The 72,089-nt window shown below is 40.5% G+C and overlaps 6 non-coding genes across 6 annotated transcripts; 2 read left to right on the forward strand and 4 right to left on the reverse strand.

Moving 5' to 3' along the window:
* Window positions 1-1,517: 1,517 nt before the first annotated feature.
* trnas-acu (transfer RNA serine (anticodon ACU)) lies at window positions 1,518-1,599 on the reverse strand. Its single transcript has one exon. It is a non-coding gene; the product is annotated as a tRNA-Ser (tRNA).
* Window positions 1,600-28,922: 27,323 nt separating this feature from the next.
* On the forward strand, window positions 28,923-28,995 carry trnar-ucg (transfer RNA arginine (anticodon UCG)). The gene has a single exon. It is a non-coding gene; the product is annotated as a tRNA-Arg (tRNA).
* Window positions 28,996-30,529: 1,534 nt separating this feature from the next.
* Window positions 30,530-30,611, reverse strand: trnas-uga (transfer RNA serine (anticodon UGA)). The gene has a single exon. It is a non-coding gene; the product is annotated as a tRNA-Ser (tRNA).
* Window positions 30,612-34,768: 4,157 nt separating this feature from the next.
* trnar-ucg (transfer RNA arginine (anticodon UCG)) lies at window positions 34,769-34,841 on the forward strand. Its single transcript has one exon. It is a non-coding gene; the product is annotated as a tRNA-Arg (tRNA).
* A 1,532-nt stretch (window positions 34,842-36,373) lies between these two features.
* On the reverse strand, window positions 36,374-36,455 carry trnas-uga (transfer RNA serine (anticodon UGA)). The gene has a single exon. It is a non-coding gene; the product is annotated as a tRNA-Ser (tRNA).
* A 1,520-nt stretch (window positions 36,456-37,975) lies between these two features.
* trnan-guu (transfer RNA asparagine (anticodon GUU)) lies at window positions 37,976-38,049 on the reverse strand. Its single transcript has one exon. It is a non-coding gene; the product is annotated as a tRNA-Asn (tRNA).
* Window positions 38,050-72,089: the final 34,040 nt, after the last annotated feature.

The following is a 72,089-nucleotide window of genomic DNA, read 5'->3' on the forward strand; positions in this document are numbered from 1 at the left end:
AAGTTCCATGGGCATCAGAGTCCCACGTGGGTTACTCGGCCCTACCAGTCCCTGATTGGTTGACCACGGTGAGATATGAGTCACTTACTCCTGACACTTAGGAATGCAGTCCAGATGTCCAACTGGCACTCCCTAGACAGATAGGCGCCAATGGATGACCATTGATCATGATAGCCAGACTTAGCTAAGTGCATCCCCCTTTGGGAGCTGTCCTAGGACCTTAAATCACCCTGCACTAATGGTCTCTCTGTGGCTGCACCACAGAGATGAACAGAGAAATGGGGCCTCATTTGGGAAGCTCAGAAACACTTAATTCTTTCTTATTATTAAGCCTCACCGCTACAGTGGTAAGTGTTGACGGTCAGGACAGTGTCTTCTAGCTCGCTGTCACCCCCTATGGAGATTTGCCTGCCTTTGCTGATGCCCCTTCTCGTGGTGTTTGTATATGTCTTGCACACAGCTGTGTGCCAGGCATTTGGGTGCTCAGTAAAGAAGAGCAGGTTTTAATGTGTTTTTCTCCTGCCTGGCAGTAGTCAGCGATAAGGGTCTCTGGATTTTCCTTCATCCATGTGTCTTTGTACTGTTTCCTGGTCTTAACGGTTTTCACGTCCTCAGGGTATTGGAGTACTGTGCTGAGAGGGCAGGGCTGGTCCAGTGGGGCTGTCTTCTGCTCTGTACTCATCTTGCTTCTTTTAAATACAATCGGCCCAGGTGAGAAGAGCAAAAAGACAGCCTGGCTAGGGCGTTTTGAATACAATCAGCCCCACTGTTGCTTGGGAACAGGTTCTTCAACTTTGGCCTTTTGAGTTTAATGGGCCCAAGTGGTATTTGGTTTAGTTTAAACTTTAAGGTAACTTTTTCTAAAGACTTTTTTTTTACTTTTATTTAGTAAATCAGTTCAATTTTAGAGGCCTCTTCAAATAAGGAGAAGAAAGATCAGGGCTTACCAGTTGTTTTTCGTGCTTATGGCTGAGTTCTTGGCTTCTCTTGATGCTGCTTGTATTTTCCCTTTCCTTCTTGTTTCCTTTGGTGTACTTTTTATTTCTTTCTTGTCTTCTTTTTCTATTTCCTTGTTTTAATTGTTCCTTTTTTTCTGTTTGTTCCTCTTCATTTCTTGAAGATTTTTCTCTTTGAAGTTTTTCCTCAGGTCCTTTATCTTCAGGTGTAGCTGTGTCTTATAGTTGGTCTTCAGATTTTCAGATGTTTGCTTTGTTGTTTTTTTTTCAATGATAAATTATTTCTTTACTTCTTTGGTTTTCTTTAGTTTTTGTTAGATGTTGCCTTATTCCTATACTATTTGTTCAGTTACAGAAAACAATAAAATCTCAAAGAAATTAGGAGCTCATCTTCTGAGCTGCCTCTCTCTCTCTCAGTAAATACTGTTACTGTCACTGCTCGATACCGATGTTAGCCTACTATACCATCTTCAGCCACAGCTAGAAAATGTACTGCTCTAGTACCGGAGCAAAAGAAAGCAAGGCCAACTTTGAATGGGCACATGTGTCAGATGCTGAATGTGACAAGGATGGGATTCAAACCCATGCATGCAAAGCACAATGGATTAGTAGTCCACTGCCTTAACCACTTGGCCACCTCGTCAAGAAAACTGGGCTGTCCGTACATGTGCTGGCGTGCTCCAGATGATCTTTTTTTTTCCCCTTGTACTCGAAGGGTCATTTTCCTGTTCCACATGCGATTTCAACATTTTCTTTGGGAGATGTCAAGCCACCAAGCCACTGCTGTGCTTCAGTGGCCGGTGTGGAGTTCAGTGGCCCTGTTGTCCACGGAAAGCACATTGAGCTCCTTTGACATGAAAAGTTCCAGATAAAAGCCATTTGTCATCCTTTCTCTTGGTGTCGATGTTGCTTTTGTATGTAAAGGTGGCAACTTGCTCAGCGAGCAGGCGGAGCGCGCACCGAATGCAGATGTCTCAGAGCGGTGTGTCCAAGTGGTTGTAAAAGGACAGCACTCCAGGGGTGCTGTGGCTTAGTTGGTTAAAGCGCCTGCTTCGTAAACAGGAGATCCTGGGTCTGAATCCCAGTGGTGCCTTTTTTTTTCTGTCTTCTCGTACAAAACTGGTCATTATGGATAACCTCCTACGGCTAGACTTAATTAAATGCAAGTATTAATTTCCTGTCTTGAACGACTTTTTTTTAAATGGATGCAACTTGCAAAAGATGAAATACAAACCTTGCTAATCTGCGCTTGTGGTCAGCAATGTTTTCTCATTAACCTTAACCCTGCGAATGGAGAATAGTTAAATGACCAAGTCTATGCAGCTTAATTGGTCCGCATATCGGGCTCTTAGGGTGGTGAATCACGCTCACCCCAGTCCTTAATCTTTTAAAGAGGATAAAAAATTGAACCTAGCCGCCACATCTCATACATTCTGTTCAGTGATATAAAGGTAACATCTATCCTCGCTCCAGAGAAAATCACACGTTGAGGGCATTTTTTTTTTCACTTTACCATGAGTCGGGCTCGGCTGCACAGAGGCGAGAGCAGAGCAATGAGGTCACGGGGACAGGGTAGTCACACGTTGGCAGTTTAAACATGCTGAAGATCACTGAGGGATCTATATGGACCCTCCGTGCGCCATCAGTCCGCACTCTGGACTCTGAATCCTGCCATCCGAGTTTAGATCTTGGCTGAACCTGAGCTGCAGTTCCTTCTTAAAACATAATCTGGTGAGCGTTTTATAGAATTGTTCTTGTATGGATTCAGAACTAGCAATACATCAGGAACGAACCGGTCTTCTTCCTGTCTAAAGAGTGTGACCTGCTTGGACCCGCAGTCGCTTTTCTCATGTGCACAAACTCTCACTAGTAAGCCAGAACTAACTAGCCGGTCTTCAGAGAGCCTACTACTAGAGCATCGCAGCAGGAATCTCTCCCACTTCCCTCATGCCAAACCAGCACTGCCTGACACTAGGCCAGAGAATGCTGATTGGACACAGCAACAAGCCTGCCACTGTTTCTTTGTGTCCGCGGGAGATCTGAATCCACACAGATTGGATGAGTATTCAACATTCTGAGTTACAGCTCGAGAATTCAATTGTTACCTCAACCCCAGTTGATATCAGTTTAATTCCTATGAGTGATGTACTTGCTTTTGAGTATCTAGTGTAGAAGCTGAAATCAAAGCTCATTAACGAAATGGTATAAATGAATGGTATACTGAATGTATGTCCCTCTTGGTTTGTAACTCTTCGTGATCGAATATATACCTTTTGTATTCTGCTAACCCTCACTATAAGATCTGTTATGTTTATATACACATTTTATGCCTTAATAAATGTATTGTCGTGTAATAGTATCCGTGTGTGTGTGTGTTATCCCGCAAGGTTGGTTTTCTAATAGCCATCAAAGAATCATTTTGTGGCTTACTGCTACAATTAATAATTGTCCCTGTAATGCACAAAACCCCTACATTTATTGGTGCCTCATGAGAGGATGCCTACAAACTCAAACTCAGTGACTGACTACAGAAAGTGATAAATAGCACTAAAGAATCTGCCAACGTGCACTAGAACAGTCCAGAATGCTGGTTCTGCTGGCAATCCTCTCCTGGGTCCCTGCTCTGGACGTCCCTTCCCCCACCTCTCTGGGCAGACCAGACACCCGCAGTGCAGCTCTTCACCACTACCGTATTTTTTAATTTATTTTACCTTATACGGCATCCAAAGTTTCATCTAAATGCTCAGAATACCCCATTTCTGGTACCAAAATTTGTAGCCCGGCAAAGAACACACCGTACTACAATGAATTTAAATGGGGATTTTTTAATTCTGGATCTGCATGAAATCATAAAAATGAGGGATTGTATTATTTTCTGTTACAGAACTTAGATTGGATGCAGTATAACCTTTAACTCAAAAGCTTCACATAGATATACCTGGAGATATACACACACCAGGATGCACAAAGAGCTACTATAGCTCTTTGTTATTATAGATACTATAATAACAAAGACAAAGCAAAAAATATGGTAGTGGCAATTTCCTCTTTGATCTTGCCTAATCCAAGATGCACAGAACATCAGTCTTATTTGAACATGCTCTTTGCATTCACATCATGCGTAGCCACAGGCCACGCTCAACTGTACGTTGTCCACTCCCACAATTACTGGCGTGCTGATGTCACTCATACGTGCATGTCCTAAAGAGACAGCTACCAATTTCAGTGTCAGATTTCAAATATCCCCTCCATAACCACCTGGTTACACAGTCATCACTCAGAATCCCCAGTAAGATTCTCCCCAATTCAGTTTTGCAGTGCTTTAGCTCTTTCAAAACGTTGTGCTTTGTTAGTCGCATTCCTAGGTTCATTACAGCATTTGAAAATATTCACCAATGTGTTGGCTGGGAATCAAACGTGGGTCAACTGCTTGGAAGGCAGCTTTGCTCACCACTATACCACCAACGTACACACCCAGAAGCCATGCAGCACACCATCAGAGAATGCTCACGATATCGGAAGCTGTCTCTGGGACGTGCTGATTCCACATATTGTGAATAAATCATGATATGGTTAGTAACTGTAGCTAGACGTTCAAATGAGTTTCATGGCCAGATGGACTGTTTCCTCCAGCGGTATAGTATTGCAGTGAGACAGCACGATGCCTGCAAGACTATGTCACGCTAAACGCCACAGATTGTGATTGTCCATTCGTGTCAGTCGTCCTGCAGCTACAGGAAGAGAGACACAAACATGCTGCAATGCTTTCAGGACATTAGGATTTGTTTGTGCAACATCCGAGAAGAGTACTTGTGGCTTCAATGTGAACTGTACGTGCCTGCCCCCTTTCATCTGTAGTGCATGAATTCCTCCCGGCATGCACCGGGGTAAAGTTCGATAACGATTTTGGCATGCCAGTAGCGTTTTCACGAAACCTCCCAGGGTTACGAGAACACTTGCTTTGTGTATAAAGTACATTGTGACTGTTTTCACAGCCTTCACTTTGTCGTTTTTATGACATTTTTTTGACAACTCACTAATATTCTCTTGTCCATATCAACACAATGGAAACACAGAACGCCTTCAAACCAAATGCATTTTAAAGAAGACCCCCTTATTTCAGTATATTACCTGTAGTGCTATAGTCAAAAAATCATTAAAAAATAAAGAAAAGTTTCACAACCCAAAACAAAGCTGGGAAAGGTCAGAGGACCGGCCTAGTATGTGAAACACTTAGCTGCAGCATTGTGGGTGTTGTGCTTAAAAAGAAATTGAGTCATGAAGAAGACCCCACTATCCCAGTGTATTGCATGTCTCATGGTGCCAATATAAAACAAAAAGGTTTCACAAGCCAAAGCAAGGCTTGGAAAGGTCAGAGGACCTGCTTAGTGTGTAAAACACTTACTTGCAGCATTGTGGGTGCTGTGGTTTGAATGCTATTGTCTTCTGAACAGCATTCCCCTATCCCAGTGCGTAGTGCCACATTAAATAAAAGCACGAGAAAAAGAGATTCAGAACGCAAAGCTGTGTCAGCCTTCTGTGTAAAAAATCGGTTGGTACATCATGGGAGCTGTTTTTAATATGCTGCTGAGTAAAGAATATTGTTAATTTTCCTGCTGTCAGCAGTATTGTGTATATAGTTGACCCTTACCTGAATGAAAACAGGACACAAAGAAAGGGTTTCAGAAATCAAACAAAGCTTTGGTCCCATGTTTACAGTCTGGGGAATTGGAGATTGCACTGTTCTGCTTCCTATGATGATATACAGGTTTTTCGCACAAAACCGTATTGAGCAGTCTTTCTCACATTGTGAACGTGTGTATAGAGTGGTCCACCAGGTTCCAGTTAGTGCGTAATTATGCATCATTGAGGTTTAAAAAAAGATAATTAGCTCACTGATAGTTTGATGTAGAGAGTGTGACAATTTTCACAAGTCATGGTCTTTAAAATGCATTTGGTTTGAAGGCGTTCTGTGTTTCCATTGCGAAGATATGGAGAAAAGAATATTCGTGCGTGGTCAAAAAAATGGCTTAAAAATGACATACAGATGCAGCCATTCAAAGTGCTCGGCACAGACACATACCGCGGGTAATTGGCTAGGTCCTTGCAAATCGTGACGCGCGATGACGTGCAATACTGTGGTACATGATTGGTAGACTGACAGGGGCACTCGTGGTGCATTGGTCGGTCGTAGAAAGATTTAAATGTCTTTACTGTGCCCGTTTTAGTATTGAATATTTATATGGAATTTTACCACTGAAGGGAAATCTTAGTAGCTGAGCATAAAAAGAATAGGAGCATACTGTAATGCATGTGAAGGCCATAAACGATATTAATTTTGGAACATAAACATACAGTATTACAGTATATGGCTGGTCTCGGTACTTTAAAGAAAAAATACACACCAGTATTCCATTTCTCCCAAAACATTTTAAGCATCAAAGTCTTTAACTAACATGTGAAATAGCGTGTATAAAAAGTGGTAGTTTTAAGCTTTTCTGCTAATATAATATGGAATCGCATATCTAAAGAAATTAATAACGATATAATTATATTCATATACTGCAACACAGTAGTACACGCTGTACAATGTCTGTTGATTCTGTATGTGGGGCTGTTTCGCCTCTCCTCATGCGACCTTGTGGGTGGTACTGTGGTCTATGTTCCTGACCTCTGAACCGGAGGTTGTATGTTCAAATCCAGCTGATGCCACAACTTTTCTTTTAACAAACATTTCTTTAAAAAAAATAAAATAGCAATACTATGGACAATTAATTGACTTTTTATATTTCTACATATCACAACATGTTCGAATGTAAGTCATTTTTAATAACAATGAATAGTCACCTTGTTTCCTTCTGACAGCTGTCCCTGCTTCTGCTTCCTGCTTCTATCGTGCGTGTGTGTGTGGGGGGATCCCTTTAGATCTCCCTTCAGATTTAAAAGGTTATTAATCATATCTTCGGTGTCGCATCTTCCCAGTGTAGCTGATCTTTTGCTGCCTGGGTAAACTATCACAAAGCTTAAGAGAACTTAACATTTCTATTATGAACAAATTGTAAATACGACATTTACATTGGCATTATTAATTTGTCACTTGAGTGTATGGAGGATTGTCAGCTGTCACTGAGAGCAGAACCCCCCTCTTAGGCTGCTCAAACGATCTTTTAAATTTTTATAGAGAAATGGAGGCTGTACAGTATGCGTTACAATATAAACATTTATATTGATTTAAATCGCTTTTGATTTAAATTGCAAACGCATGTTTAATTATATGTATTTTTAATTCACAATCGGACAAATGCAACGTAAATTGTTATCTTTGTCTTCTAAGTATCTTAATAAACTTTCAGCATAGCTTTCTCCCCGTTTAGATTTATTTTTCTTGGGATTTTTGGATCAAATGTGGAAAGATTAGATTGTAATCGTTTTTATTTTTTAAATACATTTTAGAAAAGTGTAATCTATACTAAAAAGCTGTATTTATTGAATACCACTCAATACTTATATTAATGGAGTTTAGTTGATACTGTTTAAACTTTTATTTTAAATTGTATTACAGCATTGTACACATGCTTAAAAGAGAAGAGAGAAAACACAAGCCTTCTTCAGGTGTGAGGGTTTCTGCTCAGAATGAAATGCTAAAATGTAATGTAGGCTCTGAATGGGTTCAATTATGATTTGGGCTTGATTAAGGTCGCTGCCTTTCATCTAAAATCCTGCTTGAATCCTTCTAAACTAAAAATTAGACACAAGAAGAGAAGAGGCTCTGGTGAAATTTCTCTTTTTTTAATTTCTCTTTCTTTCTTGGAAAAACATCTTACCCGCTGCAATCCGGGCACAGAAGGATTAAAAGAAGCCAGACAGGCAGGGGGGAGGGTGAGTTCTAAACAAAGAGGTATCCAGGTAACAGTGAAACGGGCAGACAGTCTGGGGAGTGCTTTGTGTATATTCTAATGGCAGTGGGGGCAGGGTGTGTGGGAACAGGCTTCCCAGTTTAGCCAATCTTGTTACAGCATGTTACAGTTTATTATTATTAACCATATTAATTTTAAGTGCTTAATGCCATTTTTTGACCACACACGAATATTCTTATGTCCATATTTTCGCAAGGGAATCAGTGCGAATTGTAATACTAATTAAATGACCGCGGGCACTTTCCACCCCCTCTGACACCAGGAACTCCTATTCTTAGCTCAGCAGCTCATTATAATATAGGGTGTTCAAACCGTTTTTTTTTTTTACACAGTGACACACCGTCGCGTTGTGAATCTGTTTTTCCGTGTTTACAAAGAAAGTGGAATACAGTGATACTACCTGCTATATAGATACATATGTTTAGATATTTAGACCCGGCATGGCACCGAGAGAGGGAGGAGGCGCGGAGCTCAGCAGTACAGAACAAACGTTCCGCTGCCTGGAGCACTTAATGGCACCAATCGCGTCTGCATTTATAACTTAGTTTTTTAAATTAATCAAGCAATATGAAGCATCTCTTTTTACTTTTAAGTCCCTTAATTATCATTAAGCACAGCTTTCTCACCACTTAGACTACTTTTTGATACCATCCTTAGACAAAGCAGAAACTTGTACTTTCTAATGACATTACAAGTTGAAAGATTACAGATTTTAAACGTCTTTAATTTTGTTACGTTATACATTTTAGAAATGTTTCATCTATACAAACACCACAAAACTATTTTCGATTGTATTTCTGAATGTTATGTTCCCTCAGTTCACTGTTTTAAATACATCAAATTAAGAAAGTAAGGTGTTAGCATTAACTATTAGTAATCAATATTATTAAATTTAGCACTGTAATAAGTTGTTGCACTTTCCCCCGCATCTTGTAAAAATATATTTTCATTGTTCAAATATACATTAAATCTGACTATCATATAATACGTTAAATACAAAACTTGAGAAAAAACAGGGTAAAATATAATTCAAAATATTTTGCTAACAATGTTAACTGTTTACAAATAATAAAATGTATTAACTAAGGAGTAGGATGACACAGTTGTTAGTATGCTTTTTGTTAGTTTTTTGTTTTTGTTAGTATTCTTTTTCATAAATACAACAGTAGTACCTGATGTCCCAGTGGCTTTCAAAATTAAATTATGCATGCAAACCTGTGAACTAGAAAGATAACTAAAATATCCATCCATTTCTAATGGTGGCAAAGTGGTTAGCATTGCTATCTTGCAGCACTGGGATCTTGGGTTCAATTCCTGCTGTCCTGTGTGCGGGGTTTGCATGTTCTCTCTGGGTTACATGGTTTTTCTCCATATGTGTGATATAACTCCCTCTCGCACTCCAAAAAATACTGGTAAGTTAACGGGTTTATGGGAAAACTGGCCCTGGTGTGTATGTATTTGTGTCTGTCTGTCCTGTGATGGACTGGCGCTATGTCCAGGGTGTATTCTGCCTTGTGTCCGTTGCTTACTGGGATAGGCTCCAAATCCTCTGTACTGGATAAAGAGATTAGAAAATGGATGGAAGTAAAGGCACTGTGTGGATGGAACTATACACAGTGTTAGAAACCCACTATGAAATGGCAGCATCTCACTGAGAATAAAACATTTTATAGTGCTGGCTTAAGGAAACAGCCTTTCCACCTCTCTTGCACATCAGTATCCATACCTAGTTATTTAAACAAATTGCCTCTAATTATAAACATCTTAATATGCTGGCTCTGTGGATCAGCATCAGCTACAGTATGTTTGCCCATTCCTTCAATTCATGTGCATCCAACACAGAGTTCAATGCTAGCAACTACACAAAATCTAAAATACAATCCTCATTTCAGTATCTATGTAAACATAGAGTCTGTTAACTTCATCATCTTCATCAAAAGTATGCCTAACCTCATTAGGAAGTGTTCTTGAATCAGTGTATTCCTCAACTTTCCCAAAATTATCTTTTTCTTACCAACATCTCTAGTGTTTTATCCTGCAATAACTCAGCCAACACTTAAATCCCCAAAAGCTGCTTGTGTTAATTTCTTTAAATCACAAATATCATATGTAAATACTGGCCATGTAATACTCTGCATTGTGGAATAATAGTTTATTTTAAAGGGAACTAGAAAACTAGGAACTAGAGAAATCAAGAAAGGCTTTTTTTTTCTAGAATTAATAAATGCACATCCTGTTCACTGGGGAAATTAAATCCACACATTTTACAGAGTTATAATTTTGAAATATTGTAAACATTTTAGTGTATTTTTTATAATGATTGTTTTTAAAGAGCTCTAAAGCATACAAAACACAGACAACACCCATCATAACCCTTTACCTATTGGCCTTCACTTTAGAGCATATTTGTTATTCATGCTTTTTAGACTTATTTAAAGGTATTTTGTACAAAAAATGTTTAAATTTTTTATTCTTTTATTATTTTTGCACTTTACTGTGTCCATTAACATGGTGGAAGTCCGGTATTTCTGATTTTACACATTCCCCTGTAGCAGATTTTGTCTGTTAAATACAAAATCTGTTAAATCCGAAATCAGTTAAAGCAAAGTTTGTAAAACAGGAGGGCTTATTGTATGTACTGTATGTATATTTGTGTATGTAACTACACATACTTAAGGAAATATGTGTGGTTGTTTTTAAAACAACATGGAAAGGATAAAACTGTTAAACAAATCTATGTTTTAAAAACTGCCTTTTCACACTTAATTGAAAATTAAATTAATTTAAGGGTCTAAATATCTAAAAATATGTATCTATATAGCAGATAGTATCACTGTATTCCACTTTCTTTGTAAACACAGAAAAACAGATTCACAATGCGACGGTGTGTCACTGTGTAAAAAAAAACGGTTTGAACACCCTATATTGTAATAAGCTACTGAGCTAAGAATAGGAATGTTCCTGCTGTCAGAGGGGGTGGAAAGTGCCCACGGTCATTTAATTAGTATTACAATTCACACTGATTCCCTTGCGAAGATATGGACATAAGCACCTGAAGAAGGCTTGCATTTTCTCTCTTCTCTTTCAAGCATGTGTACAATGCTGTAATACAATTTAAAATAATTAAAAGTTTAAACAGTACCAACTAAACTCCATAAATATAAGTATCGAGTGGTATAAATAAATACAGCTTTTTAGTATAGATTACACTTTTCTAAACTGTATTTAAAAAATAAAAACGATTACAATCTAATCTTTCCACATTTGATCCCAAAATCCCAAGAAAAATAAATCTAAACGTGGAGAAAGCTATGCTGAAAGTTTATTAAGATACTTAGAAGACAAAGATAACAATTTACGTTGCATTTGTCTGATTATGAATAAAAAAATACATTTAATTAAACACGCGTTTGCGATTTAAATCAAAATGGGGGTAACGGGGACTCTCTTTTATTATCAACACTAGTTCAATTGTGTCTCTTCTCAGATACTGTAGTTCGGCATTCAGGTAGATTGCCAGGCAAAATAAAAACAGGTTTTGATAGTTAATAACCACTTTTTATGCACGAAACACGGGTGATTTTTCTTCCTCCTGATCAGTTTAGAAATCTGTGTACGCTGTAAGGCTTTTACTTCTTAATTAAACTTTTAAGATACGCGTTTCGAATAAATGCAACATATTTTGTCTTCCTGGTGTGTAGAACAGATCAGCAGGTCTTTTTTCCCCAATCAGAGGGTAGTCAGATGGTTTCAGCCAATCACCATTCTGAAGCAGTACCGTAGTCTCTGGTATAGGGACACCCCAAAATTCTGTTGCATTTTCATTTTAGGAAATAATGAAACGGTCGGTTAAAAGCAAGGGAGATTGTCCGTTATAGTGGACATAAGAACAAGAGTTTGCTGCGGCGTTATTGGAAACCCAATTTTAACACAAATCGCCGGCATTATATCCTAGAAGACACAGACCAGTGCCAGTGGGAGCATAAAAGAAAATGCAGACGAACTAGGGATTGGAAAGTTTCCAAGTGCTTGTACAATCGATGGAAATGTTCAAATAAATGTGCAAAAGAAATAAAAAATCATTTATTCCTTTATCATATTGGCTAGCTAATGTCCTCTCTTTGCTAGTTACCTGTGGCTGTGTTTCTGTGTTTCGTAGCAACGAGTGACTATAATCTCAGGCGGAGGAACGTAAACAGCTTAATTTTCGTGTTAAATAATTTTTTTAAATTAAAATTCATTCTATACAGTGTAGTGTGCTCTCTGAAGGCACCAGTTCTGTAGGGTTTGGGCATTTATGGGGACAATTATTAATTGTAGCCGTAAATCACAAAATTGATTCTTTTAATGGCTTTAGAATCCAACCTTGCGATATAACTCAAACAACGCACACACACAGGTACTAATACATGAGGATAAATTTATTAATACATAGAATATGCATGTAAACCTAACAGATCTTATCGAGAGGGTTATCAGAATACAAAAGGTATATATTCAATCAGTTACGAAGAGTTACATATATCAAGAGGACATACGTTCAGTATATCATTCATTTAGACCGTTTCGTAAATGAACTTGGTTATAACTTCTACATTAGATACTCAAAACAAGTACATAACTCTTTGGAATTAAATTGATATCAACTGGTTGGGATAACAATTGAATTCTCGAGCAGTAATGCAGTGAAGTTGAATACTCATCCAATCTCTGGGGTTTCACATCTCCTGTGAGCTCTCTGGCTCCGTGCCAGGCTGTGCTGTGCGGCTTGCGACGGTGCCCTGCTGATGCTCTGCACTGCTCTCTGAAGACCAGCTAGTTAGTTTTGGCTGAAACTAGCAAAGTTGTGCTCAGGAGAAAAGATGACTGTGGGTCCCAGCAGGTCAGGAAGAGGACCGGTTCGTTCCTGATGAAGCGCTAGTTCTGAATAGTGATTCAGCTGTCCACAGTTCTGACCTGTTCACGAGGCTTGCTGCTGATGCTAACCTCGGGTGGATCCTCTGGTTACTCTCTGGCAACCTCCGCTCTAGACTCTTAGAACAAAGCAAAGTTCTGCCACTCGGACACACTGGCCGTTCCGTGGTTGTCCGGGCTGAGTCTCAGGATGGTCAGGAGGCGCGCTGTGAGAATGTCCTGCCTTCTGCTCCTGGGCCGTCCTGCCCTGGAATTCTCCTTTGAATTCCCTTTAGAATAGTCCGAAAAAGTTCACAGAATTCACTTGGAGCTCTGTGTTGCCTGTTTTTACCTGGAGGAACTTCAGCTCATTCATTGGCTGAAAGTTCCATGGGCATCAGAGTCCCACGTGGGTTACTCGGCCCTACCAGTCCCTGATTGGTTGATCAAGGTGAGATATGAGTCATTTACTCCTGACACCTAGGAATGCAGTCCAGATGTCCATCTGGCACTCCCTAGACAGATAGGCGCCAATGGATGACCATTGATCATGATAGCCAGGCTTAGCTAAGTGCATCCCCCTTTGGGAGCTGTCCCTTATCAAAAGAAAACATCTTTAAATCAACCTGCATGAATAGCTTCTCTGTGGCTGCACCACAGAGATGAAGGGAGAGATGAGGCCTCATTTGGGAAAGCACAGCAACACTTAATTCTGTCTTATTAACAAGCATTGCCGCTACAACAGCAATCGCATATCTGGGGACCATTTCATACAACTTTGATGCTTAAAATGTTTAGGGAGAAATGGAAGACTGGTGTGTATTTTTTCTTTAAACTACCAAGACCAGCCATATACAGTACAGTTTACATACGGTAATATGTTTATGGTCCTAAATTAATGTCGTTTATGACCTTCAAATGTGTTATGCTCCTTTTTATGCTCAGCTACTAAAATTTCCCTTAAGTGGTAAAATTTTATATAAATATTCAATACTAAGCGGATTAAAATGTGCACAGTAAAGAGATTAAATGATTAAATCATTTCACTACCAATCAATGCACCACGAGTGCTTGACATTGGAACGTTTGCCCAGCGTATTAATATAGGCACATTCCGGAATTTCGACTTCACTGTGTAATGAAGAAATTTTAAAGACTACTTCTTAGCATAGATAAAAAAGCTTGGATTCCCATGGACAGTATCTTATACACATATCTTTTTCTGTTGTCTTTGTTGATCTCTTGAGGATCCTTGTGATATTTTGAACTCTCGTTGAATTATAAAAGTGTCGCAGTTTAAATCATTTTCGTTGTTAGAAATTATGAAACGCTCTGTTAAAAGTAAGGGAGTTTTTATATCTGTTATAGTAAAAGAAAATGCCCGACGAACTAGGGATTGAACAGTTTTTCAGTGCTTGTACAATCGATGGAAATGTTCAAATAAATGTGCTAAAGAAATAAACAAAAAAGTAAGTTATTCCTTTATCATATTGGCTAGCTAATGTCCCATCCTTGTTAGTTAGATCAACAAAATGCTGTGGTGGGTGTTACTTTTTGTCGATGAAAAAATAGTCTTTTCATTTAAAATGACTGTTGCAAATAGTATGGACCAGCGTAATACTTATAGTTTTACTGGTGGAGCTCATACAGCTGTGTCTGGATATCTTGGTCAAATATTCAGCTATTGTGTATTGTCTGTTTGGGGTTCTGTGGCATTCCACACAGCTGGGCAGCTTGTTCCCCCCTCCCACTGAAGACTCGACCCCTTCTACTTTGAAAATACCTGTGAAACCGGTTTAATTCGTCACAGCCAGCACTCCTGCAGAGAGTGATGAAAACCACATGTAAGACTTTGGTGCTTAAAATGTTTAGGGAGAAATTGAGTATTGGTGTGTATTGGTGTGTGACTTGTGGAGTTAAAAGTTGCCTTTATTTTCTTCTCCGTCAACACCTGCCAAGCGAGCTCTCCCGCGCCCTGACCAGAGAGAGACACACGAAGAGCCCTGCTAATAAAGCACATTGAATTGAACTGAATTGAGAGAGAGAGGGGGGGAAGGCAAGAGAGAGAGAGAGAGAGAGAGAGAGAGAGGGAGGGGAGGAGGGCGAACAAACGAGCGAGAGAGAGAGAAACACCCAGGGGTGCAGAACCAGGGAACTATTTACATATTAAAACTATTTCCCAAATTTAAAATGTGCTTTTCTATATTTATTGTCAATTAATTGTCCATAATATTGCTATTCTATTTTTTCAAAGAAATGTTTGTTAAAAGAGAAGGCATAGCACCAGCTGGATTTGAACACACAACTCATGGTTTACAAGTAAGGAATGTAGACCACAGTACCACCCTACAAGGGCATGTAAGGAGAGGTGAAACAGCCCTACACATACAGAATCAACAGACATTGTACAGCGTGTACTACTGTGTTGCAGTACATGAATATAATTATATCGTTATTAATTTCTTTAGATACGTGTCGAAGAAAAGTCTTCACTCAGGTTAGATGTGGTCAGGCCGAGTCCTTTATTCATGCGCATGAGGAGGATAGATCATGCAGATCTGAGAGCAATCTCTCATACAGATCTACAAACATCTAGCTCCCCGAGATGATAAATGCAATGAGTTTAATACAGTAGACACACACAGGAAAGCTCACTCCAAGTTTCCATATTAGGAGATGTTTTTCTCTCTACAAACATTTCTTAGTAATTGACGTTCTTCTTAAGAAGCAGTTCTACCTTGCATACAGACAATTCTACCTTGCACACAGATGCAGCCATTCAAAATGGGTGAGGTATTTCGCGGCATACCCCGGTGGGCGTGTCGCAGTATCACGCGGTATCACGCAGTTAACGTGGTGTCACGTGGTTAACTATCCGGCGTCGCCTTGTAAAACCGCCAGGGGGAGCTTAACCTCTCATGTACAGCATTTGAGCCTTTAATTTTGAACTGTGTATTACAGCATGTTAATCATCAGTCATTAAAATGTTGTTATATTTTATGAAAGCAAGATTGCTCAGTTGGACAAAAGTACACAACCTACCTTTATCAGAAATATTTATGCATCAAAGCCTTTACTGAAGATATTACTAATAGTATTAATAATGGATGACTTTGGACAAGCTGTATACTCAAGGTATAATTTCTTTAGCACATTTGTACAAGCACTTGGAATCTGTCCAAGCCATACTTTGTCAGGCATTTTGTTTTACTTCAACGGGCATAAAAACTTCCTTGCTTTTAACAGGGCGTTTCATAATTTCTAACTACGAAAATGATTTAAAATGCGACACCTATCATTCAACTAGAGCTTAAAATATCACAAGGATCCTCAAGAGCACAGCAAAGAGTGTATTAAAAGACACTTGTATTTATCAACGCTTTCTTTTCCGTATACCAGATTTTATGGAACCACTTCAGAGGGGTGTCAGCCAGTCAGATTCCAGGAATCGGCACTTTAAAGGAAAAATACACACCGGTATTCCATTTCTCCCTAACGATTTTAAGCATCGAAGTATTTAACTAGCATGTGAAATAGCGTGTGAAAAAGTGGTAGTTTTAAGCTTTTCTGCTAATATAATATGGAATCGCGTATCTAAAGAATTTAATAACGGTATTCGTGTGCTGCGACAGGGATGTGTAGGGCTGTTTCGCCTGCCTGTTCATGCGAGCTGTCTTGTAGCTGACTGGTCTAGGTGCGTGACTACCAACTGGCAGGTTGTGTGTTTGAATTCAGCTGGTGCTGGACTTTTCTTTTAACAAACATTTCTTCGAAAAAATAGAATAGCGATATTATGGACAATCAATTGACTTTTATATTTCAAAATATCGCAACATGATCGATATTTGCGATATTTTGAACATATCTTCCCTTCTGACAGCGGTTCCTGCTTCTATTGTGTGTGTGTGTGCAACAGAGTAAATTTTTATAGAGAAATGGAGGCTGGACAGTATGCGTTACAATATAAACATTTATATTGATTTAAATCGTGTTCTGATTTAAATCGCAAACGCGTGTTTAATTATATGTGTTTTTTAATCATAATCAGGCTAATGCAACATAAATTGATACAGTATCTTTGTCTTCTAAGTATCTTAATAAACTTTCAGCATAGCTTTCTACCCGTCAAGATTTATATTTCTGGGGATTTTGGGATCAAACGTGGAAGGATTAGATTATAATCGTTTTTATTTGTCAAATACATGATTGTATTTCTGAATGTTATGTGCCACCTACAGTAGTTCACTGCTTTAAATACATCGAATTAAGAAAGTTATGTGTAGCACTTTAGATCTTTTTTCTGAACCAGGGAAAATCTGATTATGTTTCTCTATAACAATAATAAAAAACTTTATTTTACATATCGTCTTTAAAAGTGGCATCTCAAAGCAATACAGTAGATCGAAAAACAGTTAAAAGGGACCAAATTAAATACCAGACAATCGCAAACGCGTTTTCAATAAAATTATTTTATTCATTCAGCAGTTTGTGAGAGGGACATCCAGCAGGGAGAGACACACACACCGGTTTTCATTGACAATATTTGTTTTTTTTCAATTCCTCTTGTCTAACAGGAATGTTTTGTTTGTGGTTAGACAAGAGGAAAAGACCGCCTCCTCCTACGAAGCATTAATCGCGTATCTAAGGAAAATTGCAGTATACCTTTTTTCATGCACATCATTATACAGTACAGTATCTCAATTTGTATTTCGATAAAAAAAATCGTTTGCCCAGCCACTACTGTTGTTATTGTTTTTATCCTGTAAAGCATTTCCTTTTCTGCGTTTTCCATTTCCTTTTTCTGATCACTCGCTTTCTGGATACACATCTCACCTGTCCTGTTCTTTGTTTATCTGGTTTGCTGATTATGCCTGCTGCGGTCCACTCCTACCCTCACACCTAAAGAATACTATTTTAAATTTCTTGGCGCAGTTCATTAACCCTTGTATGTGCTGTCCGCGCCCAAAATGCAATTAAAAAAAAGTCAAAAACCGCGCTCAAAATGCAATTTAGAGCTTAATAAGATACACTCCACAGGCAAAATTAAAGACAAAATTAAAGACGATTAAAATCTGTAATCTTTCCACTTGTACTGTGAGTCATCGGACAGTTTCTGCTTTGTGTAAGGATGGTGAGAAAGCTGTGCTCAATGTATTTAAGGGACTTAAAAGTAAAAGGAGATGCTTCATATTGCTTGACTAATTTTAAAAACCAAGTTATAAATGCAGATGCTCCCTCGGTGCCGCGCCGGGTGTAAATATCAAAGTATATATTCCCAACAAGAATTGTACCCATCTGTCATGCAAATAAAACACCTTGAATTGAATTGAATTGAGGGAGAGAGGGGGGTAGTGGGACAGAGATACTGTAGACAGACGCAAGGCAAATAAGATACTTATGGGTACGCAGGCATTCACGACAGCAACATACGAAACGTTTGCACGTACTGTATAGTTAAGTTATTACTTGGTTTTCAAAGTGCAACGAAATACAATATTGTTGTTGCTGCTGTTCTGGTTGTTTTTATCCCGAAAAGCGTTTTGAGAAGCCACCTTTAAAGGCGATATATACTGTAAAACCGCTGATTCTTATGGAATGTGTTCCGCAGGAGATTCAAATTTTTATTAATTTATTTTTTAATCGCGTATCTTAGGAAATCTCAGTATAACTTTGTTCATGAACAGTGGCATGTTACATTATCATTCGTTTTTTTAACAAGGCTCGCCAGCTAATGTGAATCGAAACCTGTCTTGCTAGCTTTTAAAGTCATGCATGTGTAAACTGTACTAGAGGGCATGCAAGTTACTCTGCCCCTTTCATCTGCAGGGAGTCCCTCTGCTGCAACACACAGCAGACAGAACGGGAGACTATTGCCTTTCATATCTGACACCAGTGAAGTAAAAGGGGTGTCTAAAGGGGTGATTTCAGACCACATTTTAGTTACTTTATTTTGTTTACTTTTAACATTTCTGTAATTTACAGTAGATGTCACAATAGAAGCCCGAAGCCTATTATACTCAGTCTAGCCTTGGATCCTCTGAGTCCCATGACTCAGTCTTGTCTGCTTTCCTAGAATAAAACCAGTTAAGTCTTGTGTACTATGCAATTTATATTTTCCGATTCCATGCATTCCCTTAATGTTTAGAGTTTACTATATTCTCCAGACTCAAACACATAAGTACTAATAGCTCTGTCCCTTTAGGAGACTCTTTCCAGTACTGTGTCCCACTACCCCCATGAATTCTTTAGGTTGGGTCTCATATTTTCCAGTAATATACAGAATGGGATACAAAATGCTGTCAGGCAGGTAACAGAAAAGAGAAAAATATAAATATTTCCATTTTACAGACGTTCACACATTTATAACATTTTGGCTCAATAAAAAGCTAACCCAATAATTAAATGTGATAAAGTATAGTTTGGATGTTTATACATTCATGTTAATCGTATTCTTGATTTATTTCAATCAGTGTTCATGTTTCATTTGCTAACTTAGAGCATATTGTGCAATGAAGAATAAAATAGCTGCATGACAAGTGACTTCCTTCTCTCAGTGGAAATTAAAAGGTAGCCTGATAAATTATAAGACAGTAAGAAAGGTTCCAAACAGGAGGAGACAATTCTTTCCATTTTTTTGTTTGATTGCTGGTAGCAAACTGATCTGAGGATCTACTCCAGCTCTTTCTCTTTTTATCATACAGTAAATTTTATTTTCTTGCTTTCTGAAACACAATATAACAAAAAATAACCTCACAAACTCAAAGAAAAAATCCTTGCTCCCCCCCCTCCCCTTGGCAGTACTCCCCCATGCTTTTAACTAAGGGCATCTAAAATACTGTCAAACAGCTACAATGGTATCTCTGTACAAGGCTTTGACTGTGTCAATCACAGCACCTACCGTTCCCTTACCAGCAACAACATGGATTCTAACACTCAGACATTAAAAAAAGTCAGGCCAAGAGAGAAAATACCGAGCTTTACAACATGCGGTACCAGTAACATTTTACCCACAGTAGACTCACCAACCAGATGTGTTTCAGTTTCTGTGATAAGCCTAGATTAATCATATCCTCTCCTCTAGTAGGAGCACCAAATGTAAACATGTAACGCCCCTATTAAAAATAATGGCAAAACAGAAGTTCACTCTTTCTAGAACATACCTTCCTATGGACACTCCTAAAATGTATAAAATAGTGTCCACAGCATCTCATAATAGAGGCAAATGGGGAACTACAAACTCATTTCATACAATGCCATCCATGAGGGGTTAAATACACCCTGAGAGAAATTAATTTCTGGATAATTCAACGGCTGTGATTTCTGGAATATGTATTATCCCAAATATTTTCAAAAGAAATTGAATCATTTCAATGAATCTGTGCCATTCAAGTACCTGCTCCAGACAGTAACCACTGCTAAGGGTTTATATGAAGCTTGCATTAAAAGACTTTAAAAAAATGTCATGTTCCCATAAAAAAGTAATGCCTTGGAGTATAGACCCCCAAAGGAATGCCATAGACTCAAACTGCAAAATAAACACATACAGAAAGAAAGTATTTGTATTGTAATTGCAAATCCTGGTATGAGTGATTGGTATGACTTTCCTCATTACAAATCTCTTATTAGAATTTAAATTTCTCTGTAACTCCATGTCAGAACAGAGAAAATGTAACTGCCTTAAGGAGTTTACGATTATGAAAAATAGAAGGATAAGCATGATACGTATGTCTTCTGTCATTTTCTAAGTCATGTTACTGAGCACCAAATCTTTTTAGTAAGTAAAGTAAAGGTTTATTCCATGCTGAAAATGTTTGTACCAGACTTTTTGAGGCCTGTTTAATTGTGTCTGAAGTCTGATGTTGTAAATTTTATTGTTAAAAAGATCCATGAAAATGTCACTACTAAAGTTAGCTGGTACTGTTGGTATTGTAAGTGGCAAGTAGAGCTCATATTTTAGATTTTGTGTAGTTGCTAGCGTTGAACTGTGTGTTGGATACACATGAATTGAAGGAATGGGCAAACATAGCTGATGCGGATCCACAGAGCCAGCATATTAAGATGTTTATAATTAGAGGCAATTTGTTTAAATAACTAGGTATGGATACTGATGTGCAAGAGAGGTGGAAAGGCTGTTTCCTTAAGCCAGCACTATAAAATGTTTTATTCTCAGTGAGATGCTGCCATTTCATAGTGGGTTTCTAACACTGTGTATAGTTCCATCCACACAGTGCCTTTACTTCCATCCATTTCTAATCTCTTTATCCAGTACAGAGGATTTGGAGCCTATCCCAGTAAGCGACGGACACAAGGCAGAATACACCCTGGACATAGCGCCAGTCCATCACAGGACAGACAGACACAAACACACACACACCAGGGCCAGTTTAAATCTAACCTCAGAACCTTTCTTTTCAGAAGACTTAGTGTCTGTATCTGCTTCATTTTCTAATTTTGGTAGCACCTCTAACTGCTTGTCTTTCTTATATGCATTTACTTTGTAATCTGTGGTCCTTTTATCTGTTTTTACATCTACTGTATTGCTTTGAGATGCCACCTTTAATGGTGATATATCAAATAAAGTTTTTTATTATTGTTATAGGGAAACATGATCAGATTTTCCCTGGTTCAGAAAAAAAGATCTAAAGTATACTAGTTTGTCACTCTTCTCATTCCCTTTGCTAAATGACTTTTCATACTAATCTGATCAATCTAACTGCCAGTTTTCTGTGCTTTCTCTATCCTGCTAGATTTGCAATTATTCTGAAAATTTTCATCTTGAAATAACTCATTTCTAAATACCTTTTTCAGTGTTAACATCTTGCAGCAACTCTGCGACAAAATATACACTCTGACAGTTCATCCTGCTACCAACATTAAATAAAACAAATCTTACGATTTCTATATTTATGTCTTTATTTAGTGGTTTCATTAGTGACAAAGGCTAAACTTTCTTGGAAAAATGTCTTTTATGTGTTGCGGAAAAAACTGACTTGCTTTAACAAAATATGTTTACAAATCCTTTCACCTGGCATTTTCGTAGTTAGAAATTATGGAACGCTAAAGCAAGGGAGTTTTTATGTCCGTTGCAGTTCTTTTGCAACATGAATATAATTATATCGTTATTAATTTCTTGAGATACGCGATTCCATATTATATTCCCTTTTAATCAAATTCTAAAAGTATGCTTGTTGACTCCGGTATCGCGTTAGTTAAAGACTTCGATGCTTAAAATGTTTATGGAGAAATGGATTACTGGTGTGTATGTTTTCTTTAAAGTACCGAGACCAGCCATATACTGTATGTTTAAGTTCCAAAATTAATATCGTTTATGGACTTCACACGCGTTGCAGTATGCTCCTATTCTTTTTATGCTCAGGCACTAAGATCTCCCTTCTGCTTTGTGTAAGGATGGTATCAAAAGCAATCTTAAGTGGTGAGAAAGCTGTGCTCAATGTATTTAAGGGACTTAAACGTAAAAGGAGATGCTTCATATTGCTTGACTAATTTTAAAAACTAAGTTATAAATGCAGACGCTCCCTCGGTGCGCTGCCCTGGTGCGCCAGCTCTTACACAGTGCCTGTCTGCCGTAAGCATTACAATATACATACCCAACACTGCTTGTACCCATCTGTCATGCAAATAAAACACCTTGAATTGAATTGAGGGGAGAGGGGGGGAATACTAAAGACAATACTGGCTCAATACCAATATGGGCTTTGACGTGCTAATGCGTTGGTTTAACAGTCCGGGTGTGGCAGGCTTCCAATGTCAACTCGACTCGATTGGAAGACAATGAACATATTTTAGCCCTAAATGAATTAATAGCAAACATGGTTTACATAAAATACATTTTTCCAAGAAAGTTTATAATAATACGATCTATAGTTGAAATCTGAGCCTACTTTAAAAATAAAGGAAAAGCATTTTCAGAGAGCAATCACGCTGTGTTTATGTAGAAAAAGCGATTAGGTTTATGAGCAATCTAATTACCTATTCGCTTAAAACGCTATATAAAATAAAGTTTATTTAGAGATGAATGATCAGTGTCGCAGTTTAAATAATGGGAGTCAGGAAACCAACACACAGCGCCACCGGATTTAATAACACAATAAAAACGCTATAAAATAATGTGACTAGGCACAGAAAAAGTTTACAGCACAGTACAATAATAAATGCTGACCATGACTTTAGAAGCATAAATTACCTTACACTCAATTTAAACACAAGCTGTCTTTCTGTATGAACCTCTAAGCTGGTTCATACAGAAAATGTAGAAATGCATTAGCCTGATTATGATTAAAAAACACATAATTAAACACGCGTTTGCGATTTAAATCAGAACACGATTTAAATCAATATAAATGTTTATATTGTAACGCATACTGTCCAGCCTCCATTTCTGTATAAAAATTAACTCTGTTGCACACACACACACAATAGAAGCAGGAACCGCTGTCAGAAGGGAAGATATGTTCAAAATATCGCAAATATCGATCATGTTGCGATATTTTGAAATATAAAAGTCAATTGATTGTCCATAATATCGCTATTCTATTTTTTCGAAGAAATGTTTGTTAAAAGAAAAGTCCAGCACCAGCTGGATTCAAACACACAACGTGGCAGTTGGTAGACACGCACCTAGACCAGTCGGTTACAAGACAGCTCACATGAACAGGCAGGCGAAACAGCCCTACACAGCCCTGTCGCAGCACACGAATACCGTTATTAAATTCTTTAGATACGCGATTCCATATTATATTCCCTTTTAATCAAATTCTAAAAGTATGCTTGTTGACTCCGGTATCACGTTAGTTAAAGACTTCGAAGCTTACAATGTTTAGGGAGAAATGGAATACTGGTGTGTATTTTTTTCTTTAAAGTACCAAGACCAGCTATATACTGTATGTTTATGTTCCAAAATTAATATCGTTTATGACCTTCACACGCGTTACAGTATGCTCCTATTCTTTTTATGCTCAGCTACTAAGATTTCCCTTCAGTGGTAAAATTCAATATCTACAACGGGCACAGTAAAGACATTTACAGTAAGTCTTTCTACGACAGACCAACTGACCACGAGTGCCCCTGTCGGTCAACCAATCACGCACCGCGGTACCCCGCGTCATCTTACGTCATGATACGCGACACCGCAGCCAATTACCTGCGGTACGTGTCTGTACCGCTCACTTTGAATGGCTGCATCTGTATTGTGAATAAATCATGATATTGTTAGTAACTGTAGCTAGACGTTCAAATGAGTTTCATGGCCAGATGGACTGTTTCCTCGAGTGGTATAGTATTGCAGTGAGACAGCACGATGCCTGCAAGACTATGTCACGCTAAACGCCACAGATTGTGATTGTCCATTCGTGTCAGTCGTCCTGCAGCTACAGGAAGAGAGACACAAACATGCTGCAATGCTTTCAGGACATTAGGATTGGTTTGTGCAACATCCGAGAAGAGTACCTGTGGCTTCAATGTGAACTGTACGTGCCTGCCCCCTTTCATCTGTAGTGCATGAATTCCTCCCGGCATGCACCAGGGTAAAGTTCGATAACGATTTTGGCATGCCAGTAGCGTTTTCACGAAACCTCCTCGGGTTACGAGAACACTTGCTTTGTGTATAAAGTACATTGTGACTGTTTTCACAGCCTTCACTTTGTTGTTTTTATGACATTTTTTTGACAACTCACTAATATTCTCTTGTCCATATCAACACAATGGAAACACAGAACGCCTTCAAACCAGATGCATTTTAAAGAAGACCCCCTTATTTCAGTATATTACCTGTAGTGCTGTATTCAAAAAATCATTAAAAAATAAAGAAAAGTTTCACAACCCAAAACAAAGCTGGGAAAGGTCAGAGGACCGGCCTAGTATGTGAAACACTTAACTGCAGCAAAGTGGGTGTTGTGCTTAAAAAGAAATTGAGTCATGAAGAAGACCCCACTATCCCAGTGTATTTCATGTCTCATGGTGCCAATATAAAACAAAAAGGTTTCACAAGCCAAAGCAAGGCTTGGAAAGGTCAGAGGACCTGCTTAGTGTGTAAAACACTTACTTGCAGTATTATGGGTGCTGTGGTTTGAATGCTATTGTCTTCTGAACAGCATTCCCCTATCCCAGTGCATAGTGCCACATTAAATAAAAGCACGAGAAAAAGAGATTCAGAACGCAAAGCTGTGTCAGCCTTCTGTGTAAAAAATCGGTTGGTACATCATGGGAGCTGTTTTTAATATGCTGCTGAGTAAAGAATATTTTTAATTTTCCTGCTGTCAGCAGTATTGTGTATATAGTTGACCCTTACCTGAATGAAAACAGGATACAAAGAAAGGGTTTCAGAAATCAAACAAAGCTTTGGTCCCATGCTTACAGTCTGGGGAATTGGAGACTGCACTGTTCTGCTTCCTATGGTGATATACAGGTTTTTCGCACAAAACCGTATTGAGCAGTCTTTCTCACATTGTGAACATGTGTATAGAGTGGTCCACCAGGTTCCAGTTAGTGCGTAATTATGCATCATTGAAAAACCGGAGGTTTAAAAAAAGATAATTAGCTCACTGATAGTTTGATGTAGAGAGTGTAAAAAATTTTAATAAGTCATGGTCTTTAAAATGCATTTGGTTTGAAGGCGTTCTGAGTCTCCATTGCAAAGCTATGGAGAAAAGAATATTCGTGCGTGGTCAAAAAAATGGCTTAAAAATGACATACAGATGCAACCATTCAAAGTGCGCGGCACAGACACATACCGCGGGTAATTGGCTACGTCCTTGCAAATTGTGACGCACCATGACGCGCAATACTGTGGTACGTGATTGGTAGACCGACAGGGGCACTCGTGGTGCATTGGTCGGTCGCAGAAAGAACAGTTATTTATGGGGGTGGGTGGGTCTTTCACAGAGGCTCAGGACAAATCCCCCGCCTGAAAGTCTACTGTGTGCATTCAGACAGTTACAGGTCAAGAGCCAGGCAGGAGGACAATGGACAGAAGAGCCAACAAACTAAAAATAAAAGAACGGATATGAAAAAGCCACCATCTTTTTCTTTTTGACATTTTCCAACTTTCATGCAAGCCAGGACAAAGTTGCTCGTAGCTACTTGTGGATTCAAATACTCTATCGAGTGCTTTGATGAGTTTTTGCAATTTGATTGTCGTCCTGTCAGCCTGTTTCTGTTTTTTTCAATCTAGTGATGGAAAGCATGAGGGAAATGATGGATCAATCAATAACCACTCCGGAAAAATGGCCGAAAGAAATGGCCCGTCACTAAGGACATTTGTGAAGCAGAGGAGTGACATCACCACAAAGGCGACATATTCTGCTGATCGTTTTGGTGAATAATGATTGAGGCGCGTTAAGAGAAAGGTAGCTGCGTCAGCATGCGTAGGCTGCAAAGGATCAAGCAAAGGTTTACTCCATGCTGAGAAGAGAAGAAAAGAAGCACAACATCTCGGCTGTGGAGCCTGCTGCGCCATCTTCTTTAGCGGTGACAATGTTGACATTGGAAACACTGAGATATACGTCCCCAAGTGGGCTTGAACCACCAACCTGTCAGTTAACAGCCAAACACGCTAACCGATTGCACCACAGAGACTGATGGCCTTTGGTACTTTCTACATTTGCAGGTTTATGGTCAAGGAAAACAATCACTTGCGCTTCTTGCAGCCGGCAATATTTTTCCACTGACAACCAAGAAATGGATTTCATCTTTCACAAGCTGTATGGATTTCTTCAAAAACAAGTTCTTCCAGAAAGGAAATGAATTCTTGCATTAAACTGAACCAAGCTGTGCATGTTTGTCTGAAATGAGACATTCGGCACAACAAGACACAGAGAGAGGCACCGCTGGTATCCGGACCCAGGATCGCCTGCTTACCAGACAGGCACTTTAAGCCACTAGGGAACAGCGCCAGCGGAGCACCGCACTTTTACAGACACTTAGACACATCTGCGTTCGGTGTGCACTTAACCTGCTCTCTGAGCCCCTTGCCTCCGTCCCATTTAATAGCAGAACTGACGCCAAGAGAAATGATGAGAAATGGCATTTATCTGGCACTTTTCATGTCCAAGGAGCTCAGTGCCCTTGACACCTCCCCAAGGCGACAGAGCTGTGCATTCTTTGGTGACACCGTTTTTTCTTTTGTTTTATTTCTATACTTATTGATGGAAAAAAAACGATATGTCATGTACTGTAAGGGAAATGTCTCTTTTCATGGGGAAAGCTAGCACCAGCAAATATTGTGTTTAGAAGAAGTGATTGAACATGACACGTGACCTAATTTACCGGAGCAAAAGCTCACCCAGCAAGCCCTGCTTTACTTCTACAGGAGAGAAGTAGAGTCTGCAAGATGTTCAGCTGGGTAGCTACGTTAGCATGCCTCGGCTGTGTAGTGTGCTCTCTGAAGGCACCAGTTCTGTAGGGTTTGGGCATTTACGGGGACAATTATTAATTGTAGCCGTAAATCACAAAATGATTCTTTTAATGGCTTTAGAATCCAACCATGCGATATAACTCAAACAACGCACACACACAGGTACTAATACACGAGGATACATTTATTAATACATAGAATATGCATATAAACCTAACAGATCTTATCGAGAGGGTTATCAGAATACAAAAGGTATATATTCAATCAGTTACGAAGAGTTACATATATCAAGAGGACATACGTTCAGTACATCATTCATTTAGACCGTTTCGTAAATGAACTTGGTTATAACTTCTACATTGGATACTCAAAACAAGTACATAACTCTTAGGAATTAAATTGATATCAACTGGTTGGGATAACAATTGAATTCTCGAGTTGTAATGCATTGAAGTTGAATACTCATCCAATCTCTGGGGATTCAGATCTCCTGCGGGCTCTCTGGCTCCGTGCCAGGCTGTGCTGTGCGGCTTGCGACAGTGCGCTGCTGACGCTCACTGACCGGCTAGTTAGTGTTGGCTTTAACTAGCAAAGTTTGTGCACAAGAGAAAAGATGACTGTGGGTCCCAGCAAGTCAGGAAGAGGACCGGTTCGTTCCTAATGAAGCGCTAGTTCTGAATAGTGATTCAGCTGTCCACAGTTCCGACCTGTTCACGAGGCTTGCTGCTGATGCTAACCTCGGGTGGATCCTCTGGTTACTCTCTGGCAACCTCCGCTCTAGACTCTTAGAACAAAGCAAAGTTCTGGCACTCGGACACACTGGCCGTTCCGTGGTTGTCTGGGCTGAGTCTCAGGATGGTCAGGAGGCGCGCTGCAAGAATGTCCTGCCCTTGGGAGCCTTCTGCTCCTGGGCTGTCCTGCCCTGAAATTCTCCTTTGAATTCCCTTTAGAATAGTCCACAGAATTCTCACAGGCCCTCTGTGTTGCCTGTTTTTACCTGGAGGAACTTCAGCTCATTCATTGGCTGAAAGTTCCATGGGCATCAGAGTCCCACGTGGGTTACTCGGCCCTACCAGTCCCTGATTGGTTGATCAAGGTGAGATATGAGTCACTTACTCCTGACACCTAGGAATGCAGTCCAGATGTCCATCTGGCACTCCCTAGACAGATAGGCGCCAATGGATGACCATTGATCATGATAGCCAGGCTTAGCTAAGTGCATCCCCCTTTGGGAGCTGTCCCTTATCAAAAGAAAACATCTTTAAATCAGCCTGCATGAATAGCTTCTCTGTGGCTGCACCACAGAGATGAACAAAGAGATGGGGCCTCATTTGGGAAAGCACCGCAACACTTAATTCTGTCTTATTAACAAGCATTGCCGCTACAGCTGCAAAGGAACAAGTAATAGGTTTATTGCATGCTGAAAAGAGAAGAAAGGAAACACAATGTTTCGCCGTGAGGTCTTCTCACACCTGAAGAAGCCTCACACCTGTAAAAGGCTCCATGGTTTTCTTTCTTCTCTTTTCAACATGGAATACACCTATTGTCTGCAAGATGTGACAATTTCACGGTGTTTTGGAAGAAAACGTTTTTTCTTTGAATTCAAAATCAGTCAGAATTTCAGCACGACACATCAACACTTTTTCTGTTTTAAGGAGATGATATTTTAAACCTGATAAAAATAGTAGGAAACACAAGTTTCTTGCTTTGAAAATTTAGATGGGGAAGTGTACTACTAGTAGCAGTGTAGAGCTCTCTGTGGTGGAGTACAAGTGCATGTCATGTGGGCCAGTGGCGTAATGGACAACGCGTCTGACTTCGGATCAGAAGATTGTAGGTTCGAGTCCTGCCTGGCTCGTGAGGCTTTTAAACCTCTCAGGTTCCTCGATAACAGGTTGCCTTCATGTAAATGAACTAGAGAAAAACATTTGCCACAACCAGTAAATTAGCACGCAAGTGCGGGCTAGTTAACACAGTACTGTATGGAGATCATCTCCAGCTCTGAGCTCAATTGCAATGAAAAAACATGCAGAACAGAACTGGAGAGCAGCTGAGTTTGTGCTCAGTAGGGTGGGGAGGACTCAGCATTGCTATTGTTCTAATTAGCATGAACTGCAGGGGATCTGAATCAGAACATGTCAGTTAGTTTGATCATTGCGTCAATATGTAGGCCACGTTAATATAGAATTATAACTTTGTCTGTCTCTTCTTTGTATATAGCTGAATGTCCCTGACAATTTCATGTTAGTTTTTAAGAACGACATTGGTGCCAATATATACATATATAGCATATAAGGAACGCGTAAAAGTTTAGTCCATGCTGAAAAGATAAGAAAACCGCCACAACGTTTCATCTTGCAATAACTCTTTACTTGTTGTTTTGCAGCCTACCCATTCTGACCTAACTCATCCCTTGAAATTCCCTAACAGATAAGGGTACGTAACTGCTCATGCGATGCTCAGTTGCAATTTGTCACAAAACAAACAAGAACAGCAGCTGAGGGTTTGAGTTTGAACATGCACTGTATTAAAGCAGCTTTTATTTCCATTGATAAATGCTAGATATTCCTACAGAGATTCTTCAGGTGAGTAAGCGATTCCTGTTTCTGTTTCATATATATACAGTATATATATATGTGTGTTACATGTGTCTCTGCAATAGTATAAATGTGTTATACACTATCAGGGGCTGCTTTTTTGTGCACCTCATCTACAACAAGGGTTTTTTTTTTCATTTATGTTTGTGGACCTTCACCATTTGAGGTAGTGAGTTAGATAAGAAAGTAACAGGTATGGTGAGCAATGACTGACAAAGGCACGTACTGCATATTCCTTACAGAAGAGTAAGCAATTTGTTCTAAAAAACACCAGCTAAAGTCCAACAGCGTTAGCAATCTTATTACTTAAACACAATTAACATCAATAAACTGTAAGGTGCTGGTACATGGGAGTGGATTTGATCTTCTATTAAACAAAAATACAATTACAGCTCTAAAAAGGTCAACCTAGACTTCTGTAACAGATCTGTTCAGGTCATCGCTGTTCCTCTGACCTTGTGAGTGTTTGGAATTTTAAAACTGTATTTTGCTTGCCTTTCATGTGGTCTGTGTAAAAGTCACTGTGGCGTATGCGGTCCTATACAGCCTTGCTATAGACGTGACGAGCCTCCGCTATGTTGCAATGGAGAACAGGTTCAGTACGGAGCTGCTGGAAAGCTGGTTGCAGAAAAAGCATCGTTATCTGCGTCCAGCCGCAAAGCGTCACTCGTGGTTGCTGAAGAATCGATTTCCAAGGCAGCGGGTCCAGGCTATTTAGAGTGTTAAAGGCCCCAGCGAAAACAAAACAGCGCTGGTCCTTTTTCACACACGCACACGACCAACTGCAAAGAACGCCGTAGTCGGCAGGATTTGAACCTGCGCGGGGAGACCCCAACGGATTTCAAGTCCGTCGCCTTAACCACTCGGCCACGACTACAGCAAGTGCTGTGCCCGCTGCCTTCTTGCTACAATCGAACAGGGAGTGCGAGGCGGCGGCAACTTTTTTCAAGTTCGCTCTCCGTTTAAGAAACCTTTTACGCCATACGTGCAAGCAGACACACACACCTCAGAGTACTCAAGGGTGGCTTCAAGTTGGAATGATAAAGTCTCCCCGTTCGGACATGAAAATAGAACTTTCTTAGACAGAAAGAAATCAACAACGGAGAAATGTGGACGATGATTTCAGTCACTGCACTTTGAATAGCATTTTTACTCGAGTTACAGGAGATGCACGAATGGCCCTTGACCTACGCTCTTACGAATGCCTTGAACATTCAAACAAAACAGCCCTCAAGTCCTGCGGTTTAATATAATGCTGTTACGTGTCGAGGCAGTATTTGACTCCGTCCTACCGTTGAGACACGGGGCGTATATGGAAACGAACACACGCTACGGATCGTCTCTAATCAGTCCCTACAGTTGGAAGGCTCCTTGAAGCGTGCACCCCCATCATTCATCTTTGCGCATCTGTGAAAGGTATACTCTTGAGCAATGTTTGAGCCAGCTCTAAGGCAACTAGTGCTATTGGACAGACACCTCTGGAAGATCCTAAGAGTCTCTTAACACCACTTCCAGCAGCAAGCTTAATTGTTCGCTGGAGGTCTCCTACCCAGGTACTGACCAGGCAAACAATCACCAGTACATTGAATGTGGAAGTTAATCCTGAAATCCAATTACATATCTCAAGGTAAGACAAATCCATAAGAACATGTCTTAGTATTACTTCGTTTACATTAGTATGGCACTGAGTTGGAGCTCCTCTTTAAGCTGTGATTTAGTTTTGCATTCATGTGTTTCTAGAGCAGTTATTTATGGGGGTGGGTGGGTCTTTCACAGAGGCTCAGGACTAATTCCCCGCCTGAAAGTCTACTGTGTGCGTTCAGACAGTCACAGGTCAAGAGCCAGGCAGGAGGACGATGGACAGAAGAGCCAACGAACTAAAAATAAAAGAACGAATATGAAAAAGCCACCATCTTTTTCTTTTTGACATTTTCCGGCTTTCATGCAAGCCAGGACAAAGTTGCTCGTAGCTACTTGTGGATTCAAATACTCTATCGAGTGCTTTGATGAGTTTTTGCAATTTGATTGTCGTCCTGTCAGCCTGTTTCTGTTTTTTTTTCAATCTAGTGATGGAAAGCATGAGGGAAATGATGGAGCAATCAATAACCGCTCCGGAAAAATGGCCGAAAGAAATGGCCCGTCACTAAGGACATTTGTGAAGCAGAGGAGTGACATCACCACAAAGGCGACATATTCTGCTGATCGTTTTGGTGAATAATGATTGAGGCGCGTTAAGAGAAAGGTAGCTGCGTCAGCATGCGTAGACTGCAAAGGATCAAGCAAAGGTTTACTCCATGCTGAGAAGAGAAGAAAAGAAGCACAACGTTTCAGCTGTGGAGCCTGCTGCACCATCTTCTTTAGCGGTGATGATGTTTACATTGGAAACACTGAGACATGCGTCCCCGGGTGGGCTTGAACTACCAACCTTTCAGTTAACAGCCAAACACGCTAACCGATTGCACCACAGAGACTGATGGCCTTTGGCACTTTCTACATTTGCAGGTTTATGGTCAAGGAAAACAATCACTTGCGCTTCTTGCAGCCGGCAATATTTTTCCACTGACAACCAAGAAATGGATTTCATCTTTCACAAGCTGTATGGATTTCTTCAAAAACAAGTTCTTCCAGAAAGGAAATGAATTCTTGCATTAAACTGAACCAAGCTGTGCATGTTTGTCTGAAATGATACATTCGGCACAACAAGACACAGAGAGAGGCACCGCTGGTATCCGGACCCAGGATCGCCTGCTTACCAGACAGGCACTTTAAGCCACTAGGGAACAGCGCCAGCGGAGCACCGCGCTTTTACAGACACTTGGACACATCTGCGTTCGGTGTGCACTTAACCTGCTCTCTGAGCCCCTTGCCTCCGTCCCATTTAATAGCAGAACTGACGCCAAGAGAAATGATGAGAAATGGCATTTATCTGGCACTTTTCATGTCCAAGGAGCTCAGTGCCCTTGACACCTCCCCAAGGCGACAGAGCTGTGCATTCTTTGGCGACACCGTTTTTTCCTTTGTTTTATTTCTATACTTATTGATGGAAAAAAAACGATATGTCATGTACTGTAAGGGAAATGTCTCTTTTCATGGGGAAAGCTAGCACCAGCAAATGTTGTGTTTAGAAGAAGTGATTGAACATGACACGTGACCTAATTTACCGGAGCAAAAGCTCACCCAGCAAGCCCTGCTTTACTTCTACAGGAGAGAAGTAGAGTCTGCAAGATGTTCAGCTGGGTAGCTACGTTAGCATGCCTCGGCTGTGTAGTGTGCTCTCTGAAGGCACCAGTTCTGTAGGGTTTGGGCATTTACGGGGACAATTATTAATTGTAGCCGTAAATCACAAAATGATTCTTTTAATGGCTTTAGAATCCAACCATGCGATATAACTCAAACAACGCACACACACAGGTACTAATACACGAGGATACATTTATTAATACATAGAATATGCATATAAACCTAACAGATCTTATCGAGAGGGTTATCAGAATACAAAAGGTATATATTCAATCAGTTACGAAGAGTTACATATATCAAGAGGACATACGTTCAGTACATCATTCATTTAGACCGTTTCGTAAATGAACTTGGTTATAACTTCTACATTGGATACTCAAAACAAGTACATAACTCTTAGGAATTAAATTGATATCAACTGGTTGGGATAACAATTGAATTCTCGAGTTGTAATGCATTGAAGTTGAATACTCATCCAATCTCTGGGGATTCAGATCTCCTGCGGGCTCTCTGGCTCCGTGCCAGGCTGTGCTGTGCGGCTTGCGACAGTGCGCTGCTGACGCTCACTGACCGGCTAGTTAGTGTTGGCTTTAACTAGCAAAGTTTGTGCACAAGAGAAAAGATGACTGTGGGTCCCAGCAAGTCAGGAAGAGGACCGGTTCGTTCCTAATGAAGCGCTAGTTCTGAATAGTGATTCAGCTGTCCACAGTTCCGACCTGTTCACGAGGCTTGCTGCTGATGCTAACCTCGGGTGGATCCTCTGGTTATTCTCTGGCAACCTCCGCTCTAGACTCTTAGAACAAAGCAAAGTTCTGGCACTCGGACACACTGGCCGTTCCGTGGTTGTCTGGGCTGAGTCTCAGGATGGTCAGGAGGCGCGCTGCGAGAATGTCCTGCCCTTGGGAGCCTTCTGCTCCTGGGCTGTCCTGCCCTGAAATTCTCCTTTGAATTCCCTTTAGAATAGTCCACAGAATTCTCACAGGCCCTCTGTGTTGCCTATTTTTACCTGGAGGAACTTCAGCTCATTCATTGGCTGAAAGTTCCATGGGCATCAGAGTCCCACATGGGTTACTCGGCCCTACCAGTCCCTGATTGGTTGATCAAGGTGAGATATGAGTCACTTACTCCTGACACCTAGGAATGCAGTCCAGATGTCCATCTGGCACTCCCTAGACAGATAGGCGCCAATGGATGACCATTGATCATGATAGCCAGGCTTAGCTAAGTGCATCCCCCTTTGGGAGCTGTCCCTTATCAAAAGAAAACATCTTTAAATCAGCCTGCATGAATAGCTTCTCTGTGGCTGCACCACAGAGATGAACAAAGAGATGGGGCCTCATTTGGGAAAGCACCGCAACACTTAATTCTGTCTTATTAACAAGCATTGCCGCTACAGCTGCAAAGGAACAAGTAATAGGTTTATTGCATGCTGAAAAGAGAAGAAAGGAAACACAATGTTTCGCCGTGAGGTCTTCTCACACCTGAAGAAGCCTCACACCTGAAAAAGGCTCCATGGTTTTCTTTCTTCTCTTTTCAACATGGAATACACCTATTGTCTGCAAGATGTGACAATTTCACGGTGTTTTGGAAGAAAACGTTTTTTCTTTGAATTCAAAATCAGTCAGAATTTCAGCACGACACATCAACACTTTTTCTGTTTTAAGGAGATGATATTTTAAACCTGATAAAAATAGTAGGAAACACAAGTTTCTTGCTTTGAAAATTTAGATGGGGAAGTGTACTACTAGTAGCAGTGTAGAGCTCTCTGTGGTGGAGTACAAGTGCATGTCATGTGGGCCAGTGGCGTAATGGACAACGCGTCTGACTTCGGATCAGAAGATTGTAGGTTCGAGTCCTGCCTGGCTCGTGAGGGTTTTAAACCTCTCAGGTTCCTCGATAACAGGTTGCCTTCATGTAAATGAACTAGAGAAAAACATTTGCCACAACCAGTAAATTAGCACGCAAGTGCGGGCTAGTTAACACAGTACTGTATGGAGATCATCTCCAGCTCTGAGCTCAATTGCAATGAAAAAACATGCAGAACAGAACTGGAGAGCAGCTGAGTTTGTGCTCAGTAGGGTGGGGAGGACTCAGCATTGCTATTGTTCTAATTAGCATGAACTGCAGGGGATCTGAATCAGAACATGTCAGTTAGTTTGATCATTGCGTCAATATGTAGGCCACGTTAATATAGAATTATAACTTTGTCTGTCTCTTCTTTGTATATAGCTGAATGTCCCTGACAATTTCATGTTAGTTTTTAAGAACGACATTGGTGCCAATATATACATATATAGCATATAAGGAACGCGTAAAAGTTTAGTCCATGCTGAAAAGATAAGAAAACCGCCACAACGTTTCATCTTGCAATAACTCTTTACTTGTTGTTTTGCAGCCTACCCATTCTGACCTAACTCATCCCTTGAAATTCCCTAACAGATAAGGGTACGTAACTGCTCATGCGATGCTCAGTTGCAATTTGTCACAAAACAAACAAGAACAGCAGCTGAGGGTTTGAGTTTGAACATGCACTGTATTAAAGCAGCTTTTATTTCCATTGATAAATGCTAGATATTCCTACAGAGATTCTTCAGGTGAGTAAGCGATTCCTGTTTCTGTTTCATATATATACAGTATATATATATGTGTTACATGTGTCTCTGCAATAGTATAAATGTGTTATACACTATCAGGGGCTGCTTTTTTGTGCACCTCATCTACAACAAGGGTTTTTTTTTTCATTTATGTTTGTGGACCTTCACCATTTGAGGTAGTGAGTTAGATAAGAAAGTAACAGGTATGGTGAGCAATGACTGACAAAGGCACGTACTGCATATTCCTTACAGAAGAGTAAGCAATTTGTTCTAAAAAACACCAGCTAAAGTCCAACAGCGTTAGCAATCTTATTACTTAAACACAATTAACATCAATAAACTGTAAGGTGCTGGTACATGGGAGTGGATTTGATCTTCTATTAAACAAAAATACAATTACAGCTCTAAAAAGGTCAACCTAGACTTCTGTAACAGATCTGTTCAGGTCATCGCTGTTCCTCTGACCTTGTGAGTGTTTGGAATTTTAAAACTGTATTTTGCTTGCCTTTCATGTGGTCTGTGTAAAAGTCACTGTGGCGTATGCGGTCCTATACAGCCTTGCTATAGACGTGACGAGCCTCCGCTATGTTGCAATGGAGAACGGGTTCAGTACGGAGCTGCTGGAAAGCTGGTTGCAGAAAAAGCATCGTTATCTGCGTCCAGCCGCAAAGCGTCACTCGTGGTTGCTGAAGAATCGATTTCCAAGGCAGCGGGTCCAGGCTATTTAGAGTGTTAAAGGCCCCAGCGAAAACAAAACAGCGCTGGTCCTTTTTCACACACGCACACGACCAACTGCAAAGAACGCCGTAGTCGGCAGGATTTGAACCTGCGCGGGGAGACCCCAACGGATTTCAAGTCCGTCACCTTAACCACTCGGCCACGACTACAGCAAGTGCTGTGCCCGCTGCCTTCTTGCTACAATCGAACAGGGAGTGCGAGGCGGCGGCAACTTTTTTCAAGTTCGCTCTCCGTTTAAGAAACCTTTTACGCCATACGTGCAAGCAGACACACACACCTCAGAGTACTCAAGGGTGGCTTCAAGTTGGAATGATAAAGTCTCCCCGTTCGGACATGAAAATAGAACTTTCTTAGACAGAAAGAAATCAACAACGGAGAAATGTGGACGATGATTTCAGTCACTGCACTTTGAATAGCATTTTTACTCGAGTTACAGGAGATGCACGAATGGCCCTTGACCTACGCTCTTACGAATGCCTTGAACATTCAAACAAAACAGCCCTCAAGTCCTGCGGTTTAATATAATGCTGTTACGTGTCGAGGCAGTATTTGACTCCGTCCTACCGTTGAGACACGGGGCGTATATGGAAACGAACACACGCTACGGATCGTCTCTAATCAGTCCCTACAGTTGGAAGGCTCCTTGAAGCGTGCACCCCCATCATTCATCTTTGCGCATCTGTGAAAGGTATACTCTTGAGCAATGTTTGAGCCAGCTCTAAGGCAACTAGTGCTATTGGACAGACACCTCTGGAAGATCCTAAGAGTCTCTTAACACCACTTCCAGCAGCAAGCTTAATTGTTCGCTGGAGGTCTCCTACCCAGGTACTGACCAGGCAAACAATCACCAGTACATTGAATGTGGAAGTTAATCCTGAAATCCAATTACATATCTCAAGGTAAGACAAATCCATAAGAACATGTCTTAGTATTACTTCGTTTACATTAGTATGGCACTGAGTTGGAGCTCCTCTTTAAGCTGTGATTTAGTTTTGCATTCATGTGTTTCTAGAGCAGTTATTTATGGGGGTGGGTGGGTCTTTCACAGAGGCTCAGGACTAATTCCCCGCCTGAAAGTCTACTGTGTGCGTTCAGACAGTCACAGGTCAAGAGCCAGGCAGGAGGACGATGGACAGAAGAGCCAACGAACTAAAAATAAAAGAACGAATATGAAAAAGCCACCATCTTTTTCTTTTTGACATTTTCCGGCTTTCATGCAAGCCAGGACAAAGTTGCTCGTAGCTACTTGTGGATTCAAATACTCTATCGAGTGCTTTGATGAGTTTTTGCAATTTGATTGTCGTCCTGTCAGCCTGTTTCTGTTTTTTTTTCAATCTAGTGATGGAAAGCATGAGGGAAATGATGGAGCAATCAATAACCGCTCCGGAAAAATGGCCGAAAGAAATGGCCCGTCACTAAGGACATTTGTGAAGCAGAGGAGTGACATCACCACAAAGGCGACATATTCTGCTGATCGTTTTGGTGAATAATGATTGAGGCGCGTTAAGAGAAAGGTAGCTGCGTCAGCATGCGTAGACTGCAAAGGATCAAGCAAAGGTTTACTCCATGCTGAGAAGAGAAGAAAAGAAGCACAACGTTTCAGCTGTGGAGCCTGCTGCACCATCTTCTTTAGCGGTGATGATGTTTACATTGGAAACACTGAGACATGCGTCCCCGGGTGGGCTTGAACCACCGACCTTTCGGTTAACAGCCAAACGCGCTAACCGATTGCGCCACAGAAACTGAGGGCCTTTTACACTCCCTACATTTGCAGGTTTATGGTCAAGGAAAACAATCACTTGCGCTTCTTGCAGCCGGCAATATTTTTCCACTGACAACCAAGAAATGGATTTCATCTTTCACAAGCTGTATGGATTTCTTCAAAAACAAGTTCTTCCAGAAAGGAAATGAATTCTTGCATTAAACTGAACCAAGCTGTACATGTTTGTCTGAAATGATACATTCGGCACAACAAGACACGGAGAGAGGCACCGCTGGTATTCAGACCCAGGAACACCTGCTTACCAGGCAGGCACTTTAAGCCACTAGGGAACAGCGCCAGCGAAGCACCACACTTTTACAGACACTTGGACACATCTGCGTTCGGTGTGCACTTATCCTGCTCTCTGAGCCCCTTGCCTCCGTCCCATTTAATAGCAGAACTGACGCCAAGAGAAATGATGAGAAATGGCATTTATCTGGCACTTTTCATGTCCAAGGAGCTCAATGCCCTTGACACCTCCCCAAGACGACAGAGCTGTGCATTCTTTGGCGACACCGTTTTTTCTTTTGTTTTATTTCTATACTTATTGATAGAAAAAAAACGATATGTCATGTACTGTAGAAGAAGTAATTGAACATGACACGTGACCTAATTTACCGGAACGAAAGCTCACCCAGCAAGCCCTGCTTTACTTCTACAGGAGAGAAGTAGAGTCTGCAAGATGAAACCCTCACGTTCCGCACTTGCATATGATGCTGTTACGTGCCGAAGCGGTATTGTACTACATCCTAGCAGTGCAACCCGGGGTGTACAGTATATGGGATCAAGCACACGCCACGAATCGTCTCTTATCACTTCCTACAACTGTAAGGCACCTTAAAGTGTTACCCCTGTTGTAACAGAAAAAATAAGGTTCTTGTTCCCGAGTGAAGTAAAACAGATGAGTTTATTGCATGCAAGGAACAATAAAGCCGAAGTCTTGTTTCCTGCAAGAAACAACAAAACCGAAGTATTGTTCAATGTGCCGGTACAAACTTTTAGGTTATATAGTCCTTGCTTGCTGCTTCAGACGTCATTCGATATTATGGTAAGGGGGGGGGGGGGGGTCATGGTATTTGGCCAGTTAAGAGGCCCTGGCCAAATGGTCAGTTTAAGATTATGCCCCCAGGGGGTTCCTTGCTCGCATCTGGAATCCTTATCAGTTAACCCCCTTTCCTGCCATAAACCCCTGTTGCTTAGAAGTCTAATTTTCAGGCAGAACTGACTTAAGTTATTAACCCTTTTAACATCTTGTCTCTTACTTCATTCCCCCCTTATAAAATATGGCATACGTCAGGACTGCCTATTTTTACACATACAATGTCAGGGCAGATCTTTCCTTTTTAGATGTACAGGCATGCATTACCATGACATTGTGCGCTCCACGGTTACAACAAGATGTTATTGATCTTTTTGTACAAGTGATACAGATGCAGCCATTCAAAGTGCGCGTTACAGACACGTACCGCAGGTGGAGTCGCGCATTGTGACGCAAGATGACGCGCGGCACCGCAGTACGTGATTGGTTGACCGACAGGGGCACTCGTGGTCCGTTGGTCTGTCGTAGAAAGACTTACAGTAAACGTCTTTGCTGTGCCCGTTGTAGATATTGAATTTTACCACTGAAGGGAAATCTTAATAGCTGAGCATAAAAAGAATAGGAGCATACTGTAACGCGTGTGAAGGCCATAAACGATATTAATTTTGGAACATAAACATACAGTATATGGCTGGTCTTGGTACTTTAAAGAAAAAATACACACCAGTATTCCATTTCTCCCTAAACATTTTAAGCATCGAAGTCTTTAACTAAAGAGATACCGGAGTCAACAAGCATACTTTTAGAATTTGATTAAAAGGGAATATAATATTGAATCGCGTATATATTTTATGAAAGCAAGATTGCTCAGCTGGACAAAAGTACACAACCTACCTTTATCAGAAATATTTATGCATCAAAGCCTTTACCGAAGATATTACTAATAGTATTAATAATGGATGACTTTGGACAAGCTGTATACTCAAAGTATAATTTCTTTAGCACATTTGTACAAGCACTTGGAATCTGTCCAAGCCATACTTTGTCAGGCATTTTGTTTTACTTCAACGGGCATAAAAACTCCCTTGCTTTTAACAGGGCGTTTCATAATTTCTAACTACGAAAATGATTTAAAATGCGACACTTATCATTCAACTAGAGCTCAAAACATCACAAGGATCCTCAAGAGCACAGCAAAGACTGTATTAAAAGATACTTGTATGAGATACATGAGAATCCAGGCTTTTTTTTATCAATGCTTTCTTTTCCGTATACCAGATTTTATGGAACCACTTCAGAAGGGTGTCAGCCAGTCAGATTCCAGGAATCGGTACTTTAAAGGAAAAATACACACCGGTATTCCATTTCTCCCTAAACATTTCAAGCATCGAAGTATTTAACTAGCATGTGAAATAGCGTGTGAAAAAGTGGTAGTTTTAAGCTTTTCTGCTAATATAATATGGAATCGCGTATCTAAAGAATTTAATAACGTTATGATTATATTCGTGTACTGCAACACGAACGGTCCCTGCTTCTGCTTCCTGCTTCTATTGTGTGTGTGTGTAATAGAGTAAATTTTTATAGAGAAATGGAGGCTGGACAGTATGCGATACAATATAAACATTTATATTGATTTAAATCGTGTTTTGACTTAAATCGCAAACGCGTGTTTAATTATATGTGTTTTTTTAATCATAATCAGGCTAATGCAACATAAATTGATACAGTATCTCTGTCTTATTTTTAGTAAATAAAGTGCATTTTTGCACACTATATGTGCAAACGTTTTATGATATGTCGCTGTTGTGAATGTCTGTGGACATGTGCTGGCTGGACAGGAGGCTCCACTGTACACAGAGAGCTTAGAAGACAAAGATATCAATTTATTTTAGTCAAAAATTTATATATCACCTTTAAAAGTGGAATCTCAAAGGAAAGTAAATACCCAACACTGATTGAACCCATCTGCCATGCTAATAAAACACCTTGAATTGAATTGAATTGAGGGAAAGAGGGGGGGAGGGCGCGCGGCAAATAAGATACACTCCACAGGCATCCACAACAGCAACATATGAAACGTTTGCACATATATTTAAGTTATTACTTGGTTTTCAAAGTCGGGAGACATTAGAGGCTTGCCACACCCGGACTGTTAAACCAACGCATTAGCACGTCAAAGCCCATTGAGGACCCGGGCGCAATAATTGTTTTGTCCCTTGATTTACTGATCTGCATTAATTATGGAAATCGAGTTCCTGCTCTGTGCAGACGACCTGGTCCCGCTGTCGCCCACAGAACAGAGGCTGCGCCAGAACCTGGCACTGCTGGAGCAGCACTGTCAGACCTGGGCGCCGACAGTCAATCTGGACAAGACCAGTTATGGTTTTCCAGAAAAAAAGCCAGACCCCAGGGAAACAGCTACAAATTCACACTTAACAACACATTAACACCTAACAACGGGAGCAGGGACGAATTAGGCCAGTACCCACTATTGTTAAACATACAGAAAAGGATATTAAAGTATTGAATATTAGTATTGGCTTTAGTATTAGCCATACAGAACATTAAAGTGCCCCTTTTCCATTCAGCGGGTGCCTGAGCCGCTGTGTCCTATCTTCTGACAGTCGCCGTTGTGAACAAACATTTCTTTGAAAAAATTAGACGTTTCCCTTGGTCAGAGATATAAATATATAATATATAAATAAATTAAATTTAACTAACATGTGAAATAGCGTGTGAAAAAGTGGTAGTTTAAGCTTTTCTGCTAATATAATATGGAATCGCGTATCTAAAGAATTTAATAACGATATGATTATATTCGTGTACTGCGACAGAGCAGTGTAGGGCCGTTTCGCCTGTCTCTTCATGCGACTGTACCAGAAAGAGGATTTATTTCTATTCGAAATGTGTATTTTAAAAGTTTAAGAAGTAAAAACCTTACAGCGTACACAGATTTCTAAACTGATCAGGATCGTTATCTTTGTCTTATGCATAATAATGTTCACCGCTCTGTCCAGCAAATTAATAGTAAACTTTATTTTATATAGCGTTTTAAACGAATAAGTTATTAGATTGCTCATAAACCTAATCACTTGCTTTTTCTTTTTATTTAGGCTCAGATTTCAACTATAGATCGTATTATTAATAACCATAATAACAACCAACCAACAAAAACAACCATATAAACATAATACCAACCAAAAACATAGATAACGACCACAATACAAAATCAAATATATCAAACCATTATACTCTCGCAAATTCCTCCTTATCATAATCCCGCCCCTTATGCAAAACCAAATCCTCCTCCCATCCCAGTTTCTCCTCTTTATCATAAACAAAATCCACCTCAATTTTCAACATAAAGCCTTGCTGCTTACTGGGTTTTTGAGGGGGGGAGGTGTCTTTCGCTGGAAATCTCGCCTGCTTCTACTTTACGAGTACAACCCCCTCTCTGCAGGAGTGCTGGCTGTGACGAATTAAACCGGTTCCACAAGTATTTTTAAAGTAGGAAGTACAGTGTTAACCGGTAGCTGGGCACCTCAATTAAGTCGCTTTAACATGCTAATGCGTTGGTGTAACAGTCCGGGAGTGGCAAGCTTCTAATGTCAACTCGACTCGATTGGAAGACAATGAACGTATTTTAGCCCTAAATGAATTAATAGCAAGCATGGTTTACATAAAATACATTTTTCCAAGAAAGTTTATAATAATGCGATCTATAGTTGAAATCTGAGCCTAAATATAAAGGAAAAGCATTTTCAGAGAGCAATCACGTTGTGTTTATGTAGAAAAAGCGATTAGGTTTATGAGCAATCTAATTACCTATTCGCCTAAAACGCTATATAAAATAAAGTTTATTTAGAGATGAATGATTAGTGTCGCAGTTTAAATAATTTTCGTAGGAGGGCTTGGACAGATTCCAAGTGCATTTTTGCAATTTACGTTGTAATACAGTTTAGAATACAGTTAGTCTAAGCTTCATCAGCTTTATTTATGGGTTGCAATTTAGAAAAAGTCAAAAACCGCACTCAAAATGCAATTTAGAGCTTTCTGGCAAGGGGAGACACCCAAATTATAAATTAAAATTATAAATATAAATTGCAGTATAAATTAAAGTTATACTGCAATTTTCCTTAGATACGCGATTAAAAAAAATAAAGTTTTTGAATCCCCAGCGGAACACACTCCATAAGAATCAGCGCTTTTATACAGTATATCGCCTTTAAACACATATATTTAAACACGCATTTACGATTTAAATCAAAACGCGATTCAAATCAATATAAATGTTTATTTTGTAACGCATAGGTGACTATTCATTGTTATTAAAAAGACTTAAATTCGATCATGTTGTGATATTTAGAAATATAAATTTGTTTGGTGCGAGTGAGGTTTTATTTAATCTCTGTCCAAGGGAAACGTTTCATTTTTTCAAAGAAATGTTTGTTAAAAAATAAAGTGATACTGTACAGTAATTCCATGGGATTCAATCACAGACCATGTGACACGGGAGTCAGGAAACTAACACACAGCGCCACCAGATTTGATAACACTATAAAAACGCTATAAAATAATGTGACTAGGCACAGAACAAGTTTACAGCACAGTACAATAATAAATGCTGACCATGACTTTAGAAGCATAAATTACCTTACACTCAATTTAAACACAAGCTGTCTTTAGCCCTCTAAGCTGGTTCATACAGAAATGTAGAGATCCAGGCTCAGAACACACAGCTTCATTAGCGAATACATATGCAGGACAACTAGAGAAGACGTTTTACAGAGGATGGATTTTTAGAAACATCCCATCAGTGACATCACTGAAGTCAACTCCTACTGTGGGTAACTGTCGTGTGGATAGTTTCACAAGAATCAGACAAAGGTTTAAGCATTGCTTGTTCTAGATAAAACTGCAAAAAAAACCAACAACCCATAATGTACTTCTTTGCGGCTCTGTTTGCCCAAATCATATATTCACAACGTTAAATTAGAAAATAATATTACGTAACCAAAATCCGCAATATGGAAACAGAACCTGTGTAATTGTTGACAGATGATGTTCTCGTAACATTTTTACAAGACAAACTACAACATTTAAAAAATGACTTGTATGTACTTGATATCTCTAATCAATCCACGGCGATATAGTTAAAGCAGTCCCCGCACAAAACGAAACTAAAACGCCCTGGGCATACCGTTTCGCGCTTCTTATCAGTTGCTCAAAAGTAATTTGACCATATGAAATGCATAATATAAACCTAGAAACATATACAGTACGTGAGCAGTACTTACGTAGTATCGGTGTCAGGACATACCTCTCAAATACTGTAAATCAAGTTAAAAATATCTCAAGACCGATTCTGGTCATAATGAAACCATGTTTCGTGTATGTTTTCTTTAAAGTACCGAGACCAGCCATATACTGTATGTTTATGTTCCAAAATTAATATCGTTTATGGCCTTCACACGCGTTGCAGTATGCTCCTATTCTTTTTATGCTCAGGCACTAAGATTTCCCTTCAGTGGTAAAATTCCATATAAATATTCAATACTTAAACGGGCACAGTTAAGACATTAAATATACATATACATACTGTATACAGTACAGTTTGCATACGGTAATATGTTTATGTTCCTAAATCAATCTCTTTTATGAGCATGTGTAAGGCATGGTGAATCGATTCTCAAAAATTACTGTACTTTGCATGATTGGAAAAAAATGCGTGATTGCGAAATGCTGTGGTGTTACTTTTACAAAGACGGTCAATGAAAAAAAGAATGTGGACCAGGGCAATACTTTGAGTTTACAGCTTGACCAAGGTCATTTATTATTAATACTATTAGTAATATCTTCGTTAAAGACTTTGATGGCTACAGCTCAAACATGAGAGGTTGAGCTTTATTAGCTCCACCTTGTGGAAATTCCGGATACTATTATTTTGCTAGTGGTATTTACCGGTAACTTGCGGTATTTAACGGTAACTTGCGGTAGACTGCGTACAGCGTACCGGAAAATAATGCGGTATCGCCCGCGCATTTTGAATGGCTGCATCTGTAGTTACAATTATACACATAAAACAATCCTAATCCTACAAATACATAAAGTCCTACCCCAGGACCCAAACGCAGACCTCAGCCGTGTGGAGATCTATCGTCAGGATCTTGGAACAGCAATATTGACCCAACTCCGATTATAATTTTTTGGCTGAATAGATATGCCAACACCCGGAATGTATTGATACCATATCCCCAGTAATGCTCCTCAGGCCTAACAAGCACACTGTTGGTCTTAGGTAGCATCAGACACAGAAACGGTAACAACATCCTTCTTTCTGTTCACTCAGTCTCTGGTGCCGTGGGTCGGTGAAAGTGCGATGCGCGGATCCAGCGATCTCATCCTGTCACTCAGATGGCACAGTCAGTAGTTGGTGGCACTTGATATGGTCCCTCCCAGCAGGATTGCAACGTCTGGCAGGGTATCTCTTCTTCACCTACACTCACTCGCCAGGTATCCGGTCGTGTCTCCCCTCTACTGGAGGTCCCCAAGCGTCCGGCACCTGTTCACGAGCCCTGTGCACCGCTTCAGTTAACAAACCTACAACACTTTAATAGAGAGTTAGTAAATTCATCAGTGCGTTAGCCAAACTTGGCCTCCAGGGAGTTTCTTTGGCTGCCCGTGATGATCTCAAATGGGCTCAGTCTCACAGTTCCGTTTGCTCCAGCCCGCGAACCGCACAGGACTGCAGGTAGAGCATCTACCCACGGTGTTCCTTCAGTTGATATTTCCTTAGTTGGTCTTTCAGACTGTGGGTGATGGGGGCAATGTGACTTCCAACTTACCCCTAGTGAGGCAATTACAGCCTGGCACACTTTCCCAGTGTAGTATGCCCCTAGATCAGTATCCAAGGGGCAGGGCAGTCCGCATCACGGGATCATCTTTGTCATACAGTTGGGTATGTGCCAGCCCACATCCCATCATCATACAACCCCACATTCTTTACACATTTGTTCTAACCACTATTAAACATCTATGAAAGGCCTCAACCTGAATTCTCCCTTTTCCCCAATAGAGGTTTCACAGGGGTCTCAGACTCCCGCTCTCCCAGTGCCGCTCGTCTGGCATCTGCATCTGCATGGTTGTTACCTTGAGTTACTGGAATTCTTTATTTATTGTGTTATTTATACCTTACTCAAGCTGCTTCTGTCGGCAGCTGTAAAACTACAAATCAGTTCAGAGACAAGCCCAGTTTTCTTAACTGGAGTCCCTGCCGTGGTGAGAGAATCCTATTTCTCCATAGCCATCCAGAATTGTGACCTACATGCAACAAATACATACATTACATACATATACAGTAACCCTTTAACATCCTTCTTTTTACAATCTTCCATCAGTGCTCTTAACTGGCTTGCTGCGCTGAGGCAGTGGAGGGGCATTTTTCCAATTGTTAGCACCTCGAATTCTGTTGTAACGGCTCAGCCTGTTCTCTGTTCTCCCTCATGCATCAGACAGGACCCATCAGTAAACAGTATTACATTTTCTTAAATTTTCACGGTCCCCCACCCTTTGGCTACAGTATCTAATGGTATAATAGTGCCTACCTCCATGCTCCTGCGTCAGCACAGCTGCCAAGAACCCTTTGTCCACACTTACATACAAAGGAATGGTTGATCCATCTGAGGAAACCCCAGTCTCAGCACCTGTAAGAGAGCTTGTTTCAAATTATTACAGGCGGCTTTTGCTGCGGGAACCAAGGCAATCTTGTCCTTGTACTGCACTCCCCCATTAAGCAGATCTGTTAAGAGTTGTGCTCACCCCGTAAAAACATTGCACCCAGGCCCTGTTAAAATTTCACAATGCTAGACACAAAAGGGCCTCATCATTACTGCTTCTATTAGACACTCCAAAGCTGAAGCAACTCAGGGGAAGCACTCAGAATACCATCAACATACTGAGTGATCACAGTCAGTTGAAGCCACGTGATACCCTGTTCTGGATAGTCATTCTTTGTAATGCATAATATTCCAACCCAATAGATCTGGGATAAAACCACCCACATTCGCGTGATAAGTGCACGTGAATGTTAAAATCTGGTACTCAGCAAGTAAAACTTGCTGCCCCAATACTCCTGTGGCTTCCTGCCGTCTCCCCATATACATTACTCTTTAGCACACTGTTGAACAGAGGAGTGAAACAAGCATGACAGTAGTGCTCCAGTATCCCCTAACAGAGAAACCAACACTCCATTAACAGTACATTTTTATCCACTGGACTGGGACAGACTTAGGGAGGCTACAAGGGATTTACAGGATCTAATCGTTAGGTAAACAGATCTTCTCACAAGACTGTTTATTCTCCCCAGTCTCGATTCTAAACCTACAGCGTTTCAGCATGTCTGGTTTCGAGACATTCGAATAAATCCAAATTGCAACTAATTGTATAAAAATACAAAAACTGTTTATCTAACTACTTTTACGTCCACCTGTACTGTACTTATACGTTTCAGACGCTCTTATATTTTCCAATCTCCTTAAGTTGATTTTCGTCAAGTCTCTTTAGTTACGTCTCTAGCCAGTCCCGCTGGCTAAACACACTCGCACCGTCATTTAGTATACCAAAACTCAGTTACACACATACATGCCGGCACACAAATTCATAAAACACACATACACATCGAGAATATATTTTTCTCTTCGTACTACAATGTGCTGTATTCTTGTTTCACTTCTACATGAATCCTTTTAATTCCTGAAGCGCACTCCAGGTTCGCTGCATTCCTAATTTCGGGTGCGGTACTTTAGCCCACCGGTCAATATCTTCCGGTTTTGGATTTGATCGTATGGGGGAATCAGGGAAGGTAGGTGCGAGTGCGGACCCCCTCGACGGGGTGCGAGACACTTAGAGTGACGCTGTCATCAACAGCGCCAGCCCCCGCTACATCAAGTCCTTTCCCACTTCGGGTGAGAGTACAGTACAGATCTGCGGGCGCCCTCCCTTTAAGAAGGGAGTCCCTGTTCCGTCTCTATTACACTCGTACCAGGTGTCATCCCACTCAGACCCCCCGTCTCCATATGGTCACTGTGGGAATTGATCCCAATTATTTTCATTTCCTGCCTGTCTGTTCCCCTATGGGAGAGCAGGATATAATTTAGTTGACTGTTGCAACCCATTAACTAGTGCAGTGCGACCAGAAACTAATTCTTCTTTTAGTTTCTGATTCTCCTGCACTGCCTCTTTTTGCTTTTGTTCATACTCTTTCGTAGCGAGTAAAGTATCTTTTCTTCCGGGTTTTTGTTTTCCCCGTAAACACACTTTTAAGAAGTCACATCCCAATTTCTTTTTTTTTTTCTCTCATGTATCTGCCACCACTGGTGCCGGCCGTGCACCAGGGTGGGAGCTACATGCTTGTGCTTTTGCCAATCAATACGCATATGCTTTCTTTACAGTCGTCTTCGCCCCAAACTCCCTCTGACAAACTCAGCTTTTCCCATATTTTTCTCCTTCTTTTCAGTCAACTTACACTTTTCCGATATATAAACGGACCCTTCCACCACTTTCTCAAACCATCAGTTAGTACACATGTTCGGTCTCTTTTACTTTTGTCGTGTGTGAGGTAACAGCTCATTCAGTAGGGGGATGTTTTCACTTGGAAAAATCTGTGCATTACTGCACTCATTCAGCTAAGGGCGTCTGTTACCTCCAGATCTAAATGCCTCTCAGAGACTTTAGAGAGGACTTACACCGCACTGTTCACAGGTAAGGAACGAGACCTCGAAAACCCCCTTTCCTGATCAGTAATTCACCATCCCCAGAACGCCAGCATTGCTGCTTTTGCCCCGAGGTGGACTTACACACTGAGCTCAATCAGGGCGATTCTCGGGTCTCAACGTCCTTTAAATCCTGCTACTTAATGCTTTGCTCTTTTATTATGAGGTGTGTTTATGTTAGTGTCGTGCGTGTGTATATGTATTTCACAAACAAGAAAAACACCAAAAACATACATATATATGCCTCCTACTTCTGTTTCCTTTAAAACAAAAAACCACGCCATGCCAATCCGTGCACGATCAAGGCGTAGCTAATCTTAGGACCCCGGGCGCAATTAAGGCCCACACCAATCCTGGATTATACGTGCATTTAATGCACCACTCAGCTCCAGAACCCCGGGCGCAATTAAGGCCCACACCGATCCTGAGCCTCAGAACTCCGGGCGCAATTAAGGCCCACACCAGTCCTGAACTATGTGCATTTAATGCACCACTTGCTCCAGAACCCCGGGCGCAATTAAGGCCCACACCGATCCTGAGCCTCAGAACTCCGGGCGCAATTAAGGCCCAAACCAGTCCTGACCTTCAGAACTCCGGGCGCAATTAAGGCCCACACCAGTCCTGAACTTCGCGGTAAAGGTCCAAAACCTGTTCGAAAACTCCATGCGCAATTAAGGCGTACACCAGCTTCGAACGCCTGTACACAATACCGCGGACCGCCTGCCAGACCAAATTCTGGGCTTACAGCAAACCACCCATTACATACACCAGTGTCTTCCCCGGGCCAGAGGAATTCAGGAACTCACGTTTACTCCGTCATCTCGGGCGACTCTTGCAGGGAGCAGAGACTTCCCAATTGGTCAGAGAGAGTCGGGACTTTTTTTTTAAAAAAAAGGAGTCCTTACCTCTTAGTAATGTGAGCGCTGACCGTCTCTCCTGCCGATGGGAAGTTCTGCGCCTTCTGGAGCATCCGCCGACTACGCCAAATTTGTTGTAACAGAAAGAATAAGGTTCTTGATCCCGAGATGAAGTAAAACAGATGAGTTTATTGCATGCAAGGAACAATAAAGCCGAAGTCTTGTTTCCCGCAAGAAACAACAAAACCGAAGTATTGTTCGATGTGCCGGTACAAACTTTTAGGTTATATAGTCCTTGCTTGCTGCTTCAGACGTCATTCGATGTTATAGTAAGGGGGTGGGGGTCATGGTATTTGGCCAGTTAAGAGGCCCTGGCCAAATGGTCAGTTTAAGATTATGCCCCCAGGGGGTTCCTTGCTCGCATCTGGAATCCTTATCAGTTAACCCCCTTTCCTGCCATAAACCCCTGTTGCTTAGAAGTCTAATTTTCAGGCAGAACTGACTTAAGTTATTAACCCTTTTAACATCTTGTCTCTTACTTCACCTCCAACATTCTTCTTTGCGCATCTGTGAAAGGTAAACTCTTGAGCAAACTCTGAACCAGCTCTAAGGAAACTAATCCGATTAGACGTTACTTTGACTCATCTTTTTAGCTCGGTGCTGGATTGCTCAAACTCCAGCTAGGATTAGGGTTAGCATTCCCACGCTACTTAGACACTTTGTTTACGCTCAGTGCTGGATTTTGGGATCTTTAGTACGAGTGGGAATTTTCTCCTATCTGTCAATTCTGTTTTGTTTTGGAGACTCTTGGCTGCCTATGTTGTACAGTGCAGCGTGAAGGAAACATTTTCCAAAACTGTGTCAGCTCAAAAGTTGTAAGAAAACCTCTCCAGCTGCTTTAACTCTCTTCATTTTTGTCATTTAATGTGACACTCGATGTATAAATAAATAATGCGGTATCGCCGTCTTGTTTTGAATGGCTGCATCTGTATGCAAAAGGTGAGGCTCCAGTTCGACACCTAGTTTCACTTTATATGACAAAAGTATGGCAGACTGTGCCGGACCGGCAGATAACTTCCGCTTATTTTTACCGTATTAAGCATTGGAAATCCTCCCATTTGCATTTGTCACAGTTTATTTTGGCTCCACCTAAGACACTTAAATCTTCAAACACTTTTCTCTTCTCCCGCAACACTCTTGTCTGTCGGCTGTCGTGGAAATTTACCTATCAAGGAAGCCACAAGAGAGAGTTCTCACCTGAGTAAGGTCTTTATTTCAATATTGCAATATTGGGAGCCCTGCTGCCACTTTGCAAAGTGGAACCAGAGACTCAATTTGTTACAAGCAGTACAGGGTTTTTATAAGATGTTGCACTGTAAGAGAAAGCTCAGCACTTTGTCCCTTTTAACACTTCCCCTTTCCCTAAGACAAAACAGATTACATCATAAAACGAAAGAAGAAGCACCACTAGATTTGTTTTTCAAAGCTTATCAGTTACTTTTGGCTAATCTAATGACCCAGACAGCATATATTGTTTTGGTACATTGTCTTCTAAAGTAACCTAAACAGTGCGTACTGTGTTGACGCACTGTTTTCTAAAAATCTGCACGTACTGCAGCACAGCAGTTACATCCTTGACATATATTTTCTAAATGCACCAACATATTTTTTGCATAGCTCTCTACATTTTAAGACTCAATTTACTTATTAGATTTCCATTTCACAGCACTATGTGGCAGTTTTGTATGACAACCCATCTCACCACAGAAAGGAACCTAACAGCTTTGGTAACAGAGGAGGAAATGGCCTGGCCTGTACAGGGCTCAAACCCGCGACCTTGGCACTATTAGTGCCACACTCTAACCAACTGAGCTAACCGGCCTCACAACAGCAGTCCTCTCTGTGCTGCAAAAAATTGAACTCAGGGAATTTCTTTTGTCCTCCTTTGAATAGAAAGCCGTGCAATTCAGTGTACGGGCTTTCTCGTGCGGTTTAATGGTTCTTGTAACTCAAATCCTACACTGGCCTGAAGTACCCCCCCATTTCACAGCATTTTTCAGCTGATTTAAAATGTACCTAAAGGAGAAGCATTATTGAAGACCATCAATTACCAAGAGCTTTTGTCAAAGGTTTTGGTGGTCATTTTTAATGACCACAGAGCGCTATGACCTCGGTTTTACATCACATCCAAAAGACAGCGCCCTTTTACAACACAGTGTCTCCGTCACTATACTGGGGCATTGGGACCAGCACAGACCTCAGGGTGAGCGCCCCCCCGCTGGCTCCATTAACACCGCTACCAGCTGGAAGCTTTTATTTTCCCTGTAGCTCACCCTCATCCGGGTACTGACCTGGCTCACACCTTCTTAGCTTCAGTGGGTTTTCAGTTGCGAGTTGCAAGGGGATGCAAGTGATGGAGCCGCTCGCTGCAAAAGCCACTGCATTGGCCGGGAACCGAACCCGGGCCTCCCGCGTAGCGGGCAAGAGCTCTACCACTGAACCATCAATACTTACTGCCAAGGGTGCCAAAAAAGATGCTTTTTTTCCTCTCTGTGCAAAAAGCGGCGACATCTGCTTCCAGCTGCAAAATGCCGTTCGCGGACGCTGAAGAATTTATTTCCAAGGCAGCGGGTACAAGCGATTCTGCGTTTTAAAACCACCAGGAAAAGCAGGAAGGCATGTTTCCTCGCTTGCGCTGGCACACAACAACAGGAGGCAGACAACATAGTCGGCAGGTTTCAAACCTGCGCGGGGAGACCCCAATGGATTTCTAGTCCATCGCCTTAACCACTCGGCCACAACTACAGCAAGCCCTGCCACCGCTGCGTTCTTGCTACAATCTTATGTGGATCGCGAGGCGCTGGCGGAAGCCTGTTTCAAAGTCGTTCTCCATTTCAAAAAAACATTTCCAAAATACAAGCCTTGCAGAAAGACACACCTCAGAGGAGTTAAGGGTGGCTTCACATCGGAATGATTAAGTCTCCCCGTCCGGACATGAAAATGGCACTTTGTTGTTAGACGCAAAAAAAGAATCAACAACAGAGAAATGCCCACAAGCATTTTAAAAGCCGCACCACGCCGCACTTGAAATAGCTCTTACATTAGTGTTAGATGCAGGAATCGCCTTTTTATTTATGCTCTTACCAACGCGATGGAAAGCAAAACAAAGCAAAGCAGAGCAAAACAAAAGGAACAAACTAAAACCCTCACGTCCCTCACTTGCATATAACGCCGTTACGTGCCGAAGCGGTATTGTACGTCATCCTGGCATTGCAACCCGGGGCGTACAGTATATGGGAACGAGCACACGCCATGAATCACTCCCTACAGCTGTAAGGCACCTTGAAGCGTGCACCCCCAACGTTCTTCTTGACGCATCTGTGAAAGGTAAACTCTTGAGCAAACTCTGAACCAGCTCTAAGTAAACTAATCCGATTAGACGTGACTTTGACTCATCTTTTTACGCTCCGTGCTGGATTGCTCAAACTCCAGCTAGGGTTAGGGTTAGCATTCCCACACTACTTAGACACTTTGTTTACGCTCAGTGCTGGATTTTGGGAACTTTAGGACGAGTGGGAATGTTCTCCTACAGATGCAGCCATTCAAAATGCGCGGTACAAACCCGCGGTACGGTAACCTACCCACAAGCCAAGTGATTGGCTGGCCAAAATGACCGACAGGGAGGTGTCTTTCGCTGGAAATCTCGCCCCCTTCTACTTTGAAAATACCTGTGAAACTGGTTTAATTCGTCACAGCCAGCACTCCCACAGAGAGGGGGGTTGTACTCGTTAATGTCTTAGCCGGAACACATCATTATATCTCATTTTGTATTTCTATAAAAAAATCGTTTGCCCAGCCTAACGCTATTGTTGTTATTGTTTTTATCCTGTAAAGCGCTTTGAGGAGCACAGCTTTCTCACCACTTAGATTACTTTTTTCATACCATCCTTACACAAAGCAGAAACTTCTTGTATTTTCCGATGACATACAAGTGGAAAGATTACAGAATTTAATCAACTTTTTTCTGAACCAGGGAAAATCTGATCATGTTTCTCTATAACAATAATAAAAAACTTTATTTTACATATCACCTTTAAAAGTGGCATCTCAAAACAATACAGTAGATGTAAACCACAGATTACAAAGTAAATACCCAGACAAACGCAAACGCGTTTTTAATAAAATGCTTTTATTCATTCAGCAGAGAGAGAGAGCGTAAAACCTGGGCGTAACAGCTGTTCCTTTTTCTGATCACTCGCTCTCTGGATAAACGTCTCACCTGTCCTGTTCTTTGTTTTCCTAATTTGCTGATTATGCCTTCTGCGATCCACTCCTGCCCTCACACCTAAAGAAGACTATTTTAAATTTCTTTGCGCGGTCCATTGTGCAATTAACCCTTGTATGTGCTGTCCTTAAGGTGATATCACATAAAGGTGATATGTTAAATAATGTTTTTTATTATTGTTATAGAGAAACATGATCAGATTTTCCCCGGTTCAGAAAAAAAGATCTAAATTATACTAGTTAAGAAAAATAAATCTAAACGGGGAGAAAGCTATGCTGAAAGTTTCTTAAGATACTTAGAAGACAAAGATATCAATTTATTTTGCATTTGTCTGATTGTGAATCAAAAAACACATATATTTAAACCCGCGTTTGCGATTTAAATCAAAACGTGATTTAAATCAATATAAATGTTTATATTGTAACGCCTAGGTGACTATTCATTTTTATTAAAATGACTTAAATTCGATCATGTTGTGATATTTAGAAATATACATTTGTTTGGTGCGAGTGAAGTTTTATTTAATCTCTGAGCCATACTGATTCTTATGGAAGCCAGTTTCCGCCAGGGAGTAAAAAAAACACACTATGGTATTCTCTCCGATGCAGTGCAGTTAAAAACATATCTCTGATGCTGTTCCTAAATGAATATCGTTTATGACCATCAGACGCTTTATGCTCCTTTTCTTTTTTCCAGTGGATTGAACAGGGAGAGGCATTTCATGATGTACTTTTCACTGATGAATCAACAGTGGCTCTGGAACAGTTTTCAACCATGTCGTTTTATAAAAAGGGGAGATATGTACGCGTTACTGAAGCTAAAAGTTTAGCCTTTGTCAAAATATGTAACCACTAAATAAAGACATATAGAAATCCCTACGTTACAGACTGTATATGGCTGGTATTGGTAGTTCAAAGAAAAAATACACACCAGTATTCCACTTTCTCCCTAAACATTTTAAACATCAGAGTCTTACATGTGGTTATTTCGGAAACGTTTGTACGTGCTCCTTCTGACCATGTTACTGTTTACTGTTACTGACCATATTAAGTTTAAGTGCCTGTGGGCACTTTTCCTGTCCGTCGGGGGGTGGACCGTCTTTCATTAGAAGGTTAGTCTGTTCTACTCTGAGAATGTAGAGGGGGTGGAAAGTAATTCCGTGTCGCATTAACTAACCTCTTCAGTTTATTCCGCCAGACAGTACATGAATATAATTATATCGTTATTAATTTGTTTAGATACGCAATTCCATATTATATTCCCTGTTAATCAAATTCAAAAAGTATGCATTTGTTAGATAACAAGCGAATTCACAGAAAAGGTTAAAAGACTATCACTTTTCACAAAGTATATAATCCTAATATAAGTCTAAACAGTATCAGCTTTATTTACGGGTTGCAATTTAAAAAAAGTCAAAAACCGCACTCAAAATGCAATTTAGAGCTTTCTGGCAAGAGGAGACACCCAAATTAATAATGTAACATGCCACTGTTTGTGCATGAACAAGGTTATACTTGTTCCCCGGCGGAACACATTCCATAAGAATCAGCGCTTTTATATATCACCTTTAAAGGTGGCTTCTCAAAACGCTTTACAGGATAAAAACAACAATAACAGCAACAACAACAATATTGTATTTCATTGCACTTTGACAGATCGTCCTTAAATCAATTATTGACTTTTCTCTCCATACTACTGTACTTGTCTGGATTGACTGAGCTCCGCTCTGTACCACACAATGATCCCCCCAGAGTCTCTGCCCCGGGTGATTTGGGTTTTTTTGACAGAATGTAAAAAACTCTCTCTCTCGCTTGCCCTCCCCCCCCGTGTATTGTTTGTTTTTTTTGTGCTGTCCTTTGACAAAACAAGGCTCGCCAGATAATGTGAATCGAAACCTGTTTTTCTAGCTTTTAAAGTCGTGCGATGTGTAAGCGGGAACACATCATTATATCTTACATATAAAAAATACATAATATAGCTCCCAAACAAACACAAATGTGTTTTTAATAAGATGCTTTTATTCACTCATAATCTGACAATTTCAGGAAGACTAAGGAAGGACTAAGGGAATTGTCATCTGTTGTTGAAGCTCTGTGAGCTCGGTGACTTTGAGACCACTTGTTATCCCAAGTTGTTTGATTCGCCACAATTCAAATAGAGAAAAAAGAGCTGACTGACAAGATTTAAGATGTGGCTGTCAATGTTGGATTAAAAAAAAACACATTTGTTGCATTGCTTGAAAAATAACTTTATTTTGAGAGACTGGATAAGTAATTCAAGTGTTTTTTTTAACTTCCTGAAAAACAACTAATAATTTAACTATATGTGCAAACGTTTTATGAGATGTCGCTGTTGTGAATGTCTGTGGACATGTGCTGGCTGGACAGGAGGCTCTACTGTACACAGAGAGGGGCGGGAGGGGGGGACAAGCCGATACATACTCTTAGAGTTTGATTAATAGGGAATATAATATAAAAATAAGATACACTCTACAGACATTCACAACAGCGACTGTCAGAAGATAGGACACAGCGGCTCAGACACCCGCTGAATGGAAAGGGGCACTTTAATGTTCTGTATGGCTAATACTAAAGCCAATACTTTAATATTCTTTTCTGTATGTTTAACAATAGTGGGTACTGGCCTAATTCGGCCCTGCTCCCCTTGTTAGGTGTAAATGTGTTGTTGTTAAGTGTGAATTTGTACCTGTTTCCCTGAGGTCTGGCTTTTTTTCTGGAAAACCATAACTCTGGTCTTGTCCAGATTGACTGTCAGCGCCCAGGTCTGACAGTGCTGCTCCAGCAGTGCCGGGTTCTGCCGCAGCCTCTGTTCTGTGGGCGACAGCAGGACCAGGTCGTCTGCAAAGAGCAGGAACTCGATTTCTGTAATTAATGCAGATCAGTAAATCAAGGGACAAAACAATTATTGCGCCCGGCTCCTCAATGGGGTTTGACGTGCTACTGCGTTGGTTTAACAGTCCGGGTGTGGCATCCTCTAATGTCTCCCGACTTTGGCAAAAGGAACCTGCCTTTCATTGGACGGGAAAGCAAGAGCCGACCGCTACGCCGCCCCCGCGTTTCGAAATCTTGTGACTTTTGAAATTTACTGGGGGTGGACCACGTCTGTAAATTTCGATGGGTCCAGTGGCAAAAGTGCCTTGCCTTGCAATCTCCGGGAAACCATTAGTAGCATGGTGAATCGGAGATTCTCAACCCTTACTTCGTGCGACTGGAAAAGTCTAACAGTCTATCCACAAACAAAACATTCCTGTTAGACAAGAGGAATGTAAAAAAACAATTACTTTTTTCAATGAAAACCGGTGTGTCTCTCTCTGCTGGATGTCCCTCTCACTCTCTGCTGAATGAATAAAAGCATTTTATTAAAAAAGCGTTTGCGTTTGTCTGGTATTTACTTTGGTCCTTTTAACTGTTTTTCCATCTACTGTATTGCTTTGAGATGCCACTTTTAAAGGTGATATGTAAAATAATGTTTTTTATTATTGTTATAGAGAAACATGATCAGATTTTCCCCGGTTCAGAAAAAAAGATCTAAAGTATACTAGTTTGTCACTCTTCCCCTCCTTGCTAAATGGCTTTTGAATAGTCACATGAAGAGAGAGGTGAAACAGCCCTACACAGCCCTGTCGCAGTACACGAATATAATTATATCGTATTAATTTCTTTTAGATACGCGATTCTTTTAATACAGTCTTTGCTGTGCTCTAGAGGATCCTTGTGATATTTCGAGCTCTGGTTGAATGATAAGTGTCGCAGTTTAAATAATTTTCGTAGTTAGAGATTATGAAACGCTCTGTTAAAAGCAAGGGAGTTTTTATGTCCGTTGCAGTAAAAGAAAATGCCTGACAAAGTAGAGCTTGGACAGATTCCAAGTGCTTGTACAAATGTGCTAAAGAAATTATACTTTGAGTTTACAGCTTGTCCAAAGTCATTCATTATTAATACTATTAGTAATATCTTCGGTAAAGGCTTTGATGCATAAATATTTCTGATAAAGGTAGGTTGTGTACTTTTGTCCAACTGAGCAATCTTGCTTTCATAAAATATACCAACTTTTTATTGACTGATGATTAACATGCTGTAATACACAGTTTAAATTTAAAAGCTCAAATGCTGTACATGAGAGGTTAAGCTTTATTGGCTCCTCCTGGCGGTTTTACAAGGTGATGCCGGATACATTCCGGCAGGACGTCAAATGACGCGATTTACCCCGTGATACTGCGCGATTCTGCGACACGCCCACCGGGGTATACCGCGAAATACCCCACCCATTTTGAATGGCTGCATCTGTATCTGTCAATTCTGTTTTGTTTTGGAGACTCTTGGCTGCCTATGTTGTACAGTGCAGCGTGAAGGAAACATTTTCCAAAACTGTGTCAGCTCAAAAGTTATAAGAAAACCTCTCCAGGTGCTTTAAGTCTCTTCATTTTTGTCATTTAATGTGACAGTCGATGTATAACTGGAGCCTCACATATGCAAATGGTGAGGCTCCAGTTCGACACCTAGTTTCACTTTATATGACAAAAGCATGGCAGACTGTGCCGGACCGGCAGATAACTTCTGCTTATTTTTACCATATTAAACTCTGGAAATCCTCCCACTTGCATTTGTGACACTTTATTTTGGCTCCACCAAAGACACTCTTCAATCTTCAAACACTTTTCTCTTCTCCTGCAACACTCTCGTCTGTTGGCACTATGGGGCAGCGTTGCATGACAACCCATCTCACCACGGAAAGGAACCTAACAGCTTTGGTAACAGAGGAGGAAATGACCGGGCCCATACAGGGCTCGCACCCGCGACCATGGCATTATTAGCACCACGCTCTAACCAACTGAGCTAACCAGCCTCACGACAGCAGTTCTCTCTGTGCTGCCAAAAATTGAACTCAGGGAATTTCTTTTGTCCTCCTTTGAATAGAAAGCCGTGCAATTCAGTGTACGGGCTTTCTGTGCGGTTTAATGGTTCTTGTAACCCAAATCCTACACTGGCCTGAAGTGCTCCCCCATTTCACAGCATTTTTCAGCTGATTTAAAATGTACCTAAAGGAGAAGCATTATTGAAGACCATCAATTACCAAGAGCTTTTGTCAAAGGTTTTGGTGGTCATTTTGAATGACCACAGAGCGCTATGACCTAGGTTTTACATCTCATCCAAAAGACAGCGCCCTTTTACAACACAGCGTCTCCGTCACTATACTGGGGCATTGGGACCCACACAGACCTCAGGGTGAGCGCCCCACCGCTGGCTCCATTAACACCGCTTCCAGCTGGAAGCTTTGTTTTTCCCTGTAGCTCACCCTCATCCGGGTACTGACCTGGCTTACACCTTCTTAGCTTCAGTGGGTTTTCAGTTGCGAGTTGCATGGGGATGCAAGTGATGGAGCCGCTCGTTGCAAAAGCCACTGCGTTGGCCAGGAATCGAACTTGGGCTTACCACGTGACAGGCGAGAACTCTACCACTGAACCACCAATGCTCACTAACAAAGACTCCAAAAAAGACGCTTTTTTTCCGCTCCGTGCAAAAAGCGTCGACATCTGCTTCAAGCTGTAAAATGCCGTTCGTGGATGCTGAAGAATTTATTTCCAAGGTAGCGGGTACAAGCGATTTTGCATTTTAAAACCACCAGGAAAAGCAAAAAAGCACCTTTCTTTGCTTGCACCAGCACACAACAACAGGAGGCAGACAACATAGTCAGCAGGATTCAAACACGCGTGGGGAGAACCTAACAGATTTATAATCCATCACCTTAACCACTTGGCCACAACTACAACAAGCTCTGAAGCCGCTGCATTCTTGCTACAATCAAAAAAGGAGTGCGAGTCGGCGGCGGCGGCGGAAACTTTATTCAAGTTCGCTCTCCGTTTAAGAAACCTTTTACGCCATACGTGCAAGCAGACACACACACCTCAGAATACCTAAGGGTGGCTCCAAGTTGGAATGATAAAGTCTCCCCGTTCGGACATGAAAATAGAACTTTCTTAGAGAGAAAGAAATCAACAACGGAGAAATGTAGACGAGGATTTCAGTCACTGCACTTTTACTCGAGTTACAGGAGATGCAGGAATGGCCTTTGACCTACACTTTTACGAATGCATTGAACATTCAAACAAAACAGCCCTCAAGTCCTGCAGTTTAATATAATGCTGTTATATATATATATGTGTGTCAAGGCAATATTTGACTCTGTCCTGCCGTTGAGACACGGGGCCTATATGGAAACGAACACACGCTACGGATCGTCTCTAATCAGTCCCTACAGTTGGAAGGCTCCTTGAAGCGAGTACCCCCATCATTCATCTTTGCGCATCTGTGAAAGGTATACTCTTGAGCAATGTTTGAGACAGCTCTAAGGCAACTGGTGCTATTGGACAGACACCTCTGGAAGATGCTAAGAGTCTCTTAACACCACTTCCAGCAGCAAGCTTAATTGTTTGCTGGAGGTCTCCCACCCAGGTACTGACCAGGCAAACAATCACCAGTACATTGAATGTGGAAGTTAATCCTGAAATCCAATTACATATCTCAAGGTAAGACAAATCCATAAGAACATGTCTTAGTATTACTTTGTTTACATTAGTATGGCACTGAGTTGGTGCTCCTCTTTAAGCTGTGGTTTAGTTTTGCATTCATGTGTTTCTAGAGCAGTTATTTATGGGGGTGGGTGGGTCTTTCACAGAGGCTCAGGACAAATCCCCCGCCTGAAAGTCTACTGTGTGCATTCAGACAGTCACAGGTCAAGAGCCAGGCAGGAGGACAATGGACAGAAGAGCCAACAAACTAAAAATAAAAGAACGAATATGAAAAAGCCACCATCTTTTTCTTTTTGACATTTTCCGACTTTCATGCAAGCCAGGACATAGTTGCTCGTAGCTACTTGTGGATTCAAATACTCTATCGGGTGCTTTGATAAGTTTTTGCAATTTGATTGTCGTCCTGTCAGCCTGTTTTGTTTTTTTTCAATCTAGTGATGGAAAGTATGAGGGAAATGATGGAGCAATCAAGAACCGCTCTGGAAAAATTGCAGAAAAAAATGGCCCGTCACTAAGGACATTTGTGAAGCAGAGGAGTGACATCACCACAAAGGCGACATATTCTGTTGATCGTTTTGGTGAATAATGTTTGAGGTGCGTTAAGAGAAAGGCAGCTGCGCCAGCATGCGTAGGCTGCAAAATATCAAGCAAAGGTTTACTCCATGCTGAAAAGAGACGAAAAGAAACAAGACGTTTCGGCTGTGGAGCCTCCTGCGCCATCTTCTTTAGCGGTGATGATGTTTACATTGGAAAAACTGAGACATGCATTCTCAGGTGGGGTTGGACCACCAACCTTTCAGATAATAGCCAAACACACTAACCAATTGCGCCACAGAGACTGACTGCCTTTTATACTCCCTACATTTGCAGGTTTATGGTCAAAGAAAACAATCACTTGCGCTTCTTGCAGCCAGCAATATTTTTCCACTGACAACCAAGAAATGAATTTCATCTTTCACAAGCTGTATGGATTTCTTCAAAAACAAGTTATTCCAGAAAGGAAATGTATTCTTGCATTAAACTGAACCAAGCTGTACACTTTTGTCTGAAATGATACATTCGGCACAACAAGACACGGAGAAAGGCACCGCTGGTATTCAGATCCAGGATCTCCTGTTTACTAGGCAGGCACTTTAAGCTACTAGGGAACTGCCCAGTGGAGCACCATGCTTTTACAGACACTTGGACACATCTGCGTTCGGTGTGCACTTAACTTGCTCTCTGAGCCCGTTGCCTCCGTCCCATTTAATAGCAGAACTGACGCCAAGAGAAATGATGAGAAATGGCATTTATCTGGCACTTTTCATGTCCAAGGAGCTCAGTGCCCTTGACACATCCCCAAGGCGACAGAGCTGTGCATTCTTTGGCGACACCGTTTTTTCTTTTGTTTTATTTCTATACTTATTGATAGAAAAAAAACGATATGTCATGTAAGGGAAACACCTATTGTCTGCAAGATGTGACAATTTCATGGTGTTTTGGAAGAAAACGTTTTTTCTTTGAATTCAAAATCAATCGGAATATCAGCAGGACACATCAACACTTTTTCTGTTTTAAGGAGATGATATTTTAAACCTGATAAAAATAGTAGGAAACACAAGTTTCTTGCTTTGAAAATTTAGATGGGGAAGTGTATTACTAGTAGCAGTGTAGAGCTCTCTGTGGTGGAGTGCAACTCTGTTTTACATGGGCCAGTGCCGTAATGGATAACGCGTCTGACTTCAGATCAGAAGATTGTAGGTTTGAGTCCTGTCTGGCTTATGAGGCTTTTAAACCTATCAGGCTCCTCGGTAACAGGTTGCCTTCATGTAAGTGAACTATAGAAAAACAATTGCCACAACCCGTAAACTAGCACGCAACTGTGGGCTAGTTAATACAGTACTGTATGGAGATCATCTCCAGCTCCAAGCTAAATTGCAATGAAAAAAAATCCAGAACAGAACTGGAGAGCAGCTGATTTTGTGCTCAGAAGGGTGGGGAGGACTCAGCATTGCTGTTGCTTTAATTAGTATGAACTGCAGGGGATCTGAATTAGAACATGTCAGTTAGTTCGATCATTGTCAACATGTAGGCCACGTTAATATAGAATTATTACTTTGTCTGTCTCTTCTTTGTACAGATGCAGCTATTCAAAACAAACGGGCGATACTGCATTATTTTGCGGTGCACTTGACGCAGTGTACCGTAAGTTACAGTATTAATACTGTAAATTCTCGCATAGTGCCGCAAGATACCATGTGGTACCGCAAATTAAATAATAATATCTGGAATTTCCGCAAGGTGGAGCTAATAAAGCTCAACCTTTCATGTGTGAGCTGTCGCCATCAAAGTCTTTACCGAAGATATTACTTATAGTATTAATAATCAATGACCTTGGACAAGCTGAAAACAAAGTATTGCCCTAGTCCACATTCTTTTTTTCATTGACCGTCTTTGTAAAAGTAACACCACAGCATTTCGCAATCACGCATTTGTTTCCAATCATGCAAAGTACAGTAATTTTTGAGAATCTCTGATTCACCATGCCTTTCACATGCTCATAAAAGAGATTGATTTAGTAACATAAACATATTACTGTATGCAAAATGTACTGTATACAGTATGTATATGTATATTTAATGTCTTTACTGTGCCCGTTTTAGTATTGAATATTTATATGGAATTTTACCACTGAAGGGAACTCTTAGTAGCTGAGCATAAAAAGAATAGGAGCATACTGTAACGCGTGTGAAGGCCATAAATGATATTAATTTTAGAAAATAAACATACAGTATATGGCTGGTCTCGGTACTTTAAAGAAAAAATACACACCAGTATTCCATTTCTCCCTAAACATTTTAAGCATCGAAGTCTTTAACTAACATGTGAAATAACATGTGTATTAAAAGTGGTAGTTTTAAGCTTTTCTGCGAATACACTAGATACCGGAGTCAACAAGCATTCTTTTAGAATTTGATTAATAAGGAATATAATATGGAATCGCATATCCAAAGAAATTAATAACGATATAATTATATTCATGTACCGCAACACAAGAATAGTACATGCTGTACAATGTCTGTTGATACTGTTTGTGTAAGGCTGTTTCACCTTTCCTCATGTGACCTTGCGGGTGGTCCTGTGTTCTAGGTGCCCCACTACTAAACCAGAAGTTGTGTGTTCAAATCCAGTGGTGCTGTGACTTTTCTTTTAACAAACATTTCTTTGAAAAAATAGAATAGCAATGTTATGGACAATTAATTGACAATAAATATAGAAAAGCACATATTCAATTTGGGAAATAGTTTTAATATGTAAATAGTTCCCTGGTTCTGCACCCCTGGGTGTTTCTCTCTCTCTCGCTTGTTCGCTCGCTTGCCCTCTCTCTCTCTCTCCCTCACTTGCCCTCCCCCCTCTCTCTCTCTCAATTCAATTAAATTCAAGGTGCTTTATTTGCAGGGCTCGTCGTGTGTCTCTCTCTGGTCGGGTTGCGGGAGAGCTTGCTGGCAGGTGGTGACGGAGAAGAAAATAAAGGCAGCTTTTAACTCTGCAAGTCTGAGTTTTTGGGTCCGTCCTATCCGAACTTGAAATCGTTACACTATCATTCTGTCCATCGAAAACCTGTTTATATGTGACCTTTCAGAACACCTATCTGTTTTCTTCCTAGCACAATTGATGAGCACTCTGTGATTAAATTAATTCTCATTACATTATCATTCTCACTGTGCATAACAAGGAAGATTAATAAACATAACGTTGTTTAATGACAAACTATTGTTTATCTCATGGCTTAATAGTCAAGTCTAGCCAAAAAGAGAAAACATCGACTTTATTTAAACTCCAGCTAAAGTATTAATGGTTTATCATACTTTTATGTTACATGACTTTGCTAAAATGTATTTAAAAATAAAAACGATTTCAAACGCCAGTGGAGAGAGAGAGACACACACACAGTTTTTCATTGTCAAAAAGTCATTGTTTTTTACTTTGTCAGCACCCAGACAAACGCAAATGCGTTTTTAATAAAATGCTTTTATTCATTCTTTATCAGACTCACATTCCCGAATGTTCCCCGCCCTGGTCAACAATCCTTGGAAGAACATGAAACAGCCTGTTAATAAAATTGTTACAATTTTGTTCGGTCAGTTCTTCCTCCCAGAATTTGTAGATTGCATCGATCAGATCTTGCTTTGTGCTGGGTTTAGCAGTTTTCCAAACATTGTCTTTCAGCGAATGCCAAACCATCTCTATAGGATTTAAATCTGGGGATTCAGCTGGAGTTTTCACCCAGTTCACTCCTTCTGCTACAAGCCTCGCCCTTACTGCTGTGTGTTTCGGATCGTTGTCTTGAAAGAGACGGTGCCTTGATCCAAAGTGCTCCCTGATATATGGGGCGGCATGCTGTGTGACCACGACTTCCTCGAAGAATTCACGATCCATAATTCCTTCGAAAATAAGAAGTGGTCCCGGGCCCCTTCTAGATATACCCCCCCAGACGTGAACCTTCAGTGGATGTTTGGGCTTTGGCTTGTCCACATATCTCTCCTTTTTACAAAATAACATTGTTGAAAACTGTTCCAGAGTCACGTTTGTTTTGTCGGTGAAATGTACATCATTAAGTGCCTCCCCCTGTTCAATCCATTGGAGCACTTGTTTGAGTCTTTCCTCTTTGTTTTTTACTCTTATTATGGGGCATGTGTTGTATTTTTTTTATCTCCATCCAAGCCTTCTGTGCACTCTTCTTATCGATGTTGGACTCACGCTCGCACCGAGGTCAGCCCATAGCCGTCTTTGAACTTGCATCGCCGATAGCTCATCATTTTCATCCATCAGTCTGTCGAAGGCTCGCACAATAGGACTTGAAAAGAAAAGAGATCAACAGTTAGTTATAAAAATAATGTGCATAGTCGTATTTACATGCAAGAAAAGTATTTTTAGAAAGTTATTTACCTTTGAATCGTCCTCGGTTTAGATTCTCTTTGCCTCCTCTCCCCTTTATAATGTCATCTCACTGTGCTTTCACAAACGAAGATGTCCATCGAAGCCAAATGCCTGTCTCGTGTTGACTTCCCATTTCTTTTCATCTTCATTATTTGGTGTGAGAGACTCTTCGTTATTTTGGCCATAGTCCTCCTTACCAAAGCGATACAGTGGTGCAGCTTGAAGTCTGTACCTGTATACGGTATGGTACAGATAAAACGTACACCATACCGATGAGCTAATACCAGGGAAAGACACTCCTATTTTATTTAAAACACAATACGCCAGGAAATGTGTCTGATGCATTAGCAAGTTTAAAAAAATTGCGTCGAAAAGCCGGGCGTAACAATTGTTCCTTTTTCTGATCACTCACTGTCTGGATACTCGTCTCACCTGCCCTATTCTTTGTTTTCTTGTTATTTACTGAATATGCCTGCTGCGATCCACTCCTGCCCTCACACCAAAAGAAGACGATTTTACATTTCTTTGTGCAGTCCATAGTGCAATTAACCCTTGCTAATACATTTGTGGCCTTTTCAAAGTCTGTGCTGTCCTCTGAAAGCGAGATGATCTCTTGTTCTTTGACAAAACAGGGCTTGCCAGATAATGTGAAAAAGACATGAATTGAAACCTTTTTCTATAGCTTTTAAAGTCATGCAATGTGTAAGCAGGAACACATCATTATATCTTATATATGAAAAATACACAATATAGCTCCCAAACAAACGCAAACGTGTTTTTAATAAAATGTTTTTATTCATTCATAATCTAACTTGCATACTGTAACTCACAAACCCGAGTGCCCCCCACCCCGTCTGACAATTTCAGGAAGACTAAGGAAGGACTAAGGAAGTTGTCATCTGTTGTTGAAGCTCTGTGAGCTCGGTGACTTTGAGACCACTTGTTATCCCAAGTTGTTTGATTCGCCACAATTCAAATAGAGAAAAAAGAGCTGACTGACGAGATTTAAGACGTCAATGTTAGATTAAAAAAAACACATTGCCCGACATTAGTTACATTGCTTGAATAATAATTTTATTTTGAGAGACTGAATAAGTAATTCAAGTGTTTTTTTAACTTCCTGAAAAACAAGTAATAATTTAACAATATGTGCAACTGTTTTATGATATGTCGCTGTTGTGAATGTCTGTGGAGTGTATTTTATTTGCCTGTCCTGGCTGGTGGAGCTCATCCAGCTGTGTCTGGATATCTTGGTCAAATATTCGGCTAGTGTGTATTATCTGTTTAGGGTTCTGTAGCATTCCACATGGCTGGACAGCTTGTTCCCCCCTCCCGCCCCTCTCTGTGTACAGTAGAGCCTCCTGTACTGGCTGGAGCCAGCCAGGAGAGGCAAATAAGATACACTCTACAGACATTCACAACAGCGACTGTCAGAAGATAGGACACAGCGACTCAGACACCCGTTGAATGGAAAGGGGCACTTTAATGTTCTGTAAGGCTAACATTAAAGCTAATACTTTAATATTCTTTTCTGTATGTTTAACAATAGTGGGTACTGGCCTAATTCGGCCCTGCACCCGTTGTTAGGTGTTTTTCTCTGCACACGGAGGATGTTTCTACAGATCTCCATGTGCAGAGTTTCTGTGGGGTGTTTGTCCCATTGAGTGTACTCCTGGTCTGTGAGGGGACCCCACACTTCACTGCCGTACAGGGCAATGGGTTGGACTACACTTTCAAATATTTGGAGCCAGATTCTTGTTGGTGGACTCTGGTCTTGTCCAGATTGACTGTCAGCGCCCAGGTCTGACAGTGCTGCTCCAGCAGTGCCAGGTTCTGCTGCAGCCCCTGTTCTGTGGGTGACAGCAGGACCAGGTCATCTGCATAGAGCAGGAACTTGATTTCTGTGTCGTGTAGTGTGAGACCAGGAGCTGCAGACTGTTCCAGCATTCCTGCTAATTCGTTGATATAGATATTAAACTGTGTTGCACTCAGGCTGCAGGCCTGCAGGCCTGGGCTCAGGCTGCAGCCCTGTCTCACCCCACGGCCCCACAGCCAGTGGTGGTGATGTAATTAATAAATCTTTAATAACCAGCAAAATCCAGGAAACACTCAATGTCCTCTTTGAACGTTGGAAGGGAAACACAGAAAGCCTTAAAACCCGTTACGTTCCCTAAAGCTTTCTCAGCCAGGTATATTGTGAATGTTGTGAATGTCTGTAGATTGTATCTTATTTTTAGTTTTTGTTTTGTTTCACGTTAATTTTATATGGGAGAGTGTCATAGAGACGACTCCCTTAACCCCTATCTTGATTTAAATACTTTTATTCTTTCACAATCTGGCAAAGCCAGACAGAATTCACATTCGCTGCAGCCAAATGGCCTTGCAGATCAGAAAATCAAGGAACAAAACAATTATTGCGCCCGGCTCCTCAATGGGATAGCTTTAACGTGTTAATACATTGGTTTAACAGTCCGGGTGTGGCAAGCTTCTAATGTCTCCTGACTTCGGCACTAGGAACCTGTCTTTCATTGGAAGACAATGAACACATTCTAGCCATACATGAGAATATAGCATAAATACACCAAGGGATTCGGTGAGTTCCCATCACAAAAAAAAAACTGCGAGCCTGCACTACTGTGACCATAGTACAGTATGGAGACCAAGACCTTTTACGAGAAGAGACGAGGTGCTTCTGCCGCCCCAGCTTGCGAAGAGCGAAGGGTAAGCAAATACAGCAGGCTTCATCTGAAATACGCGATTTTAGCGTATATTACAAGGTATTATTGCCATTTTGAATTATACAGATGCAGCCATTCAAAACGAGCAGGCGATACCGTATTATTTTGCGGTGTGCTTGACACAGCCTACCACGAGTTACCGTAAATTCTCGTATACTACCTCATATAAACCACGTGGTACCTCAAGTGAAATAATAGTATCCGGAATTTCTGCAAGGTGGAGCTAATAAAGCTCAACTACACATGTTTGAGCTGTCGCCATCAACGTCTTTAATGAAGATATTACTAATAGTATTAATAATGAATGACCTTGGACAAGCTGTAAACTCAAAGTATTGCCCTGGTCCACGTTTTTTTTTCATCGACCGTCTTTGTAAAAGTAACACCACAGCATTTCGCAAACACGCATTTGTTTCCAATCATGCAAAGTAAAGTAATTTTTGAGAATGCCTTTCACATGCTCATAAAAGAGATTGATTTAGGAACATAAACATATTACTGTATAAAAACTGTACTGTATACAGTATGTATATGTATATTTAATGTCTTTACTGTGCCTGTTTTAGTATTGAATATTTATATGGAATTTTACCACTAAAGGGAAATCTTAGCAGCTGAGCATAAAAAGAATAGGAGCATACTGTAACGTGTGTGAAGGCCAAAAACGATATTAATTTTGGAACATAAACATACAGTATATGGCTGGTCTCGGTACTTTAAAGAAAAAAAACACAGTACAATGGAACAGTATTCCATTTCTCCCTAAACATTTTAAGCATCAAAGTCTTTAACTAACGTGATACCAGAGTCAACAAGCATACTTTTAGAATTTGATTAAAAGGGAATATAATATGGAATCGCGTATCTAAAGAAATTAATAACAATATAATTATATTCATGTACCGCAACACAAGAATAGTGCATGCTGTACAATGTCTGTTGACACTGTTTCTGTAGAGCTTTTTCAACACTCTTCATGTGACCTTGCCAGTGGTGCTGTGGGTTAGGTTCCCAACCTATACGTCACATGTTGGGTGTTTGAATCCACCTGGACCCATTACTTTTCTTTGAAAAAATAAAACTTTTCCCTGGGTCAGAGATTAAATAAAACTTCACTCGCACCAAACAAATGTATATTTCTAAATATCACAACATGATCAAATTTAAGTCATTTTAATAACAATGAATAGTCACCTATGCGTTACAATATAAAAATTTATATTGATTTAAATCGTGTTTTGATTTAAATCGCAAAAGCATGTTTAAATATATGTGTTTTTTGACTCACAATCAGACAAATGCAACATAAATTGATATCTTTGTCTTCTAAGTATCTTAATAAACTTTCAGCATAGCTTTCTCCCCGTTTAGATTTATTTTTCTTGGGATCTTGGGAACAAACGTGGAAAGATTAGATTGTAATCGTTTTTATTTTTTAAATACATTTTAGAAAAGTGTAATCTATACTAAAAAGCTGTACACCACCTGCTATAAAGATACATATTGTAATACTTTCAGGTTTGGATAGGACGGACACAAGAGCTTAGACTTGCGGAGTTAAAGCAAGTTAAAGCCTTTATTTTTCTTCTCCGTCACCACCTGCCAGCCCGGCTCTCCCGCAAGGAACTATTTACAAGGAAAACGGATACCTCCCCAGACTGTACGCCCGCTTCACTGTGGGACAGCCGCACTGGTCAGTGGCCTTCCTAAACCCCGCCCTGACCACTTTCACTCCCCCTGCCCCTCCCCACGCACCCCAGCCAGGCGCCCTTCGGCCTCTGCCCGGGGCGAATGCTCTGCAATATGTTTTAGATATTTTGATATTTAGACCCGGCGCGGCACCGAGAGAGTGTCTGCATTTATAACTTAGTTTTTAAAATTAGTCAAGCTATATGAAGCATCTCTTTTTACTTTTAAGTCCCTTAATTATCATTAAGCACAGCTTTCTCACCACTTAGACTACTTTTTGATACCATCCTTAGACAAAGCAGAAACTTATTGTACTTCCTAATGACATACAAGTGGAAAGATTACAGATTTTTATCGTCTTTAATTTTGTTACGTTATACATTTTAGAAACGTTTCATCTATACAAACACCACAAAACTATTTTTGATTGTATTCCTGAATGTTATGTTACACTTACAGTAGTTCACTGTTTTAAATACATCTAATTAAGAAAGTTAGGTGTTAGCATAAACTATTAGTAATCAATAATATTGAATTTAGCACTGTAATAAGTTGTTGCACTTTCCCCCGCATCTTGTAAAAATATATTTTCATTGTTCAAATATAAATTAAATCTGACTATCATATAATAATTTAAATACAAAACCAAAGAAAAAACAGGGTAAAATATAATTCAAAATATTTTGCTAACAATGTTAACTGTTTATACATAATCAATTGTATTAACTAAGAAGTAGGATGGCACAGTTATTAGTATACTTTTTGTTTTGTTTCTTTTTCATAAATACAACAGTAGTACCTGATTTTTCAGTGGCTTTCAAAATTAAATTATGCATGCAAACCTGTGAACTGGCCTGTGATATTGGCCATGTAAAACCCTGCATTGTGGAATAATAGTTTATTTTAAAGGATAGAGAAAGCACAGAAAACAGGCAGTTAGATTGATCAGATTGGTATGAAAAGCCATTTAGCAAAGAGGGAATGAGAAGAGTGACAAACTAGTATACTTCAGATCTTTTTTTCTGAACCAGGGAAAATCTGATCATGTTTCTCTATAACAATAATAAAAAACTTTATTTTATATATTACCTCAAAACTATTTTTGATTGTATTTCTGAATGTTATGTTACACTTACAGTAGTTCACTGTTTTAAATACATCTAATTAAGAAAGTTAGGTGTTAGCATAAACTATTAGTAATCAATAATATTGAATTTAGCACTGTAATAAGTTGTTGCACTTTCCCCCGCATCTTGTAAAAATATATTTTCATTGTTCAAATATACATTAAATCTGACTATCATATAATAAGTTAAATACTAAACCAAAGAAAAAACAGGGTAAAATATAATTCAAAATATTTTGCTAACAATGTTAACTGTTTATAAATAATCAATTGTATTAACTAAGGAGTAGGATGGCACAGTTATTAGTATGCTTTTTGTTTTGTTTCTTTTTCATAAATACAACAGTAGTACCTGATGTCTCAGTCGCTTTCAAAATTAAATTATGCATGCAAACCTGTGAACTGGCCTGTGATACTGGCCATGTAATACCCTGCATTGTGGAATAATAGTTTATTTTAAAGGATAGAGAAAGCACAGAAAACAGGCAGTTAGATTGATCAGATTGGTATGAAAAGCCATTTAGCAAAGAGGGAATGAGAAGAGTGACAAACTAGTATACTTTAGATCTTTTTTTTCTGAACCAGGGAAAATCTGATCATGTTTCTCTATAACAATAATAAAAAACTTTATTTTACATATTACCTTTAAAAGTGGCATCTCAAAGCAATACAGTAGATGTAAAAACAGTTAAAAGGACCACAGATTACAAAGTAAATACCCAAAACTGATTTTACCCATCTGTCATGCTAATAAAGCACCTTGAATTGAATTGAATTGAGGGGGGGGGGGAGGGCGAGCGAGAGAGCACGGACAATAAATTAGCATACTGTAGAGGAAAACAGAGTAACAAAATTAATGAGGATAAAAATCTGCGGAATTCACAGACGCCAGTGGAACGAACAATTCTCCCAGATATCCAACTGTTGCCCATCACTCAAGAGAAGGAGGGGGGTTGTACTTGCAGTGAATCGGTATAGATGGGAAAGCTAGAGCCGACCGCTACACCACCCTCGTGTTTGGGGTGATCATTCTCAGTGCATAACAAG

The sequence above is a fragment of the Atractosteus spatula genome, chromosome 27, assembly GCF_055471065.1.
Source record: "Atractosteus spatula isolate fAtrSpa1 chromosome 27, fAtrSpa1.hap1, whole genome shotgun sequence".
NCBI lineage: Eukaryota > Metazoa > Chordata > Actinopteri > Semionotiformes > Lepisosteidae > Atractosteus > Atractosteus spatula.